The 66,057-nt window shown below is 31.3% G+C and overlaps 3 protein-coding genes across 5 annotated transcripts; 1 reads left to right on the top strand and 2 right to left on the bottom strand.

The window, feature by feature from the left end:
* The first annotated feature begins 14,594 nt into the window (after positions 1-14,594).
* On the top strand, positions 14,595-25,250 carry LOC129875999 (heterogeneous nuclear ribonucleoprotein Q). Of its 3 annotated transcripts, none has more exons than XM_055951274.1 (9): positions 14,595-14,751; positions 16,257-16,697; positions 16,814-16,930; positions 17,065-17,205; positions 17,300-17,479; positions 19,622-19,826; positions 24,294-24,472; positions 24,558-24,646; positions 24,821-25,250. In XM_055951274.1, exons 2-9 carry the CDS (start codon positions 16,317-16,319, stop codon positions 24,960-24,962), a joined length of 1,434 nt encoding a protein of 477 aa, XP_055807249.1. In that variant the 5' UTR covers positions 14,595-14,751; positions 16,257-16,316; the 3' UTR covers positions 24,963-25,250. The 3 variants fall into 3 exon arrangements, with proteins under 3 accessions (XP_055807249.1, XP_055807251.1, XP_055807250.1); XM_055951276.1 differs by having other exon boundaries at positions 14,596-14,751; positions 24,561-24,646; XM_055951275.1 differs by having other exon boundaries at positions 14,740-14,875.
* Positions 25,251-25,812: 562 nt separating this feature from the next.
* LOC129876633 (uncharacterized) lies at positions 25,813-26,650 on the bottom strand. Its single transcript, XM_055952117.1, has one exon. It carries the CDS (start codon positions 26,523-26,525, stop codon positions 25,989-25,991), a length of 537 nt encoding a protein of 178 aa, XP_055808092.1. The 5' UTR covers positions 26,526-26,650; the 3' UTR covers positions 25,813-25,988.
* A 4,841-nt stretch (positions 26,651-31,491) lies between these two features.
* Positions 31,492-33,863, bottom strand: LOC129876965 (3-ketoacyl-CoA synthase 1). The gene is made up of 2 exons (XM_055952440.1): positions 32,447-33,863; positions 31,492-32,070 (listed from the first exon to the last, which is right to left on the bottom strand). Exons 1-2 carry the CDS (start codon positions 33,622-33,624, stop codon positions 31,647-31,649), a joined length of 1,602 nt encoding a protein of 533 aa, XP_055808415.1. The 5' UTR covers positions 33,625-33,863; the 3' UTR covers positions 31,492-31,646.
* Between the last annotated feature and the right edge of the window lie 32,194 nt (positions 33,864-66,057).

Raw genomic sequence — 66,057 nt, 5'->3', positions numbered from 1 at the left:
TAGACGCTCTTCATTAACATGGTAAGGAAGGTGTAATACACATATATTGCGCTCGTGAGTGGTATATTTTTAGCTATTTTTGTATCTCTTTCTTCTTCTTTCTTTTTAGTCATAACTTTTTTCAACACACCATCATTTTCGTCGTTGCCGTCGTCATCGTCGCCCACCACCATCCACCCTCCTCTTCTCTCTCTTTTTTTAGCCACCTTCTACTCTTCCTTACCACTGTCGTTTTCATCTGGAAAACTGCATTACAGTCGTAATCAATGATTTTTAATATAATTTTTTGAAATTTTTTCACCTTCTTCTCCTTTCTTAATCCTATCACCACCCATCATCAAGTTGTCCGCCACTGCTATTACAAGAGCTGCAAAATCTATCAGTTATATTCTTAAATTAAACACAATTCCTTTGTTATCTCTTCATATAAAAGAAAAATCAAATTTGAGTACTATAATTTTTACCGGTGAAGTTTTATTTATTTCGACAAGTTCAATCCCAACATAAAGTTATATCAATATAATCTAACAATAAAATATCACATCAATTAATTAAAGTTGATAGTTAAAAAGAAACAAAGAATTCTTCAACCAAAAATAAGAAAATCAACTATGAAACTCAATTTGTTTTTTGTCATAACTCCATTTCTTCCGGCAATGTTGGTTGGTAGGAGTTTATAATTTTCCAGCGAAACATTATTCATCTTTCTCGTACCAAAATTGGACGGAGAAGAAGATTACAGTTGAAAAATAGATTGAGGGAGGGGTTGTCTTGTTTGGGATGTTACAGTTGGGATCGAATGTAGAGGGAGAGGAAGGGTTTTTCAAAAAATACTTTTTTTATTTTCTTTAATTAGTTAAATAGGCTAAAATAGTTATTTTTTTAGACTTTTTCATTTTTTGGATTCAAAATGCAACATTTCATTATTTGATTCATCACTTTATCATATCATCGCGAGTGTATTACGCACTTTTCATATTTTTGGTTAATTGTCAAAAAAATGTCAAATTGGGGTATCAATTTTAAGCGGCTGAGGTGTTCAATAGGTACAAATCCTAGTTAAGATGTATAAGCAAAATATGTAGACAACTTTAAGAAGTCGTCTATGTAATGACCCTGAAGGTCATTTTTGATAATTTTTGTAAAATGACCATTTTACCCCTCTCGATAGTTGACTCGAGTCATTTCTGACCAGTGTTGGGTTTGATTTTGAGAAATTCTTTTAAAAAGTTGAGTTTTGGAAGTTTTGAGATTTCTAAAGGCTTAGAGTGTTTAAAAGTGGTATTTAGAATCAATCGGAGCTATGAGTCTCAAAACGGGATTTCGTCGATTTCAGAAGCTTCGAAATGTGGAATTTGGTCTAGGAGAGCTTTCGGAATCAGATTTGGAGTTGTAAAGAAAATTTGAGGTTTTAAGTTGGAAATTTGAAGAATTTTAGGTCAAGGTTTGACTTTGGTTAACTTTCGGAGTGCCATTGGATTCGAGGGATGGTTTTAGGTCTAGGAGTGCCATTGGTTGAATTTTTAGAGTTCCCGAGCTCGTTTTGATATTTTTGAGGCTTAAGTTAGTTTAGTTGCGACTTTTCGAGTTTTGGGTCAAGGAGACCTCGAATTCGAATTCCGATGATTTCATTAAGTCCGGAACGTGAAAATTAGTATGGTAGCATATAAGGTTTGTGTGCTCGGAATTCCGAACGAATCTCGATGGTCGATTTCGGGACTTGGACTTAGTGAGTTTGTTATGTTTTGCTAATATCTGGTGCACCACCTTTTGGTCATCGCGATCGCGAAGCTTTATGTCTGAGAGAGTAGTAGAGTCGTGATCGCGTAGACCCTATCGCGATTGTGTAGTAGTGGCTCACTAGGCATCACGATGGTGTGACTTCCGTCGCGATTACGAGTATCAATTAATGATTGACCCCGCTGACTCATCGCGATCGCGAGGTGTTGGTCATCGCGATCGCGAGGTGTTGGTCATCGCGATCGCGAGGTGTTGGTCATCGCGATCGCGAGGTGTTGGTCATCGCGATCGCGAGGTGTAAAGTGTGCCTGAACAGTATTTTTTCCAAAAGAAGAAAAATAGGTCATTTTCATCATTTTTGTTCTTTGGGAGCTTGGGGAAGGTGATTCCAAGGGATTTTTGCATGTTGGGTAAGCAATTTCAACCCATTTACTTCATTACCGAGTGATTTTGGCCTTTAGTTTGTGAATTTGGTTCCAAAATATTTAGGGTTTTTAAGAAACCAAGTTGTTATTATTCTGAGTTGGTTTTAATTCCATTTTTGAAATGATTTTAGCTAATAGTTTCCAAATGTTTCAAGGAATGTTTTCATCCAAAAAAATTTAGATTTACACTTCATTTTCGGAATCAGGTTTTTGGGCCGATTTTGGCCTGAATTTTCAAAAATTATGATTTGGGTGTCGTTGATCTCGTTTTCTTATGGAGATTGCATATTTGAATAGATTCTATTAATTCGGAGGGTCGGCGTAAGGGAAAAGCTCATATCTCGGAGTAGTTCGAGTTAAATTCGAGGCGAGTGAAATTCTAAACCTTCATTTAATCTTGTATTCTTGTTTTGCATGTTGGGGAGTAATAGGAAGTAGTTCGAAATTATTTGATTATTTTGATTGAACTTGATAACGAAGAATCAAGGTAATAAAATGACAAATTTGATGAGTTATAATGATGTGTCGATATGATTAAGTCGTTGACTAATTATGGAAATGTGAATAGATTGTTGTGACATGAGTTATGACTTCTTGTTGATATCATTCCATTATTGTGATTTACATGTACATTGCCTATTGCATTGGTTCTGATATATATATTGAGATGGAAATGTGAATAGATTGTTGTGACATGAGTTATGACTTGTTGTTTATATTATTCTATTATTGTGATTTACATGAATATTACCTATTTGCATTGATTCCGATATATTGAGATGGAAATTGATTTGAGGATTTTATCGAAGAAAAATGGTTCCGACGAGTGATGAATATGCCAAAGAAAAATGGTTCCGACGAGTGATGAATATGCCAAAGAAAAATGGTTCCGGCGGATACATGATCCATGTGTGGCCCCCATGGGTTCCGACCTGCTAATCAACGGATGTGTATCATTAGGACAAACATGCATCATTATACGTGACATTCCATTGCATCATACATCTTTTGCCATTTGTAGACTGTGTTTACCTCTGATATCCTCGTGATTTATACTATGGATTGATGTGATTTTAACTGAGACTTGAGTTGTACTGTTGACGATATATATACATTTGTGTTGTTAGAACTGTTAAATTGTGTTGATTTCTATGCAGGTTGTAGTCTGAGGGGTTCGGCTGATATGACAGGAGTATTTGCATTCTATTAGCTTTGCTTAGTCTTAGTTGTTTACTTGATGGGTACCGTGTTGTTTGTACTCACTCCTTGCTAACTACACTTGTGTAGGTTCTGAGCTCGGACGGTGACCAGTTTTCTTTCGTTCATCTGAGGCTTATTAGATGAGACTTGAGAGGTAGCTGTTGATGCCGACGATCTTTCTTGTTCCTTTTTAATTTTACTTTGTTTTATTCGAGACACAAAGATTTTGAAACTTGTATTTATTTCATTATCTTGTATTTAGACGCTTGTACATGTGACATTCCGTGGGGGATTTTGTAGTTGACTAAGTCTTCCGCTATTTCTTTTAAAGTACCTATTTTAAAATGTTTTTGCTTTTATTTCTGTAGTTTTGGGGTTTAGGCTAACTTGTCTGATGAAAATGGATAAGTGTCATCACACTCGGATTTCGGATTGTGACAGTCTATGACTTAAGCCAAGCAAATATGGCCTTTTTTCCTTTAAACCAGTGCCGCTAGCTAGTTTAGTTATTATTTTACATGTTACCAATTTATACTTGTAGAAATTTACATAGTAGAGTTACTTCATAGATTACCTGATTTTATAAATAGATCAAAATTCAAGATTTTAAGTTTATGAATTTGGAATCATAAACTATTTTGTTTATCGAATTTTATATAGATTCTTATACATATAAAGTGGAATTTTTAATATAAATATTGAGTTTGAGTCAAAGCTATTAAATTTTCTTAATCATAGTTGTAACATCAATTGGTCCCCGAATATAAATATTCTTAACTTGCAGTATATAAAATACAATATGTTAGATTAGATTACAAAGTAAAAACCATGAATTGTATACCTTAACGTAATGAAAAAATCGTTCAACTTGCTTGCCATTAAAAAATCGCTCCACGACAAACTTTGAATCTCTTGAAAATAGAAGAAAATTACGACGAAAAAAATGCCTTTTATGTGTTAACATGGAAGAAGAGAAAAAAAAATTGTTTCTCTATTTCTCCTCATTATTATTTGATGAAGAGGAGAAAATAGTTTTTTGTTCTCACTACGCCACTATACTTAAAAAAAGGTGTTAGTAACTTATGGTAAGACCGTCTCCAAATTTTACCCCAAATTCAATTTTAGTGTAAAATATGTTGTTTTAGAATTTTAACCCAATACTAAATTTTGTACTATTTTAATGTGTGAATAGTGTCACATTAAATCACTTTTGAATATTTTAATATTATTTTCATTATAATTTTTTTTAATTTAACATGTTATAAATTATATAATTTTAATTAAGTTCCTAATATACTTAATTATTTTTTATGTAATATTTTATAATATTAATTTTAGATTTTAAAGTTGATGTATATAAATTAAATTTTCATACACATGATTTTTAATACAATTTCAGTTAATTTTACTGTAAATTATAATTGAATAAAAATATGATTATAACCTTCACAAAAATAAAAATACTATTATAACCTTCACAAAAATAAAATATAATAAATTATTAGACCAATAATACAATGTACTTTAGATAATCAAATATGAATTATATAGGGTGAATATGTGAAAATAGAAGAAAGAATTTATTTTATGAAATAAGAAAATAATAATATAATATTAAAGAGAGAGGAGAATATCCTTTTTTAATGTAAAATTTAGTGTAGTGGGTTAGAGTTGATTTACACTAAAATAGAATTAACACTATTTTAGTGTAAAATTTGATGTTATGAATCGGAGATGCCCTAAGTGCATTAGTGGAATACAAGTAGAAATAATCATTTGTTTATTTTTTTTTTGAATTTTTTTGGTTTTCCATCCAGTGTCCGATCCAAAATTTGTATTGAAGCCTCGACTAATTAAATACCGATCGCGCACTGCAGGGCCTATTCGAGGGTGACGCTCCCAACAGGATGTCACGATCCAACTCACTGGGACGTGCGGGCACCTACTCTAATACCTAGATAGGAGAACCTTCAACCCCCCAATTGGTTATAACATGCGGAAAGGAAACGAATCGTACACCCTAAATGGTTATGAAATTACCATAGCATAATTTAAACTTCCAAGTTAATTTAAAATTTAAGCTTCCAAGTTAATTTACAAAAAAACATACTAACACCCTCAAGGAACTAGTCTAAACAGGTACAAGAGCTTTTAAGAATACAGTTTATACAGGAAATAAGACACGGCTCCCACCATAAGGAAGGAAGAATAGAAGTTGTCGGAGATGATCATCATCTTCACCTATGAAACATCACTGACCCTGCAATTAGACTATACCAAGTGGCAGAACAAAAGTAATATCAATACAAACAACACGTACTGATAGGCATTATCGGTCGATCTGAAGCCGAGCACATAATATAAAGTAAATATTCAGAAGAATGCATGCAATAAGAAAATGCACCACCCAAATCTTTATCCATATACTCTTACCATCCCAATTACTTGAACTGTAGCTAGTACATTTGATTTCAGTCTCTTACCCTATGTCGCTGCCAACTCTACCATTGATCAAAGCCTAATCCTTCTATCACATAGAGGAGTTTTCAAACACACACCACCATTACGTCTGTTTATCAAGTCTACCGCTCTTACTTAAGCTCTCACGCCAACACTCTGGCCCTTGACTATTTAGTAACCCACTTGCAAGACTACTTAACTAGAACGATTTGGCTTTTCTATACTGAATTCGCTGATGTTCCGCTATGGCAAGACCTAACCTGCTATAGCGGCCCTGCCATAGTGGAATTTACTCCGCCATTGTGGCTTGCACGGAGTCAGAAGCTCTGACATTATCTCTCAAACCCTTATTATCACTTATAATAACAGGACCACAACATAATCAGATTTTAATTCACCAAATCTCAACTTAACAACACAACAATTAGTCTCCACTTGATCACACACAACATCATACCTGATTATATGAAATAAAATAGACAACCACAATATAGTCAAATAGCTGATACACAATTATATCATGAATATAGCATCACTCGGACTTCTAGTCCTTAATTAGAATCAGCTTACATAATGGACATGATTAATCACAGTTACAACAATCAATTGGTTCTCTTAAGGAACCATAACACATACTTGGTCCTCTCATGGAATCCATACCCTAACTGTTAGTATGCCGGCGTGACACGCGTTTTAATAGTTAGTATATCAGCATGACACTCATTCCAATAGTTATTGTATTAGTGTGACACCTATTCTAATATGTACCAGTGTGGTATCCGATATAACATGTACTGGCGTGGTATTCGATACACAAGAAATCACATATCACAATCACAAACCACAATACAACCACCACACTTGAATCCACAAGTAAATAAACAGGTTCATTGTATGAGATTATCAACATGAAGTTATTTCACATTCACCTTTTGTATTTCATGAATATGCATTACACAAGTATTTTACATGGAATAATCAACATGAACACACACATATATATACAGACATATATATCAATAGTCTAATATTGGATCCCTTATGAGTACCCATTCATTCTCAGGAATTACCTCACTAATCCCTTGAATTAAATATTCTTTCTTGTTCATTCTGTTTCCCCTCAATTGCCACAAGTCTCAGGATCTCACTATAACCCAACAATTTACTTACACATAAACCTCACAAAAAACATCAATCGTATCCACAAGAAGTATTAAGGTTAACAATCAAGAACTAGACTATTATCGCTAGTCACAAAATAATCATAACCCACATAGTACATTTTTGCCCTAAATAACAATAACAATACATTAGTCATCCAAGCTCCATGTACGAAGACCTAGACATAAATTCTTTCGTCATTCTAAAATATATTATGCAATGAAGACAAGTCTATAACTACTTGATTAAGAAAACCTAGTCTACATAGGCGCCAAGTATTGTGCCTCTGATGATCTTCCTTTACTTCACGTTTACGAAGGTTAAATTATCTAATAATAATAATTATAAGGTTAATTAATAAATTATTCTTCAAACAAATACTTTGGATTTCAAACCCATTAGTTTTACCCTCCAATCTACTCAAATCTCTCTATTTTGAAATGGTTAGCCCCAAAGACATAATCTATCAATACTAATTCAATTTCAAGAGATTTTCAACTTATTGATTTCCTTTTACACCAAAAAAGTACATCTAGGTTAACTTTCTACCCTCACCATAATCAATCTAATGTTATTCTAAGGATTAAAGAATTAAACGAGGGTTAGATTGATCTTACCTTGAAGGAGGAAATCGATGAAAAACTGAAGAACTCACCCCTCACTTGCCCTAGCCTGACCTTGGATGAGTTTTGGGAGTAAAATAATGTTTTAGGTATGAAAATACTATTTAACTGCGAATATCCCGCTATAACGCTCTCGCTATAGTGGCCTAAATCCCGCCATGGCAGCATCAGCTCGCATAGTGTTTATTAAAATGGTTTACTCCGAACTTCAAATGAGGCAAACTTGGTGGTGTTAGAAAGAAGACTTATAGACCTTTAATTTGATAGGTCATAGGTCACTTAATTATTTATATACTGAGAGATATGTTTGTTTTAAGTTGATCCTAATTTAAACTTAAGCACGAAACTAAATTGGGAAGACACTTTCAACTTAACTTTGTGATATGACATTGTACGAGCTTAATTCATAACTAATGCACTCACATACCAAAGAATTGATCCCAACCTTATGATGAATGAGATTCGTATACCTTTGCCGTAAATATATTTTAGTAACGATGAAATAGATCGTTACACAAGATTTTATTCATATCCAAGGCTCGAACCTGGATAATCACTTGTTTGTTGATTAAATTCATGTAATTTTATTTTCTCTTTGGATTAGAGATATTATGCCCAATTTTTGTCTAAGAATTGTAAAAAATATAATAAAACAAGCACTCCATATGACATGAATTTATATTTTGAGTGATTATTTGATTTGTGGATGAAGTGGAATATCTCAGAATTAAGTTTGAAATTAATTTTTATATTTTATTTGATTAAAAGTACCAAACACATGATAAATTTGTATATTTAACTAAACAAAATATTAATTTAATCTCAAACTTATAACTTCTTTAGTTGAACTTCAAAAAACTTCTACTAAGGTGATATACCGTGTTTCTATTTACTTCCGCATTATCCGCTTTTAAATCAAATGGTAAGGGTTCTCCTATCTAGGTGTTAGAGTAGGTGCCTGCACGGCCCAATAATTGAATCGTGACAAATAGAGTCTTTGGAATACAATGCCAATAGAAAATAAGGGCAAGCATATAATATGTGCGTGTGTAACATATGAATTTTTTCTGAATGTGAGTGTTTCTCTTCTCCTTAGTCTCGTGGTCCTTTGATCTTGTACATATGTGCTGTTAATTTTGAGACACTTCTTTGATTTATTGTGAGTGTACTTGGATGAAAATGGCTGAATAAAGTCAAATTCCTTAAATTGTGACTCTTGTATGCATTGAAATAACTACTAAGTAAAATGTCACAAATTGAGGTTGCATTGTTAGTTGTGTCAATTTGAGGTGAAGCAATTGATTTTCAGATGTCGTGAATACCAAAAAGGGCCAATGCTTGTTTAGAAAATGAATGCCAGTAGCAACTTTTTGAAATTATTGTAGGAAGCTTACTTCATTTTACTTGAGCATAGTTATAATAGAATCGAGTTTAGTGATACTTGCTCGAGGACAAACAAAGACTTTAAGTTGGAGGCGTTGATATGCCTAAATATTATCATATATTATCTGTCATTTTTTTTTTTTTTTTTTGGAAGGGGAGCCTTGTAGTAACTGGTAAAGTTGATGCCATGTGACCAGGAGGTCACGGGTTCAAGCCTGGAAACAGCCTCTGGCAGAAATGCAAGGTAAGGCTGCGTACAATAGACCCTTGTGGTCGGGCCCTTCCCCGGACCCTGCGCATAGCGGGAGCTTTAGTGCACCGGGCTGCCCTTTTTTTTTATCTGTCATTTTTTTAGTGTTTTAATTATTTTTAGACTTGTTTTATTATGTTTTATTTTGTATTTTTATGTTCATTTATTATTTTGCAGAAATTTGACGTCTAAATGGTCAAAAGACAAAAAATAAAACAAATTATCAAATTTTGAATGATTTACGATCATATTCTTGATCATAGATCAATTAACGGAGCGCAGACTATAGTGTGAAAAATTCAAAGGACTTGTATCCAGGATGTTATACTCTAAAAATTACCAAAATATTCCTAGGAGATAGCGTGCTCACATAATATATCACCCTTAATTTTTTTGGCCAATCCGAGGACGGAATATTGATTAGGGGGGAAAATCACGTGAAAAAATGGTCTAGGTTGAATTTTAGGCCAACAGGATAAAAAAATATTTTTTAAGGCAAAATTGCAATTCTAGAGAAGTGCCTGACCAGTCCGCGTCGCGGACTTGCTCCCCCATAGTGCACTTTTTTCCGAAATCTAGCCGGAAACCTTTTTCATGCAAATAAGCCATAAAACGCATACATCGAATGTGATTTATTCTTTGTACATAAAACACATTCGACGAATGCGATTTATGTGTTAAGGAAGTATACTGATTCAATTTTTAGTAAGAGGCATTACGATCTTTTCCCCACCCATCCTATACTTAACCCACGACGTATTGAGGTCATTTTCGACCCCATAATTAGTCCTAAGCATATTTCTTCCATTATTTACGCTTTTAGACTTTGAGAACTAGGGCTAAGGAGAAAGAGAAGGCCAGGGGTCAGAGAATCAAGCCAATCTTCAACGTTGATTGTCCAAATCTTCATCCTAAGTATGTAAGGCTAAACTAAAGCATGGATCTTGTTCTTCCATGTGCCCTATGATTGTGATAGGTTGATTTGTGAATGAATTGAGTCCCCATGATTGTATTTCTTGAGATTTTACTTAAATTTAACATATTTTACATAATATTGCGTGATTGATATTTTCTACGAACTTGTTTCTTGAACAAGTGATTTAAACTACTTATTTCATAAACTCTAATAGTATTTGGACTAATATTGGATGTATATACTTAAGGATTGAGTCTAGAGCCTTGAACTTGTGAATGTATGATTGTAATTGGGTTGTAAGCATGATGATAGTCTTGATGAAACTTGATAGTCCTTTATATCTTCATAATTGAATCCAAGTGAATGATCTCAATTGAATATTGTCATAAATGATTGTCCAAACTACTCTTAAATAAATGATTGGATAATCCATCACTTGAAAGGATTTATTGGATAGAACCGATGAACTGATAAGAGTTCATATGAGACGTATTGATTGGGATTGATTGTCTTATGAGCATTGGATATTGGAAAGAGTATCGAGCACCCAATTGGATAAGAGTAAGTAATAACTCGAACCCAATAACTACGTAGCTAAATGTAGGAGAGGATTGAACCGTTAAGTCAGATTTTTCCCTATTTTATTGTCCTAATATGATAGGACTAGATTAATTGTTGGATCCATGATTGGTTGACTCGTTCTTTACTCTGGCAAAGTATTATATAGATGTGGCAACAACGTCGGCTTGTTGTACTATCATTGACTCATAAGTGATGGTTTTTGGATAAGAGAAACTCTCATATAGGTCTTGATAGTACTCTGATTGAATTGGATTGGATTGTATATTATTGGTCTCTGTCTAAACTTTACTCTTGCTTTAGACTTATGATATCTTGATTGAGTTCCTTACTCTTGATTGAGTTACTTGAGTTGATGTTATTCTATCGTACGCATGTTTCTCTCTGCCATATCATATACTCGTACATTTCACGTACTGACGCCCATTTGAGCCTGCGTTCTTTAATGATGCAGAGACATGTATTAATGATCATCAACATGCGCACCGTTGAAAATCTTTTCCACATTGCTGATTGGTAAGTTCTCCCTACTTTCGGAGGATACCACTATTTTAGCTTTAGATTTTAGACTCTTATTTTGATTAAGGTAGCCATGAACCTGTCATTGGCACCACTTAGACAGTTGATAGAGGCTTCATAGACTAGATTGTTGATGTGTTGATTGGATATTATCTTTTGGCTAGTTTCATTCATACTAGTCTTGTTGATTGAATTAGATAGATTGTTGGTCTTTGGCCTTATTATATAAGTTATCTATTTAAATATCATGATGAGTTATTTTCTTGATGAGTTAAATCTTTCGTTGATAAAGTGTTGATTGAATGAATGTGTGAACAGACCAAGTGGTTTGCTTGGGGACTAGCAATCGTCTCTGAGTGCTGGCCACGCCTAGGGTACTCTTCTGGGGTGTGACATAGAATCCCGCAAAGGAAGGTCAAAATACGAAGTTGAATACGATCGCAAACTTCTTTGACGATCAAGACTTGAAGAAGGAGACCAACACTTTAAAACAAATTGCAAATTGAAGAAATCGAGCCGTGAAATAAGTTTATGCCCGCGGAATTATTCTACGAAGTAGCTCTAGTAAAATCTAAAAGGCAACCGATAGTGGTGTAAGGTGAATCCACGGATAATAAATTTTTTGACTACCGTGAAGTTCATCGCAAAGCTTGTTGGTGAACTTACCTTGTTATTTAAGGATTCTAACTTTTTGTACCATTATAAATAGACATCTTACGCTTATATTGTAAGGAGTCAACAATTTTACTTAGATTTATCATAGTTGTAATTCTTATCATCTAAGTTACAATTTTCTTTATTCACATTTTCTTAATCCTTAAACAAGTCTTCAACATTTTTCAAACTTTTAACATTCATAGTTAGTTCATACATTCTTTAAATTTATAGACTTGTTATTTCATTATCAGTATAAATAGCTAAATTCTCTATTAAGGTTATGAAATTGTAAAATTTATTAGGTTTTTGGGTGATTGCATATTACTAGGGTTGTAAAATATCAAACTTCTCTTCGTTTTTAATTAATAGGCTTAATGATTTCAAACATTAGCGTACGCCATAATATTTTAATATACATACTCAAAAGAGTGGGTTAGAATTTGATAAAAAAAAGACTTGCATGAATTTGATGTGTTAATTCTTTTTTGATATATTTAAATTAAACATAATTGAATCTATTTGACATATTCGATTGATCTTATTGTCAATAACTCGTATTGTTGTAGAAGTATCATAATTCATATGTAGATAAACCATTAATGAACTCGAAAGAGACTGAATGGTCATACAGAAAATTGAGTGTATATCAATAACTCAAAGTATATTTAGTTGCATGATTAATGAAGAACAAATCAATTCATTGGGGGATACAATCTTAGTGTTTTAATCTTATAAGTTTTACAATCATATTTACTTTCGATTTTATTATTATAGTTACACTCTTTCATTACAACTATTATAGATTAGAAATCAATTATGAGTTGAGTAGCCATATCAATACACATACTTAAGAAGTTCTCTCATATTCTCTATGAGATTCGAACCCAACCTAGTTGGGTTACTATTTTTGTATACGACCACGTACATTAAAATTGAAAATGTATTTTGAGATTATAAATATACAGTTATGATATAGAGAGTTAAATTAAGACAATACATTACTCAATTATGATTAATGAAAAACCAACACAACCTTTGAGGCTAGATAAAAATTGAGACAATGGGACTTCTATCTCCTTTTACATTTGTATTTTGTAACAAAATATCTTAGAAGGGTGTTAAAATTTCTAAAAGAGATGCAAAGTTCAAAAGTCTATTCTAATTATGCATAATTTAATTTAACTCAATTAGGATTTACAAATGATTTGTTACTATTTTGGTGATGGTGGATGTGCAATTTGTGGTCATGTTACATGAATTTTTTTAGCAATTCTCCTCAGCTTTTGGTTTGATAGCAAATATTAATAAGAGTTATGTTTATACTAGGGGGAGGATATAAAAGAATGTGTTCAACAACATATTCTTAATATATCGAGCTATATTACATGTGAGTTGCCATTCAGATATTTAGAGTGTCCTTGAGCTCTAAGAGGCTATCGATTATACAATGTAAATCTCTCATAGACAAAATTCTTAAAAACATTACATCATATTCTAGATTCTTATCTTACGCTGATATGACTTAATTGCAAAAACTGTATTATTTGTCATCCAAATTTTCTGTACCTATATTGTCTAAAAAAATCATTCAATTTATTCAGACTATTTCTAGAAGATTTTTCTGGAGGGCGGAATTGTCAAGAGAATCTCTTTTATCGCGAGACAAAATATGCTTATCTATGTCAGCTGAGGGACTTAATATGATAAATATAGAATTGCGGAACAAGACTATTATTTGCAAATTATTATGAAATAAATTTATAAGACAAAAATTATGAATATTATGTATACACACATGCTATATAAAGAATAAGTCTTTTTGGGAGGTTAATCATAATACTCCTTTTGATGATTCGAAATTTTTTTAAGAGTCAAGTAGCACTTTGAGGAAACATGTTATACTATAGCACGTTCATTACATGGAGAAGTTCTTAATTAAAAAGGTGTGTCAAAAAATAAAAAGTAATTATTAGAAAGTTATGTGGTGTAATATGATTTGTGATAACCATAAATGGAGAATCAAAGTGAAAATTCATACTTAATCTAAGTAGCTCACGAAAAATTATCATTTAAGGCCAGATTGATCAAATGAAATATTCAAATCTCTTCAGTAGTCTGTTCATTGTGCAATACTGATATCGAAATAACTTAACATTTTATTCTTTGATTGTGTGCCAATTGATTCCATACGGAGAAAACTACTCAAATAATAATAAATTCTCAAAAATAATATGACACAACAAGATAAAATAAAATGAACAATAAAATTCTGCATGAAAAAAACTTAAAGAGGAGAGCATCATTAAGATTACATTAACAACAATAGTATACTACGTAACAAGAAAGAAGTTTTAAATTTTTCCAGCAAAAAGCAGATACAATACTCTATTCTCAGAGGAATCATTGATTTGGATGCAAAATTAGCTAATTATATAGCTTTTGATATTTTTCGTAGCATTTGATGGATAGGGCCATGTTATATATTTAGATTTTTTTTAACAGTACATAAGCAATTTTGACCTTTTTTCCTGTTAAAGAAAACGGACCTTAAAAATACCAAATTGACAATAGTACCCCTATAGCTCCATCTCTGAATTGACAAAATCAACCTCTTTTCCCGGGTCAGCGGGGCAGAGAGAGAGAGAGAGAGAGGTGGGAGAGAGAGAGAGAGAGAGTACCCATTACCCAAATTAGGGCCAAATTGGGTACACTGAACTATAAAAAGAGCTTAGAAGAGCTTTTTGTGTGTGTAAATTTCACAGTATTGAGATTTAGCTTCTTCGTCTTCAAAGAAGCAGAAATACAACACAGATAAGCAAAAAATTTCTCTAATTTTGGGTATGCAAATTCCCCCAATACTCATATATTCTTCTTCTTCTTCTACTACTACATATACATATAATGTCTTCTTCTCACATACTCTATTTCTGCCATTTATCATTTCCGCCCATACTCATACAAGGTTTTTATCCTTTTGCCCCCTTTTTTTTCTATCAATTTTTACCATGTATATGTTTTTTTTTTCAGATTTATTTCTCTGTAGATGAAATTAACGGTCCAGAATGTTGAATTTTACATATAAATGTGTACGGAGTTATCTATGTTTATGTTAGGGTTTTGTTACTGATTAGTTTTTATGGGTGCATTTGTTTTTATTTGTTATTTTGAGCTCGGGGTATTCAAGTTTCTCTTGTTTTTCGGATCTTTGATTTCGAAGATTTTGATTTGGGTCGTTCTGAGTGGTGGAACCCGAATTTTCACAAAGGGATTCATAATATGAAGAAAGAAATAAAGGGGATTTAATATCTGCTGTATATACCTGCAAATTGATGAACTCCCTTGTGGTACCCTGGCTCCGCCCCTGGACTAAAAAAAAGATTTTGTCTTGGGCTGTTGTGTTCATATTTTTAGCTTTGGTTTTAGCTCCTCAGATATCTGAATTGTTAAATGTGTTCATAGTTATATGTTGGTACTAAAATTGGTTTGAGTGCAGTAAATAGCTTTTGTCTTTCTATAGGCATATTGAGCATTTGATTATTTTTTATTTTTGAACTCTGGGTTTTGAAAATTATCTTTTTTCGGATGCTTGATTTCTAAGATTTTGTGTTGGGTCGTTGTATTACCATTCTCGAAGGAAAAAGAAAAATTTCATGTTTTTAACTTTGATTTTAACTCCTCAGATACCTGAATTGTCATATGTGATCATAGTTATATGTTGATACTAAATTGGTGGAGTCCACTGAAGAGCTTTTGTTCTTCTATAGGCATTTCGAGCACATAATTATTTTAACACTGGACAAACAAGGGGTGAAAGTTATCTTAACCTTTTGAGGAAGTGTCTTTGCTATTTTGCTACGCGTTTTATATTTTTGTCTGTTGATAGTAATGTATTTTCTTTCTAATGACCCAAAAAGTTTCATTTCTCCATTGTTTACTACTCCATTTTATATATGCCACCATGGGCTAATGAACGTTGGGCTTCAAAAGATGGAAAAGGAAGAAATAAGAAAGTGGTAGAAGTAGTGTTGCTATAAGTTTGAAATTGGTTGCACATTTATTTATTTTGTATTTTAATCTCCCTGAATATATTGAAAAATTATCTTCCCTACATGTCTTTCCTTGGTGCACGACAGGAGAAAGTACTGAACTTCCTTCATTGCTTGCATGTCCATAGGGTGTACTTGCTCTTTTAAAGAAAAAAAATATGATTTTACCAATCTTTGACATATCTATATAGCTAAACCTAAGTAATTTGGGTGTGCAATATGTGATTGACTAATTGGTTGATTGATTGATGTCTATCCGTCAACAAGAAAAAAAGCTAACATAAATGTGGTCTGCAGGCATTATTAGTGACCTGCTGTTTATTTGTTGTATGAGAAGATCTGCGTCACGAAACAGTCATGGCAGAGAATACTGAAATTGATGACCGTGTGGATCTTGATGATGAAAATTACTCTGAGGAAGATGAAGATGCAGAACTTATGGAAGATGAAGGAGCTGGAGAAGTTGGTGATGAAAATGGCGAAGAACAATCGTATGATTCTGGAGGTGGAGATAGTGGGAGAGAGCAGTCTCCAGAAGCAGATATGGATGACGTTCCGGAGCCTGCTGCAGATGAAGAAAAGCCCAGTGCTTCTCTTTCTGAAGAGGAACAAAAAGAGCATGCTGAACTTCTAGCTCTCCCTCCACATGGGTCTGAGGTTTTCATTGGTGGTATTCCTCGAGATGTTTCTGAAGAAGACTTGAGGGATCTCTGTGAACCACTCGGTGAAATACATGAGGTAGTTCAAATAACTACCCTGGAAGTAATGTGAAAGTTTTGCAACAGGCATATGTTTGTGACATACTACAATTGTTTACTTTTCCCTAATTGTGGCATTGTCTCATATCTTGGCAGGTCAGAGTCATGAGAAATAGGGATACTGGTGAAAGCAAGGGTTTTGCCTTTGTAGCATTCAAAACAAAAGATGAGGCACAAAAGGCTATTGAAGAATTGCATAACAAAGAGTTCAAGGTGGTTTCTACATCCACACTTGGCTTCATTGATCATATTTCTCTGTTGAAGATTTTTCTATAACTCTATCTTCTCTTTTAGTTTAAGTGCATAATTTTGTAATTTATTTGTTTTTGTGTTTATTATCATTCCAGGGAAAAACCTTAAGGTGTTCACTATCAGAAACTAAATACAGATTGTTCATTGGTAATGTACCAAAGAGCTGGTCTGATGACGACTTCAGAAAAGTCATTGATGGTACTGGTCCTGGTGCAGAATTAATAGAACTCATAAAGGTGTGTTTTGACGTCCTAAACACTTATATAAATTGTTGCAACTCCATCATGGGCATCTCATGGACAATTATAAACTTCTAATATTTGACTGAAGGATCCTCAAAACCCACCACGTAATAGGGGTTTTGCTTTTGTTGAATATTACAATAATGCCTGTGCGGATTACTCTCGGAAAAAAATGGTAAGTGCAAACTTTAAGCTGGAGGGAAATTCACCAACTGTCACATGGGCTGACCCAAAGATTACGCCTGATCATTCTTCTGCTGCTGCTCAGGTAAAATCCATATATCTCACAGTTACTTGAGTAGCTTTTATGATATCTTAAGCAAATGCTCTTGATATGTTGTTTCTCCAAGTGTCAAATGCCACATGCTTGGTGGTCGATTGTTACTATGAACCCTTACCAACAGCAGAATGATCAGTCCCTTAATTCTTTTTCCTATTGTGTGTTTTGGGGTTTTCTTTCCAGTTGTGGACCTGTTGGCTTGACTGCAGTCCCCCCCCCCCCCCCAATTTCCATAAAATTGCTTTCTTCTTCTTTTTATTGGGTTTGAGTCAATTTCTTTTCTTTTTTTTACTTCTTGTGGGTGCAGCTAGAAATGGGAAGGGGGGGGGGGATAAGGCTGGTAGCTGTAATTTGCATAAAACTTCTGAACTTTTTGTCGTTATATGTTTTGAGTTGCATTAGATACTATTGAGTCAGAAAACTGTGATGATAACTCAAACTTTTTGGTTCTCTGGGCGTGCTGTAACCATAGGTGGGGCAGAGTTGTGGTGGGTAGCTTTACGGCCGAAATCATAGTGTATATGATTTGTTGAGAACTAAAACTCGTAAACCTAGTGCCCCTGCTAAAGATACTCTTACATGATTATGGAATAGTCGAGTAATAGTGGAATTAATGGAAGAACAAGTAAAGATTCAAAAAATAAAATAGATGAAGGTGCAGAAGTAGAAGTTCGATACAAAATTGAATTCAATAGGCAATAATTGGCAAATAAGCCGAATACCGTCTATTGGGAAATTTCAATTAAGCTCCAAAAGTATTTTTGGAACCTCCAAGAGGCAATCAAGTCAAGAAAGAACAAATAGAGTCCGGAAGTGGAATGAGGATACAACCTATATTCATCAAAGGCTAGATAAGAATGAACTATGAAGAAAAACCCTTGGGAAACTATTTATACTATGGGTTATATTGGTTGTAAATAAGTACCCAAATTAACCTTGAAAGTAGGACTAAGAATAGCTCACCGTAGGATCCAATTATGCTGGTTCGGAATGCAAAGTGCAGGGGGCGCTTTTGGTCCGAGTGTTCACTGGCCCAAAACATTGCCAATTTTGTGGGGGTGTGCTTTTGGGGGTGGAATGCATTGCCTCCATTCCGTTGCCAAAAACATCGGTGCAAAATTGAGGACGCTTTTGGTTTGAGTGTTCACTTGCCTAAAACACTGCCAATTTTTTGCGGGCGTGCTTTTGGGGGGTGGAATGCATTGCCTCCATTCTGTTGCCAAAAACATCGGTGCAAAATTGAGGGCACTTTTGACACCATTCTTGACTCTTGGCCTTCTGTACACCTGTTCTCTTGAGTTGAGCCTTTGACCCCCCTTGAGCACTAATTGGGTCATATTATATGCTTCAATAGGCTCCTCCTGTGGCTCATCTAAGCATCCATCCTTTTCAAAGAGAGTTAAAAGTCTTCAAACTCTTGTTGAGTATCTTTGCCGGACTTGGTGTTGGGCTAGGTACTTTTTGTGTTATCATCAAGGTAGTGTGTGCAAACTGGCATGGTCACTACTATTACAACCCTAAAAGTAAAAGATCAGTCATAGTGAGCTAAATCACATATTTGATATGGTGTTAGGTTAATTGTTGTACTGTCCCATTCGATACGAATCAATTGTCTGATTGAAGATTCACCTGTACAAAACAATGAAACCTTTTCTATCACTTAGTTTTATTAAGAGACAAAGCTATGCAAAGTGAGGGGTCACCACTTCATGGGTGAAGCCATGCACTTAAGATAAATGTGTGCGTAAAAGAATGACGCGCAAAGTGATTCTGATGAGGAGTCCGTTTTTGAATCTCATCTTCGAGGAGTTGGATTACTCTTGACGTTATTGTAAAATAAGCATTGAAATTAGTATTTTTTTATTGAAATTGGATTATTATATTACTTAAGTCCGCCCTTCCCCGGACCTCGCATGGCGCGAACTTAGGGCACCAGGTTGTCCTTTTTATTGTTTTATTTTCTGTAAATAGTGCTCTTCACATAAAGAACCATGCTCATCACTTCTCGCTTTTCGCTTCAAATCCCATGGGACCTTATTTTGCTTCTTTGTGCTTTTCGCTTTTAAAATGACTCTTCTTTCAACCCTTTTCTGCTAGTTTGCACATTGTATCTTTTGTTGTTTTTTGCAGGTTAAAGCACTTTATGTGAAGAACATTCCAGAAAACACTCCTACTGAACAATTGAAGGAATTATTCCAACGCCATGGTGAAGTTACCAGAGTTGTTATGCCGCCAGCCAAGGTTGGTGGTAAAAGAGACTTTGGATTTGTCCATTATGCAGAAAGGTCAAGCGCTCTGAAAGCTGTTAAAGACTCTGAAACATATGAAGTAAATGGTAATGTTTCTATACATGTAAATACCAAGTGGAACACATACATTGCATAAAGGAAAACTCAGGATCTACATCTGAGTGTTCCATTGGCCCCTCCTGTAAATCACTTCTCCCCTTCTCAACAAGAAAAAATAATAAATCATGAGATAGAGAGAGGAGGAGTGAGGGCGTGTTTTTGTCCATATCTAATTCTTTCGACACCCCCACCAAAAAAAAAAGGAAGAAGAAGGGGTGGTAATTTGGGCAGAGGAAGAAAATAGAAACAGATTGAAGTGGTTCATCATTATGAGGACATACCTAAAGGGATCAATGAGTAGAAATGAATGCTTGTGATATGTTTCTTTTTGGTTTAAAAGTCCTTGATCATCTGAATTTCCATTTGTATTATATCAGACTCCAAGGATCTATTTAGGAACTTTTAGTACCAGCTGAGGCTTTGTGTTGAACAATTCCTAGTTTTGTATAATTGATATTTATTTAGGATTTACTAAATCCAGTTGGAAAATTTCGTAATGAAAGTTGGAACTCTTATTCCTATATACATAAAATGTACCGATGACATATTCTGTTATATCGTAGATAGATTATGTCTTGAAGTTAGGAGGATATCATGAAGAGAGTACAAAGAAGAAATGCCGATAAGTGTTGTCAGGAGTGTGAGGCCTATTTTGTATTTGTGCTGAACTTGGGGTGAAAGCAGTCCAAATATTATAGCCTGTATTTGGATCAACTCTCATACTGTGTAATTATTTTTTGGACTTTGAAGAAATAAGTCTAGAATTTGAACTGCACTACACGAAGGTCAGCTTACTTCAGTTGTCAGGAATCTGGTGCCTTTGTTTCTAAATCAAAGCAAACTGACCATCTGAATATGGCCAATTTACACATCACCTCCTCCTCATCCTCTATAATTTCTTTTTTCAAGATTTTAAAATAAGTATTACAGTTTGGGCTGAACAAAAAGTAAGATTGGCTTAGTCCCGTTGTCATTGACGTGCTTTTTTTTTCCCAATCTGACCTTGGGGTGTATCCGATCTATATTCAGCTCATTTTTGATGCAAATGTTTTCTTCCAAGAGTTTGAAACATTAAGTTTCAAATTTGGGCCTATCAAACTATGATCGACCCAAAATCCCATTGTAATAGATGATGCCTTTTTTTTTTTACCTCAAGCAAACTGACTTTGGGGTGAAAGCTGTAGATATATCCCAGTTTTGGATCAACTCTCATCTGCGTATATTCTTTTTCCCTTTCAAGATTTTGAGGCAAGTTTCAATGCTTAGAGGCGAGCTGTACTGAAACTAAAATCAACTCAGTTCAGTTGTCAGGAGTGTAATGTGTATTTCTTAATCCTGTGACAATTATAGGCTTTTCCTGGATCAAGTCATCCTGTGTAAATCTGTTTAAAGACTATGAAGCAAGTTACAAAGTCTGAACTGTACCAAACTGTAAGATAAACTTAGTTCAACTAAAAAATTCCCTTACTCTTCCATGTCAAAAAAAGAAATTTCAGTTACTTGGGTTTGGCAGAACTTGGAAGATCAATTAAATTTTTAGTTAGGCCTGCCTAAAACTGATTCGACCTATCAAATTGAATTAGTAGATATATAGTGAAAAGTATCTGAATGAATTGAATGGGTACATATGATTTATAGTTGTCATGGTTAAGTGATGGTTGCCTGTGATGTATCCTCTCTTTCAAGTAGAAAGTCTTACTACAAGTCAAACTTCCAACAAAAGAAGTTTTTCATTTTTTGGATAAGTGATGAGGATCTTATTGATGATAACCTGCAAAAAGAGAATGCTGCTTGGGTAACAAAAGAATCTCTTCTTTTTGGGGGTGTCTTTTTGAGTTTGAAGCTTCTAAGAAATCTTCTTTTGCTTTGCCGAGCTAGACCTGATATGAACGCCGTTCTTATGGTCTTTTCTCTTGGGGTCGTTTGCTTCATCAAATTCTGCTTCTCTCGTTGCAATCAAGTAGCTTTTGGTGCCCCAGTTAGGTTATTCTAATTTGTCTCTTCCAACTTAAGAAAAAGACGGCCTACCCAATTTGTTTTTTGGGAAGCTATTCTCAAAGATGATTCAACCTACATTTTTTTTTAACAAGAATCACTTTTAACCTTGTGAAAAATTATAGAACCTCTCATTACATTTGTGCTTTACTAGATGTCCTCAGTTGTTTTTCTTTCTTTTTCATGCAAGACTCACCTTTTCTCTTCTGAGTATAAATGATTTTATTCAGTTCAACGAATTAGAGACAAATGAGATCAATCATTAGTTCATTGGGCATCTCCCATTTACTGTCAACTTATTGCCTTTGCCCTTCAGTATTTACTTTAATCATATCGATTGTGGGATGTGAATTGATCTCTTTATATGCTATTGGACAGTTCTCAAATCATGAGCTGATTTTTGAGGTTTGAGTTAGGCTGATGGTTCATTTCTTATCATGGTATCATAGGTTGACACACCTATTATTATGTGTCCCAATGTTGAGCTGCATATTATGTTGTTCATGCTCTAGTTGACACACCCGAGTAGGAGGAAGGGGGTTAAGCGGCCCCACATTGCTTGTAGGACATGGAGTTGATCTCCTTGTATGGTTTTGGGTAATCCTCATTTCGTGAGCTAGTTTTGAGGTTGAGTTTGGCTATGGTTCATTTCTTATGAGATGCTTTGTTGCATTTAAACCACTAAAGGTAGGCAAAGGGCAACTGCTATAATCAATTTTTTTGGGGGGAATATATTAAGTTTGTTCTGAGTTTTTGTTAGAATTGAAGAATTACAAATATTAGACCTAAGAAAGAGAATAAAATTGGAAGACATGGCATCCTGCATCTAAGGGTTGACCTAGTGGTCAATAAGGTAGTAGGAGAATCATGAGGTGTTAGGTTCAGATGGGTAAAGACGCAAGGTGTTCTCTTACCATTCCCCTAACCTTGGAGAGTTATCCTATACATGTATTGGTCGGAGATGGTAGGTATCCATTTGAATAGTCGAGGTGCATATATGTTGGTCCGAACACTAAAATGATTAAAAAGAAGGCATTCTATCACTTTTACCTCAACTTAATTCTTCCCTTAGTTTGAATGGTTAAAGCAAAAACACACCAAAATCATTGAAATACTATAGCAATAATATCATTCCACAATTGGGTTTAAATCCCTTGAGCTACTTGTCAACTTTTTTTGAAGACATGTTATATGGTTAAAGATTGTGGTTTAGTATTTCAAATTATTACGGGTCCGTTTATGCATGAATATACTTCGATATTGCAAATTCTGGATTTAGAGTTTGCAAATACTAATTTGGGCATGAGTATTTGCAAACAAAGAACTTTTGTGAAATATTGGTTTGAAGGTGCATTTCAAGTGAAATATAGGGTGCCCATTCACATTTTTTTTAAAACTTTTCGAAAGTTTTTTTACCAATGAAGTTTATGGACAAACAGGTTTCTACTTCCACAAACTTTTCTCAACTCCGATTGAATTGCTCTTTATTTTTAACTTTGACTCGAATATTGTCCAATGCCTAATAAAAGAGTCAAGTTGTTGGGTGATGGTATATTTCCTGCTGATAGGGTGCTGGCTTTGAAGAGTGTTACCTGTTGTATTGATATGTGCTTCCATAAATACTTTTAGTTTCTCTCTCTGAATTATATTCTAGAATTTCCCTGTGCATTTAGTTGTGTGCTCTCATTTATTTGGTCTAAAATGATGTAAAATTGTGGAAATGTACGACCAGAACATACCTTGATGGTTTTGTATTGCTATATAGCATGGATAGCTACTCAACTTTTAAAGAATGGAAATACCATTTGCATGAGGTTCCTTTTCCCAATATGAGGGGGTATTTTGTGCACATTAACATTAGGATTATGTTATTACTAGAATAAGTTAAAAATGCCATGCATCTTTGTTAGAACATACCTTGATGGTTTTGTATTGCTATATAGCATGGATAGCTACTCAACTTTTAAAGAATGGAAATACCATTTGCATGAGGTTCCTTTTCCCAATATGAGGGGGTATTTTGTGCACATTAACATTAGGATTATGTTATTACTAGAATAAGTTAAAAATGCCATGCATCTTTGTTTAGTCCTGTTTTGTCACAATTCTGAAATTTACGTTCATGCTTCACTGTATGATGCTTATTTATTCAGAGGTTAACATTACTTAGCATGTTAGTTTATGATAGTGATATAAACTTGTATAGTTCTCTCAAATGAAGAATTGCTCCACGATTCCCTGCCACTAAAATGACTTTTTGATGTGTGAGCTGAAAAAAGTAGTTAGATACTTTCCTTGAATATGTATGAGTTCTGTGTTTGCTGCTGTATTTCAATCAATCTGTCCATGATGCCTCAGCTGAAACTTTTTGGGGTTAGCTATATGAATTCTCTATACCAAACTAGACTTTTACTAATGTATTTCACTAGGCAAATAAATTAAGTGGATGTGGATTGCAGGTCAGATGTTAGAAGTAGTTCTTGCAAAGCCTCAGACTGAAAAGAAGTTTGATGCAGCCAGTCCTCACAATGCGATATCACATCATAATTATATTCCCCATCCAGGATATGGTGCATTCCCGATAAATCCATATGCACCTCTAACTGCTGGTTATGGTACTGCTGCTGCGTTCCAACAGGTATTTTCTGTGTACTTCATGTCTTCATCATTGATTCTTCACTCTGTTATTGATTGTATTCATCTCATAGACTATTATTCTTTAGCAGCCTATGATATATGGTAGAGGTCCGATGCCATCAGGTATGCAAATGGTGCCAATGGTTCTACCAGATGGTCAGATCGGCTATGTTCTGTAAGTTCTTATGCATATTAACATCTTAAGTTTTTTCATCAATACTGTAATTTTAAGTTTTTCGTATACTGGAGACTGGATGATCACATAACATAGATGTTCAGATATATGGTGAAATATTGACTCTGCATAGAACAAAGCAAACTTTTTAACCTTGTGATATTTCCCATGCAGCCAGCAGCCAGGAGTTCAGGCACCACCTGTCCGGCCTCGTAGGAATGACAGGAGCAATGGTGCTGGTGGACCACAAGGACGAGGAGGATCCAGTGGTGGCGGAGATGATTCCAACCGTGGTAGACGTTATCGACCATACTAGAGCGGTGAAATGTTGTACTTGCTACTTACATTGAACACCAGACCCGTAATCCAGGACGACTATTTCCTGTTTCCTCTTTATTTATAAAAAGAAAACTTGGTTAAACAAAAAAATTAGACCAATCTCAGCAACTTAATGGGCTTTGTAACTAAACGTAGATGTTGGAGATGCTTTGGGCGTTCCATAATCTTGTCTGCTCGACTTTTAGTTCATGAATTGTTGAGATGAAATGCTTGAGTCTCTTGTAGCTTCAGTGTTTCGTCATAGTAGTACCCGATTTGGATTTTAGATGGAGCTAGCGCTCTCGGCCCTCTGGATCGAAATTGCAATGACATGACAAGGTGTTGATTAGAACTTGTTGCTCATGTCAATCATGTCCTCGAGTGAGTGAAATTGTTTTGGGGACGTTGGGTTTGTTGGCAGTATTTGCTTCATTTAACATCTTTACGTTTGAATGTTATATAAACTTGCTTCTCAATTTAAAACTGGTTTTTTACTGGTGGTAATTCGTTCAAAATACTAAATTAAGTAGGAATAATATATAAATGTATTCTTTATCTTGGTTTTACGACTTCAGTTGACATTTATGCGATTCTGCATAAGTAAATATTTAAATTTGTTTAGAGTTGAATAAATAGATATATGTATTTTATGTGATATAATATACATACGATGTCAGGTAGAACACAAATTGATATGTATGCTGCATGTGTTTACTTGTTATATTTGTGTAACTCTTAGTTTAAGCATCTATTTGTGCTTTCATAAAGTTCGAAGTCATAAATACCAATTGAGCAAGTTGGCATGTTTGTGTATCATGTCAAGTAAGTAACCTGAGTGGTCGATGGTGTAGATAATAATTAGTCGTATTCATTAGGGATGAGCATAAATCATTGAATCAAATACCGAACACTCAAGATCAAAAAACCTATATTATAATTAGGCATCAAGTTACAGGGATTTGCAGGTGAAGAATGCAGTAAAATCAGAATAATAAACTGTTTCATGTGTATGTATGTATGTATGTTAGTATTCAGCAATTGTGCATATTGAAGCAGCAGGTGTTGTATCCACAAGTCTTTTTTCCAGTTCATCCAAACGACTTCCCCAATCTTCTTTTATGCCCAATGGTCGAACAATTTTGTAATCCGCCACAGCTTCATCTTCTGGTGTTCCATTTCTTCTCTGTTCAGTCACTTTTCTACTACTTAACAATGAACTATCTCTTCCATTTCTCTTTTTCTTCATTTTCTGAGCTCTCGCTTTTTCCAGCGCCTGCAATACATCAATACCGCTCAGTTTCTTCTTCGAATTTCCTTGCTTTTCTTCTACTTGTTCTTCTGCTCTTTGCTTTGTTTGTGATTTCTTCCGTGTTTGCTGCTTTTTCTCCGCTGTATAACCTAAATCGAGGTTTCTAAGCTGCGAGTAGAGCTGAAACTTCTTCGGAATGCCGGTCGAAAGGCGATTCACAGGAACGGCGACTGGAAGGCACATCGCGGCCGGATTAATGGTGGTGAATTGCGTGTGTGGAATACATGGACTCCATTGTCGAGCGACCCACATGATTTCCTGGTTACGGTTTTGAGACTGAGATTCGAGATGATACAAATAGGTGAAGTGGAAATGGTCTGGATAGGTGTATGGATCAGAGTTATTTGGGCCTGAGCCACCTTGAAGCTTTTAGAAACAAGAATTGGGCAGACTGAAGTTTTTGTATGGATTGTCCCTATTTACGGGTGCTCTTTAATTTTCACTCTGATCTTTAATTTGAAAAAAATATTTAATTACATAAGTATTAATTCACTCTATAGTTTGAAATAATTATATATTATTTCACTAATTAATAATTTTGTATCAGATTTTAAAATAAATACATCACTTTTTTAGATTTCAAGATAGATACACTACTGTAAATACACGTATCTATTGATAACAGATACATGTGTTTTTTTATGCCAGATACATTTTGAAATAAATATACATAGGAAGAAAGAAAGAGCGACGAGTGAGAGAGGCGAGAGTCGAGAGGAGAGAGTCAGTGTATCTCATCAAATACATGAAAATCATGCTTGGATACAATGTATTTGAAGCAAATTATACCTAATTTAACCCGTAAGTATCCGAGATACATGCATTTGAGTGCACCAGATACATGAATCTAACAAATTAAATGTAGTACAGAAGGTAATTTCGAAAACTAAAGTAAATACGCATATTAGGCGCTAAACTAGTGGGATTTGATTTTTTTCACTTTAATTTTTTGGCTCTGCTACTCAATTAATAAATTTTGTAGAGCAAAATATCCTTATGACCTAATTCGCTTGGCTTAAGTTTTGTAGAGATTAAATTATGTTATGTAGTACGACATAACGTATAATGCCTTATATGACATAATTTATGGTAAATTTTGATATAAAAATACAATTTATACTGAGCAAAAAATTATTTGTTTTCAATGCCATACTAGGCCTAGTACGACAGTTTGGAGCCAAAATGACAATAAAATCTTTCAAAAATTTCAAAACCACATGTTATTTGAAAATGATACCAAAAGGGTAAAGACACAGGCCTGCGCCTTACCTTCGCATGGTGTTGTGCGCCTCGTAAGTCGCATGGTGTTGTGTGCCTTATATAAGGTGCACATCCACATCACCAACCTTTTTTTTCTTTAAAAAATTCTCTCTTTTCTTTAAATAATTCCTTTGTTTTCTTTAAATAATTCATTTTTTTCTTTAAATAATTCCTTTTTTCTTATTTTTCCACATTTTACTAAAATAATTTAAATTATTTTCATAATTTTTTTTTTTTATACTAATTAAAATTATTGTTAATTTTTTTTATAGTATGCAAAAATTATATATTTATTTTTTCTTGTTATAATTAAAATATGTGTTATTATATTTTAAATTTTTAATTATTATGATTTATAGTTGTTTTATTAACTTTGTCGTATCTTCCTTTCTAAAAAAATAATTTAAAATTAGGGTTAAATACAAAATTCTACTTTTGTTCTATAGTCGATTAGAAATTTATTGAAGTCAAACAAAATTCACCTTTAATTAAATAACTATAAATCACAATAATTAACAATTGATGGAGGTTGCATATAATTTCAAGTGATATTATCCTTTGATGTTAGATTGATACAGACAATTGTATCAAAGTATCATAAAAATTGTATTAATATATCAAAAAAAACTAATACACCTATCGTCAAACTGTATCTTCTTTTATTGATGCAACCAATTATATCTATCTATCATAAAAAAATATTCTATAAATGTGTCTCAGAGCAAATTGATACAATTATTCTCAGATTGTATTTGTATATCAAAAAAAATTGGTGTAACTATTCTAATAAAAAACTATATATGTGTATCTATTTTAGAGTGAATATTGTATCAATATTTTTTCATTTATCATAAAAAGTTGATACGGACTGTATTTGTGTAGTTATTTTAGGTGATACAATGTATAAATATGTATCTATGTTTCAGTTTCATAATATATGTATTTGTGTGCGAGATTGAGAGAGAGAGAGAGAGGGGAGCGAGATTCGAAAGAGATAGGAGACTGTGTATATGCGTATATGTGATCTGTGTATCTCAGTTTCAATTGAAATACATATTGTATCTGCGATACATCCGGCTCGCCTCTCTCCTCTATTTCTCTCGATCTTGCTTGCCTCTCTTCTCTATTTCTTTCGATCTTGTTTGCCTCTCTTATCTCTAAATCTATTACTATGAATTGTAATTAGGCAAACTATAGTTACTATCCATAATTATGATCCAAACTATAATTATTTATGAAAGTTCCTCATTAAAAATAGAGCAATACTATTCATCCATAATTACAACTGTTCATGGTGATAGATAGAGTTAGTTGCTTGGTTATCTCAAGTTTCGAATTATAGAAGTATTATTTCAACAAATTAAAGAGAGAAGATCCAAATGAACTCATAAATATAGTGTAATATCACCTATTTTAAACAGTAATCAATACGGCAAGCTGCCCAACTAGACTTGCCTGAACAAAGAATGATTCTCTTTTACTAACCATAATACACCAATAGGGTCAGCAGCACACCTAAAGGCTGAAAGTTGAAACAATAAACTTGCAATTTTAACCACATATTGACCATATTGTATTACTCCCACTTTTCCAATTTATGTGGTATCGTACGATATTTTGATAATGAAATATTTATTAATTTTGACTATAAATTTGGATATTTTCTAAAATATTGACTGATCAAACGAACAACTTGACACCAAAGAGTGTTGAATCTCATTCATTCCAAAATGTTAAATACTCCCCCCCCCCCCCCCCCCCTTCACTTTTACTTATTATTTATTTTTAAAATAAATTTTCATTTTTACTTCTTATTTTTGATATATCAAGAAAAGTTAATTATTTGTTTTCATGTTTTAACCTTAGCATTAAATACTATTCTTCAAATTATTTTTCAAGACTTAATACTAAACATCAATTTATAGAAATAGTATGGTAAAATACCTATATCAATAAATATTTTTTTAATGAATGTGCCAAGTCAAACGATGACAAGTAAAAATAAACGGATGAAGTATTTGATTTCTTGCTTTCTATCTACATCTCTCATTTTTTTTGTTGTCCCAGCTGCCAACTCTATTAGTAGTAACATTTCATTAAATTTAAGAAGCAAATGCGTATGTAATTGTCTTTTATATAAGTGTGTGTTCCCGTAATCTTTGATACTACGTCCACTTGATAAGTAGAGTTTTCCTTTTTCATATGGTGTTCTGTACTCGTCTAATTTGAAATTTATTTAATTTGAATTCACATGTAAGATTCATTAAAAGAGAAAACACTCCTTATTAGAATTTTTTCAATTTTTAGAATTCGAAATAAACCTTTGATATAGAGGGAGATTATCATGAATACATGGCTATATAAGATGGGGACACCTGGCATTGGAATAAAATCAAGGGACGAGTTAAGATGAAATCTCTGGGAAAAGCTATCTTCGAGAAGTCACCAGGGTAATTGCATTACTGGATTCTTTCGTATCAAATGGGTGGGTTGTGTTGAAATTAAAAATATTAAAAGAAAAAAATTATCTAATTATATTTTTTTATTTATCATATTTTTCATTATTTTCATCCATTTTTAAAAATTTCAAAAATTCCTTCTTTTCATCCGGATACATTAATTCAGTAATCCGGATACATGAATTCTGATTCATAAATTATCTCTATGTTCAATATATCATGCTTTAAATATTACCTGCTGATACATAAAATCCTAATTAATGTATTCGAATTACTGAACTAATGTATTAGAATTACTGAATTAATGTATCCGGATTACCATGTTTTCAAGGGATTTCTGTAAATTGAAAAATGGTAGGAAAAAGTGGTAATTAACCCTTTACACTATGTGATTCCTAAAAAATCTACATATTAAAATGAGTTGAAATATAAATCGGGTTGGGTCATGACCCATCTAAATTTATGTTGGGCTCAAATGAGCTAATAATATGGTTGGGTCATGACCCGCCCAATTTGACCCGTTAAAATCAATAATTTTAACATATTGTTATTTACCTTTTATAATCACAATTTGAATTTCAACTTAAAAAAATAATAAAAAAAGCTATAAATGGATATATAAATCCTAGAAGATATAAAATAGATAATAATTCATACCTTTAATATATGAACAAACATTACACCAATGCAAATAATGAGTCTTAAAATGAGTTTAAATTGGAGATTATATTGGGCTCAATTGAAGATTCTTTTAAAATGGATTATGACTTGAATGAGTTGAGATTGACTCAATTATCATCTTGATGTAAACTCATAAAATTCTGAACGAATTAAGCGAATTATCTATATTTGAGCTCATTTATGGCACCCTTAGTTCTATCACAATACTTGCATGTTCTTGATCTGATGATAAATTCAACTGTATCGATTTTTAGGGAAACAATGATTGGTAAAGTAGTATGGTAGTCTCAAATAATAGAAGTGTCATTTCAACAGAATAAAAGAGAAAAGAGCAAAGTAAAAGAAGAAAAGGTCAAAATGAACTCATAAACATAGTTGGAGCATTATCGTAATCAATGAGGCAAGCTGCCCACCTAAAAGTTAAAAATAGACTTACGTGAACAAAGAATGATTCTCTTTTACTAACCATAAAAATTGAAATTAAAAACTTTTACTCCCTATTTCTCAGTTTATGTGGTATTTTTCAAATTTTTAGAGTCAAACATTTTAATTTTGATTATGAATTATGATGTTGAATCTTTAAAATAAATAAAATTTATATATTTGAAAACAATATAAAAAGCACCGTAATTCACAATAATTGATAACTTAAAATATTTAAATTGACTTACGTGAACAAAGAATGATTCTCTTTTACTAACCATAAAAATTGAAATTAAAAACTTTTACTCCCTATTTCTCAGTTTATGTGGTATTTTTCAAATTTTTAGAGTCAAACATTTTAATTTTGACTATGAATTATGATGTTGAATCTTTAAAATAAATAAAATTTATATATTTGAAAACAATATAAAAAGCACCGTAATTCACAATAATTGATAACTTAAAATATTTAAATTCAACATGAAAAAAGTAATTTGACTCTCGAAATTCAATCAGTGCCACATAAATTGATAGACGATCGTCCAGGCCTCTATGTCTTGGCAAGGGCAACTTTCACAGGGTAACGTTGAATGCAATCAGACCAAGGGTTACCATTTTCATTCACTTCATTACTATCAATAGCCCTTAGTGATTTCCAAACTGCACTGTTACATTTGAAACCTGAACCAAATGCTATTTGCCAGACTCTATCTCCTTTGTTCACCCTTCCTTTTGATTCTGTGTAAGATAACTCGTACCATAACGAGCTGCTCGACGTGTTACCAAACCTGTGTAGAGTCATTCTTGATGGCTCCATATGCCAATCGCTTAGGCTTAAGTTGTTTTGTATTTCATCTAACACTGCCCTTCCTCCGGCATGTATGCAGAAATGCTCGAATGCTAGCTTGAAATCCGGTATGTAGGGCTTCACTTTAGCTTTCAGGAGTTTCCTCTTGACCAATGTCAAGAAAAACCTGAATCAGATGTGAATCCAAAATTTAAAGTCAGTAGGTTCAGAATGAATTTCACTTCATTATTTAATATGCATACATAATTCTAGTCGAGAAAAATGAGTCTAGTTAAACCTAGTAATCCCACCTTAGATTCGTCTATGTTCAACATCCAATTAAGTAATAAATGAAAGTAAGTTTTTAGATTTTAACATGGTATCAGAGCAGAAAGAGGTCCGAGGTCCTGAGTCTTACTGCTACCAATTATCATGTGGTTGACCATTAGAAAGAAACAAGGCCCCACAAAATTAAATAGCATATTGAACATCCAATAATTAAGTAAATAAAAAATGTATTTTATGAACAATTTTAAGCTTTTAGATAATAGTGTGATTCTGACCTGAATTGCTCTGTAAGCGGTAACACCAATGGCCCTAGTGTGGTGATGTTCGTTTTGAGAGCATCACCAGCTACGGCCATAAGTTCACGAGCTAGTGACACCCCTACGATACCCTTGTCATCTTCTCTTTGGTACACACAATTATAGCTATTGTCATCTGCTCCTTTATGGGTTCGAACCGTGTGAACCAACTCATATTTGGACCGGGTTCGATCTTTCGACTTGTTAGACAAAAGCATGGCTGCACCTCCCATACGAAATATACAATTGCATAACAACATTGACCTATCATTTCCAAAATACCAATTTAATGTAATGTTCTCCATGCTAACAACCACAGCATATGATTTTGGATTTGCTTTTAATAGTTGTTTGGCTAAGTCAATTGAAATTAAGCCAGCACTACATCCCATTCCACCTAAATTGTAACTCTTGATGTCAGTTTTGAGCTTGTAGTGGTTAACAATCATTGAGGAAAGAGATGGTGTTGGATTAAACAAACTGCAATTCACTATAAGAATTCCAATTTCCTCTGGCTTGACTTTTGTTTTGCTAAATAATGAGTCCAATGCACCAAACATGACCGCCTCGGCCTCCGCACGTGCCTCTTTCATGTTGAGGTTTGGTGGGTTGGATGTGATCCCTTTGGGTAAATACGTCTCGTCACCTAATCCAGAACGGTGAGATATTTTTTTTTGAAATGTTATAGTCTCGTCTTGAAACGCACCATTTCCTTCTGTCATATTCAAGAACGAATCAACGGACATTTTTCGTTCATCTTGGGGTTTGTAACAAGCAAAATCGACCAAATAAATCGGTCTAGGTTTTTTGACATAGTAAACCCCTAAAAGGAAAAAGAGCACTATCGAACCGGTTAGACCGGTTGAAGTGTCAATTATGAGTAAAGTTGGATCACTTGTCCACGTATCGTAAAACCGGTCTAATTTTAGATCGGTCAGTTGAATAAGAGTTAGGACAACCATTGGCAAAATCGTAGCCAAAAGAAGTGTGACAGGGTTACATGAATAACCATAACCAAGTTTGACATATTTGAGCTTTACTGATTGTAAAAAATCCGGCAATTTTTGCCGGATTTTAATAACAACTGAGGATGAATCTTTGAAATTCATCTCAGCTGTTAGCCTCTCTTTTTCCATTTCTATACTTTCATTTGCCATTTTCTACTCTTTCTGAAAAAAATATATGAAGAGTGTTCAAGATTGAAGAGTAGAGAGGAAGATTAGAAGAAAAGAATAGTGTATAAGAAGTTGGACTAGTTGAACCTCCAAGAAGAAAAATTATTGTGTGGGAGATTGTCTTGATGTGGTTTGTTCTGGGAGGTGAGGAAGAAAGAATAGGAAACACTACCTACATATATAATGGATACAATAAAGCTATACTTATCTGTCCTAATTTATGTGATGCAGTGTAGTATAATTTTAAATAAAATTTAAAAAATATAAAAAAACTTTATAATGTTTCAAAAATATCCTTGAAAAGAGCACATTTTGTGAACTTTTTGCCAACATTAGCAAAAAAAAAATGTCATATAAATTAATATAAAAGAAGTGTAAAAATCATATAATAGGTTTTTTGCTAGGGAACATTGTGTTTTGTATGTTATCTAGTTTTCATAGGGAGGTGGGGTAGGGTTAGGAATGAGTTGTTCCATGTAACGATAGATAGCTCAACTACCACAAGGAAAAGAGTACTACTAATAGAAATTATTGCCAAAAAATGTGCCAAAGTAGCAATGGGAATGAAGAGTCCTATTATATTGAAGCACAAGTTGCTAGGTAGGCCAAACCAATAGAGTTTCATTAGCTTCTTATACACTAATAATATAGTAATTAAATGTCAATATTATAAGTTTACTTAAAAAGATTATTACTACAAGAAATCATTTACTAAAAAAAAAAGAAAGAAATTATTTGTGAGAAAAAGTTGGGGAGTAATTGACAAAAGAAGGCAAATCAACATGTGAGAAAAGGGGATTTCGTCCAAGCAATCATATTATGACCAAATCTTAAGAGTCCCCTCTACTTTATTTCGTGTTCCATAACGTATTCCCACATGCAAAATGAACACCAAATGTTTCCCATATTTTACGAGACTCATGTTGATTTGACACTTTTTAAAAAAAATATTACTTTTTTTTGTTTGTTTTTGTTTATTTGATTCATTTTTGATTTTGCATGTCTCTTAATAAAGAATAATTAATATAAGTAATTTAATGTAATATTCATATTAATTGATGTGTAGTCTTAATTAGGTGGCGATCCATTTTCAATTTTACACGTCTTTTAATAAAGAATGATTAATATGAATAATTTATCATAATACTCATATTAATTAATGTGTAGTCTTAGGTGGTGATTCATTTTTCGATTTTGTACGTATCTTAATAAAGAAGGATTAATATGAATAATTTATCATAATATTCATATTAATTGATGTGTAGTCTTAGGTGAAAAATAATTTAGAGAAATAAGTAATTAATATTGAGGAAAAAATAGAAAAAAATAATCATCTTTTTTTAATACGTTAAAAATGATAAGTAAAAAATATAAATCTATTTTTAGAAATTAGAATAGTGGACAAATTTATATTACATTGATAACGTAATAAAAAATTGAATTTGCATTTAATCAAAGGTAAGAGCTAACGTAAAAAGGCTGGTGGTTTATAGGTGACTTACCATCAAGAAACTATTAAATGCCTAGGGTAGGTAAGAATATAGATGCCAAACCTATCATAAAAACCACCCAAAATCCTAATTTTATTGAAAGAATTTCCTAGCAAATTAAAATGTGAGAATTGATGATATTCAAAAATTTATAATACAAATGAGAATCTGGTGAACAATATTCCTATTTTTAGACTTAAAACATGCATTATCCTATGAACACTTGGGCATGTACGGTAAGGTGTATTTTGAGACTTAAAACATGCATTATCCTATAAACACTTGGGTTGTACGGTAAAGTGTATATGAATAGTGCTGATAGTAGTTATGCTTTTATACTAAGGTTATTAATTTCTTATGATGTGTTTGATTTGATATACTAAAAATAACATGTATTAAAAAAATTTGCATTGCTCATATCATGATTTTTCATATATTAATTATGCCTAACATAATATCAAATAAAATGTATAACTAACTAATGCTTATATTAGTTATATGTACATAGATTGAAAAAATCAAACAAAATATTAACAGCATACAAATTTAATAGATGTATTTTTATAATGCATCCTATCAAACGACTCCTTATAATTAATCCATAATCACGTTTAAAGAAGTATTGCTCAATTCATTATTAATTTAAATTAAAAAATAAAATAAAATCAATCTTGAATTATGTGAAATAAATAATTTTACCCTTTGATAAAATTGATTTTGAATCTATCCCTGTTGTTACCAGAGTGGATCAAGATTGCCCTTTTGAAAACGGAGCTCGTTATATTTATAATGAACTAGATAATATATTATTATGAAATTATACACGAACATTTTAATAAAAATTACTTATAAAATAATTATCAGCTACTAAAATTAGCTAAATTACAATTAGTTATGAAGATTCATTAGTAAAAATAAATAAATGATAACGATAGTAACCAACTATTTCTTAATATAATTTTTTCACACTGTACAAACAATATCTTCATGGCAAGTACACATTTTTAGAACAAATGACTGAAAAGGCACAATTAAAAAAATTAACTATTTTCTCATTGAAATTTCTCAATGAAAAATGTTCAATGGTTATTCCCAGAAATTTTTTGATTGAATTGGTGAGAAAAGAAAAAATAGTACTGTTTTCACACGGAAAGAATATAAAGTTTTTCAATATTTCAGTGAGAATCTGTTCCACATGCGTTTTCTTAGTGAGCTAATTCGGTGAAAACTAAGTGCATGGAGAATCATGTTTTATAACACAAATTTCTCATTAATTCACGGTTGAATTATTTTTGGTTATTGTAGTGAGGGTAGATAAAAATTAGTTGAGTTTATAAATCATGGGCTTTTAAAATAAAACATAAGAGTTTGGGATAAGTTTTAAAATCTTTAAAAAAAGAAATCTGTAACACCCCCTAAAACGTTGTATGTGGTATTTCAATTTTAGACGAAAATGATATTGCTTCTGCATTTTGAGCATAACTTTTCATAGAATAGTCCAAATTAGGTGATTTGAATTTCTGAATAACCCCACTGGCATTACCCACAACTTTCATGAAGACCATATCTTAAGATTCAGAGGATACGTAGGTCAAATAAATTAATTTTTGCAAGACATGGTGCTGTGACGAAATAGAGTATTTGTAGAAGAAAAATCATATCTCATGGTAGGATGCTCCAAATAAGTTCATTCTTGAACTACATGCAATTATACTTCTAGATATACGATTCATATGAAGACACCAAATCCTAATTAGGAAGTTATCTTGTTCAAAAGCAACTCCAAAAAAGAGTATTCCGTTAAAAGAAGGTTCATCTCACCAACTATGAAAAGATCTAGATCCATTTGACATCACCCATGACATCAATAGTCCTCCATTTGACATCATCCATGAGATCACAATCCTCCATTGAATTTTCAAGATCATTCTTTGTAATTATTTTTATTTATTGTTAGGTTCCTCCTCCACACCTATAAATACCATCTTATTTCCTCATTTTATTCATCAAGCTTTCTCAAGCAACAATTCTCTCTATACACTTCTTTACTTATTCTCAAATATAGTTTTAGTTTTTAGTAGTGTAAAAATACTATTCTGGTGATTCTTATACTCCGGGTAGTACACAAAATGCTTCGATGAAGAGAAAAGGCTAGGGGTTCAAGAGTGGTCATTGAGTTCTTCAATTCAAAGTAAAACTTCGAATTTCAGATATGTAAAGCTATTCATAACATTTGATTGAGTTCGTCCATGTGCCTAATATTTAAATTCATCGTAATTGAGTTATAATTGAGTTTTATCCAAATCTTGAATTCTAAATGAATTAATTCTGCTTCAATCGAGCTAGATATATTTATGCATTGAGATTATTTTATTTTTATCTCTTATATTATTGGAATTATTGTTCATGGCTACTTTCCCATGAACCCTAATTGATTTGATGTTCATGAATATTTTTACATGTGTTTTGAGTAAAGATATTGGCTTTTAATATTCATTGACAAAAATAGTGATATGAATTAATACTATATATGTATTTTATTGAGTTTTGAAAGAGCAAAATAATTGAGTTTAAATGAATTTGATTAAATGATGTTTTGAGAAGATGTTTTGATGAGATGTAAATGATGTTTTGAAGTGTAATGATTGATGAAGAGGTAATGAGATGAGTTTGATGTTTTAAATAAAATTCCAATAAGACTAGATAATGATGTTAATATGAGCACATATTTTGGGAGTAGTATTGAGCACCGAGTTGGGTAAGAGTTTAATTGACTCAAACCCCAGAGCTACGTAGCCAGCGTAGGATGGAGGCTATACCTCTTAAGTTTCAAAAAGAGGACTTTGATGATTGGATTCAAGATGGTGATGTCCTTTACCCTGGCAAGGTATTGAACGGATATGGCAACTGTAAATAGTTATGGGTTGGTCAAAATTGGGTGTCAACAGCAACGACATCGCTTCGTTGTATCATCACTAGCTCATAAGTGATTTTTGTCGGTTAGAGAAACTCTCAACTGAGTAAGCATTGCTTATTATTATTATTATTATTATTAGTAGTAGTAGTAGTAGTATTTTTAAACTTGCATTACATATTGATGTGGAGATGATGTTGAATTCTGAGCCGAGTCTTCCTAAGAGGAGTTTCTTGATATCTGTCCTTACTTTTCTGTCATTTTTAAATACTCATACATTTCATGTACTGATGTCATTCGACCTGCATCATTTTATGATGCAGATATAGTTGTTAGAGATCCTCAATAGGCGCATCGTTGAAGATTATTACTTTCCAGCTATTTGACGAGTCTTCTTTAATTCGGAGGAACTCTTTATTCTTTTATTATTGTTGAATATTATGTTTCTTTTGAGGTAGTCATGGACATGTCATTGGCACCGTCTGATAGTGCTAGAGGCTTCATAGACAGAGTTTGATGGTGTAATTGGTTCTCCTTTGAAACTACTTCTTCTAAGGGTTATTTCTTGTATTTGATGTTGATGATGACGAGCCCACATAAGTATTCTTATTTTCTATTAAGTCTTCCGCTAATGAATGAATGAGTGATGAGACCAAGTGGTTCTCTCGAAAGCCAAAGATGGTTTTTAAGTGTCGGTCACGCCTATGGTACCTTTTCGAGGCGTGACAAAATCAATAGCAATATTTTGACCCAATTTTTTTAGCAATTTTTGAAATTTGATTTTCAAACTTCGAAAAAACTAGACAAGTTTTATTTTAAAAAATTCTCAAAAAATTCTTTTAAAATCTCACCAAACGTGTCCTTTACACAATCTTCTAAAATTGCTTTGCGGCGCAGGGAGTTCACGCTGTTTGAACTTTGAAGATATTTTGTTTGTTTTCATAATATATGGAATTCTTAAATCGACTACGTTGACTTGATAGTTGATAAAGGTAAAACAATTCTTTGGTTTCAAAATTTGTTATTTTAATAAAAAATAATTATACCAAAATTAATACTTTTTCTAGTTCATACTATGGTCTTATTTGTTTTCATTAAGATTAAAACATATAAATTTGATTATTAAGATATGCATTAAGATCTAAATATAGATCTGAATACTCATTCTAAATATTAAGATGTGATTTCTAGATTTGAACATTGAATAATTAAGATTATTTGTTTTCAATATCTGAATGTGCATATGAAATTAAACACTATATCAATAAAATATTATAGAATTTTATTTCAACAAAAATATTACTTTTTGATTAAAAAAACAATATTTTAAATATTACATTTGATTTTAAAAAATAAATTATATGATATGCAAATAAAATATATATCAATATAAAATTATTATAAGTTTTTTAAGAATTCAACATAAACATCTTTTCATAATTTTTTTTATCCAACTAATTAAATAATAAAAAAAGTTTCACATTATCAACGCCTAACATATATTCTAATTAATTAGAAAAATTAAAGAATTTCTATCTTTCCCAATGACTTTAATCCAATTCTCTAACTTGTGAACCTCTAACATCATCTATGTTTTTTTTGTAGTTGTCACTTTCACAAAATATACTAGTGTATACTATATAATAGTTTTTTCCATACAAGGTCATCTAGTTTTTTCCGTACATTCTTCAATGCTAGGTGCACTATTGTAACGACCTAGCTCGTTGTTACTAAATATATGCGGTAAGGCATACGAATCTCTTTCTTCATAAAATTAGGATCAACTCCATGATATAGGAGTGCATTAGTTGTGAATTAAGGTCATACTATGCTCCTATCTCAAAATTGAGTTGAAAGTGTCTTTCCGATTTAGTTTAGACTTGAGTTCAAACTAGGGTCAAATTCAAATGATCATGTCTCTCAGCCTATAATGAATTAGGTGGCCTATGACCAATTAAATTATGGTCTATAAGTCTTATTTTCAACACCACTGAATTTGCCTCATTCGGTGTTTGAAGTAAAGAGTTATGCTCATTTTACTGTGCACTGTCCGTGCTGGGCTGCCGAAGCGGGATTTGGCAACCAGAGAGGGATTCGACAGGACAGAAGTTAAAAATGATATTTTTTTATTATCTCATTCTTCTTCTAAGTACCAAAATAGATGAGGGTTACCCTAGAAACCCCCAAGAGGTTGTTCTCGGCTTGGAGAGAAGAAAAAAAGAGATTCCTAGCGCAAGGAAGGCTACAACCCATGGATTTCACATCCATCTCCATAGTTTCTCCCTACGAAAGTCAGGGATCATGCTATAATCCTTTTACAACTTCTTGGCATCTAGGCAGACTAGGTTTTCTCAATTGAGTAGTTGTAAATTTATTCCCATTACTTAATATAATGTAGATTGATGGGAGATTTCATGCCTAGGCCTTCGGGCATAGACTCTGGATGGTTAAATGATGTTCAATTGATGTTTAGAGTGGGAATGTATGTTGTGGATCATGATTATTATGTGACTAGTGATAAATTTCCAATCTTTGAATGTTAACCCTAATCTTTGAATGTTAACCCTAGTGAAAATTATTTAGAAGGCCAACGACCCTTGCGGGATTAAATATAGACTATTGTTGGGTTGTTAGGAGATCTTGAAACCTGTGGGTTATGAGTTATTGATGTATATAAAGGTATGTGATTATGCTGATAATTGTGTGTGTTTATGCTAATCATTCCTTGTGAATTACTTGAGTAACACGAATCATGAAATAAAATGGTGAATGTGAATGACTTAGTGTTGATAGATCTCATGCCATTAACCTATTTGATTACCTATAGTTGTAAGTTATGTTTTAGTCTATATCATAGAGATACTCTTAATAGTGACTAAGTAATGTTGTGATGTTTACCATGCATTTAATTGTTGTGGTTGGATGGTTGATATATTGTTATAATAGGTCTATAATTTCAAGATTGTGAAATCTATAATCTTGAACTTGCTGTACCCAAAAGTGATGTATTAAATAAAGAAGGCTTGATGAAATATTATTAATGAAGGAAAAAATAGAATGAAACTAATGAAATGACTATTTGTGAACAATTACATGCAATGAGCCTGATTACTTGATTGTGCAAGTTTATGAACTATTTATTGTGGATTGTAATTGTGCATTGTGCATTTTGATTGTGATATTGGATCGAGTGTCGTATTCCGACATATATATTGGATTAGGTGTCAGATTTTGATACATATATTAAATTGGATGTTGCGTTCCGACACTTATATTGAATTGGGTGTCATGTTCTGACACATACTAACTATTGAATTGGGTGTCATGCCGACACACTAGCAGTTTGAGTATGGATTCCATGAGAGAACCATTATATGGGTGTCATCTGTGAATTGATCTTGACTATATGTGTGATGATAGAGAAACTGACTCGATTATAATTGAGCATGCCCATCTTGTGTAATATTTTATATGGAAGGACTGAAGGTCCAAGTGTTACCATGTTGACTTTTGTATCTAAGATTTACATTGTGAAACTGTATATTGCTCTGAATTGGTAAACTGATAATGTGTTCATGTATATGCTTATTCGAATTATGTTATGATTGCTAGACTTGTCTGCATCGTAGGCATGATGTCCTAGGTAAATAAGTGGAGGCAATCAATGCATTGTTAAGTGAAATTAGTGACTTAAGTCAGATATTGTTGATGTCCTGTGGGCACATATGTTAAAAGAGGGATTTGAAGAGAATTTGAAGCTTCTGCCTCCGGATAGGCCGCTCTGGTGCGAGGAATTCTGTTGTGGCGATGCCGCCAAAGTGGGGTAGGTCACCACAACGGGCCAGTGCAGTTAGAATATGAGCTTTAGGCCAGCTAAATGTTTTCCTCTTTCGAGTGAGATGCTAATTATTCTAGGGCTAAGTGTTGGTTTGAAATCTAAAGGTAGTAGATTGGTTAGACCGAGTTAGTGGTGGTCCGTAGTTTAAAAATTCCTCTATGTGTTAGAAGGGCTAAGCTTTGATCTGCATTAGAGTTGGCAGTGGACTAGCTAGAATGATAAAAATTTAGGGAAAATTTTCAAAACAACAACATTTTAGTATTTAATAGGATTCCTTAACTACACTTTCACTATTTATTGAAAATAGCTATATTTTGATTTGCTATGTACTTTATATATGTATTTTTTTTGCTTGTATTGAGAAAAAAAATACAAATACAAATACAAACTAACTAATTAGAGTAGATCTCGAGTGATATCTTTTCCAATATGGTAAATTAGTTGCAATTACTCCCTCAAATCTTTCTTCCCTTCTGCATCTTTTTTTTTTTTTTTTCCAAAAGCAATTCAAATCGATCCATCAATCTTATTTTCTTGTTTAATTTCATCCCATTTTTTTCTTCAAAAATCAGTCCAAAATCGTGTAATCCTCTTGCAAAATCGAATATAATTTTTAATGTGAATCTTCAACAAACTCAGAATTTCATATAATCAGGTAACTTTTTTTAAGGTTTGTGTTTTTGAGTTAATCTCGTTATTATTTAGGTTTTGGATTTGTATTTTTGTGTTAATCCGTATTTATTTTATATTTGAGTTTTTTGATTTCTACAATTTTAGTTAGGGTTAAGCAAAAGAAATCCTCAAAACTCATTATCTAATGACCGATCAAAAGAGGTAAAAGATTGTTTGCTTGAGAAAATTAGAAATAAATGATAAGGTAAATATTGTTTGTTTGAAAAAATTTTGGTTTAATATTATTTGCAGTTGTCTATATTGGCATTTCATTGTATTTGTATTAACATATGTATTATGACTATTTCACTCATATGTATTCATACCTATTTTGTATTTGTATTTAGATTTAGACGAGCAAAATAGTTTCATAGGTGTTGTATTCAAAATCAAGTACCATTTCTATCTCAATTATATTAGTACATTGTATTTATTTATTTTCAAAATAAAGTACCATTTGTTTTTTGCATTCAACTCAATAGTAATTGCATTCAGTTAAGTAACAATCGTATTCAAATAAAGTTTCATTTTTATGTTGTATCCAATTAACCACATTGCATTCAATTATATTGGCAATCAAACACCATTTGTATTTTGTATACAATTGAGCACATTGTATTCAGTTATATTCAAAATCAAATATTATTTTGTACTTTTGTATTTTGTATAAAAATTAAGCACATTGTATTAAGTTATATTATATGTCTAGATCAAAGTTACATGTCAAGCTACCATATCTATTTAATAATATATATATTTTTTATATTTATTAATTTTCTATTCATACGGATTACAAATCTTTTTTTCCTGAAAATCAATGACAAAATACAACGAATACAATATAATTATTGATTGAATATGAAGACAAATAAATACATTTATGTTTAGCTGAAATACAATCTACAAAAAATACCTTTAATTCAAATATATATATACCAGTACAAATGATGATTTGAAAATAGCATGTAAAATATGGTTTGTGATTTGACTCTGAAAACAAATGAATATATTTTGTTTAACTGGTTACATTTTTACTTTGAATACTAAACTAGTTAGTTAATCACTTTGAATAAATATAAATACGTAATGCTTAAATGAATACAAATGTTATTTGTTTATGAAAATACAAATCAAATGAGGACCATAAATATTAATACATATTAGTTAGGTACGCATATGTAAATGAATTGCAATTACAAAAGTATAATAAATATGCATAAATTGAAAATGAATATTGCATCAAAATTTTCGAAAATAAAAATGAATAACGAGATTAAACTCAAAAAACACATAATGCAAAAATAAAATACAGAGGATTAAGAATATACAATATGAATAAATATGAAAAATACAAAATAAAATTGGATAATGCCCAAATTACCTCACTGAATACATTCACGAAAGAAAATTACCCGATTTAATGAGATTCTAATTTTGAAGAATCAAAATCCAATTGAAATATTGAAAAGAATTAAAATAAAAGGAGAGAGAGAAGTGAGAAATAAGAAAGAATCAACGAAGAAGAGAGAGAAAGTAAAAAAATTAGAAGAAAAGAAAAAACAGAAGCGGGAATAAGAGAGAAGCAAAAAGGAAGAAAGAGAGTGTGGGGTTGAGGTGGTTTGAAAATAGGATGTATTTTAGAAAAATAATTATAAATATATAATTTGTTATAAAACCAACATATAGTGGTTTTATATATTATTTTTAAACTATAGCTATTTTCTATAAATAAGTTGAAATTTTTGTCTAATTTCATAATTTTCCCAAAAATTTATGCATAAAGGTTTGGAGGTGTAATTCCTTAAAAGCATGCTTTCTTCTTGCTGATTTCTTTATATTATGTGGTGGGTATCAGATTGACTGGTGATGTCTATCAATACGTGTTGTTTGTACTGATACTACTCTTACTATGCCACTTGACATAGTCTGATTGCAGAGTCAGTGATATTTCATAGGTGAAGACGGGGATGATTCTCCAACAGCTTCTACTCTTCCTTCCTTAGAGTGGGAACCGTGTTATTATTCTATTTATATAATATACTCTTAGAAGCACTTGTACCTGTTTAGACTAGTATCCTTGGGGGTGTTAAAATGTTTCTTATAATAAACCTTAGAGTTTTTAAATTCAATAATGGTGTATTTTTGACTCTTTAAGCAGTTATTTTGGTATTGTTAAATTTTCGCATGATATTTCTATTAGGGTTCTCCTATCTAGGTGTTAGAATAGGTGCCCGCATGGTCCGATGGGTTGGATCGTGACAACTATTTTTTTAATCATAACTCTAAAGAAGTACCCATTTTCTCATCAATTTCCAATTGAGACGAAAATATTTTTCTTTTCATCCCAAAACTTTTCTTTTAGTCGAAACTGAAGATTGGGATGAAGAGTTATTAGGAGCTCCTTCATTTTTATCACTACTTAGATCTTCAACTCCATCAGGTGTATTTATATCTATAGTACGTAGTAGATACAAAAGAGACACCAAGATGGGGATAAGTATAACTTGAACTCCGACCGTGAACTCCTATTGCAGTAGAAATCTAGAAAGGGTACAGGTGAAGCATTCTTGACAAACATCAATACACCCCTATAAAAATGTTAATATAAAAAAAACACTTATAAAGATTATAAAAACTTACAAGTTCGAGAGGAAAAAATTGGTGTTTGATTGAGAAAAAGAGAGGAAGAAAATTTGTAGCGGTAGAGAGGAAAGCCGCGCAAAGAGAGAGAGAGAGAGAGAGAGAGAGAGAGAGAGAGAGAGAGAGAGAGAGAATCAACGAATGATTATTTTAAAGTGTATTGAATAAGTTAGAATGTTTTTAAGACTCTCCTACATATCTGATTCATTCAGATCTTTTCAGATTCATCAAGAGATTATTTTTAAAAAAAAATAAATAGACTTAATAGGTTGAGTTTGAATGATTAAGATTCAGAGCAAAAAAATAAGCACACTTAATGGGCTGAATCTGAATGACTAATATTTAAACCTTCATTAAGTGAAAACAAATGAGACCTAAGTAAATTTATGAGACAATCACACCCATTTAGAAAAAAATTAGGATATAAATTGAACATCACTTTCTTCTTTTGCCCTTTTAGTTATTATCAAACTATTCTTGAAAATAGAAATAATTCAAAGTAAAATCATAAATATGAACAATTAACTCTTGAACAAATCACCTAGAAATATAAATGAAGGACAAAAATGAAAAAAAGTTCAAACATTTATCTTAAACTTTGAACAATTCACTTATTTCAAACAATGAAAACAGTCTAAAATTTCAATTAATATGGACTAGACGGAGTATTATCCTAGAAATTCAAGATAACATGTATATTGTTCAATTCTCAAAAAATTACACTTTTATATTCCATCTTCTTAATAATGTTTAATTCTCAAAAAATATTTATTAAACATAGATAGTCTAGTAAATTATACATTGTATTTAATAACCTCTATTTCAGGATGTTTCACATAATCAAGAAGACATTAATGATATTTTTTCAATTTATAAATAAGGAGAATTTTACATAACAAAGAAACTCTTAAAAAATGGTAAACAATACAAATCTAATTAGTTTAGGAGCTAATTACCTCCCTTCCCATTAGATTGTAATATTATCAATCCTACCATAATTCACAATCCGCATACATGTATCTGGAGTCCAAATATATATATGTATTTTAGATACATGTTAATCAGATACATCCAATTAAATGTATCTTCATATGAAATGTAAGTGAAAGGCATAAATTGAAGAGAAAATCACGTATATAATGACTTTGAGAAATGAAAGTGAAAGGCATAAATGAAGAGAAAGTTACAAAGATAATGACTTTGAAGGATCTGTTGTTTCACAGCTCTTAAAAATATCAAAAAAAAATTAAATTCTTTCGATTATTTTCGATCATCAGTAATATTTACACTTCTTATTCTTCCCCAAATTTCTTCTTCAATTACTATTTCTAATTATTACAATTTCGAGTTTTTTGGAATTTACATTGACAAATATCACTATGTTAAGACACTCAAGATCTTGAATTTTCGAGAATATTTATGCTGGTTATACTTGTCAGATACATGAAAATTTACTCCAAATACATTAATCAAAAGCAAATACATGTAGTCTTAACTCAAATTCATTGCTACTACAAGAATGTTATACCATGAACATACTTTGTTGTTTCACAGCTCTTAAAAATATCAAAAAAATTTTGAAATTCTTTCAATTATTTTCGATCATCAGTAATATTTACACTTCTTATTCTTCCTCAAATTTCTTCTTCAATTACTATTTCTAATTATTACAATTTCGAGTTTTTTGGGATTTACATTGATAAATATCACTATATTGTTAAAACATTCAAGATCTTGAATTTTCGAGAATATTTATGCTGGTTATACTTGTCAGATACATGAAAATTTACTGCAAATACATTAATCACAAGCAAATATCTGTAGTCTTAACTCAAATTCATTGCTACTACAAGAATGTTTTACCATGAACATACTTTGTTGTTCAAAATATCCTAGATACATGTATCAAACATCATATAATCTTGATTAACATTGCTACTTATTAAATATGCATAATAATTTTTTGTCAAACAAATACTACATACATGAAATGAAAAAAATATTATCAAATCCATGCCATTGTTATGATACAAATTAAGATTCAAAATATTTGCGGTTGTAGATAAATAACATTACTTTTAGATACATATAGAGAATTTTCACGATCACATTTAATCCATCAAAAACTCAAAAGGAAAAAAGAAAAAGAAGAAGAAGAGAGAAATACAATTGATGAACGTCTATTGTGAATTATATATGCATTTTTATATGAATGTTTGAATCACTATCTTGCTCATCTTGTTTATCTGGATTTTGGATTGTATTCGTTCTAACACGTAGACCTTCACATAGTTATTGCATTTTTACTGAGTTGTTTGGATGCTTGAAGATGGAGTACACGCAACAAACGTACAAGAGGGCCCTACTATAAATTGTTCTAGTGAAATTCAAAACGAAAAGTCTATTTTTGATAGATTCATGGTGATGTGTTATATCTCTATTAAAAATATTACACTTGATTAAAGAATCTTTAGCCATCAAAGTAAATTAAGAAAAACTTAAATCAATAAATTTTGATTAAAGAAGAACGTGTGAGGGAGAAGGAAGAGAGAGAATAGGATTATAAACATGGGAGGGGAGAACTAGGAGAGAGAGCGCTGATTTGGATTTGGAGTGAAAGAATAAATTAGAGAGATAATTAAGTGTGTAGAGCTCTATTTTAAGCTATTTTTAAGGAATAATATATCTCAATGTATCTAACTGCATATCTGATACACGATTACTTATTAAATAGTTGAATAACAAGTACTCCCTATGTCAGTAATTATTTGAAAGTATAGATTGAAGTGATTAATATGATATGAATCTATATCTAATTATGTAGTTTTTTCATTAAAAAAATTATATATTTGTCGAAGTATTTATGAAGAATAAATTAATAAAAACAGGTCTTAAAAAATTACTTTTTTAAGAATGAGTAATTTTCTTTAAGTACCGTACACAAATTAAAATTTATTTATTAACGTATATTTTGATATGGATGACATAGTTATACTACAAATAAGTTGACTAAGACGTAACACCAATAATTTATAAAGTTCTTTATTCAAAGTTCTGAGGACATTATATTATGGGTCAGTTACTATAATCTTCACTTCTTAATACTTAATAGCTTTGGCTCCACATATATTTCTTTAATTTATCTTTTTTGGAAACCAAAAATCACCATACCTACAACACGTTAGGTGGCTCCCTCCCATTAAGTAGGAGTCCCCAGTCATAGAGCACGCCTTCATTTATATTTATTTCCTCAGTTTCATATTGCTTGATCTGATCTGATATAGTTTTTAATATTTTATTTGAATGAGTGTCATATTAATTACTTATTTCATAATATATTATATTGTATTATATGTATTGTAGTATGTTACTTTAATAAATACAACATTAAAATAGATTATATCATTTTTTATTGTTATATAATATTATATATTAATAATTTGAAGAATAAATCTAAACAAAAGGTACAAGGTATGCAGATCTACTATAAAGAGACCGACAAGGTAAGTGATAAAATAATATATTAAATAATAAACAAAGATAAATTGAGGGGAAAAACAGATAATGACCGATCACACCAAATTCATTATTATAAAAAATGAGTTTTTACGTCTATAGATTTAAAAATACGATACAATAAAATTTAAATAATAATTAAAATAAATATTATATTTAAACCAATAATATAATATAATATATAACAACCTGATTTAGTCAAAGGGAATAGGCAAACAATACACGTATTTTTTAGCTGTAAACAGATGTCATTAATAAAATACAACTGCCAACATTCATCAGTTATCATGCAACTGCTTCCTAAAAGTAATGAAGAATTAATGGAGGAGGGTTGGGTCCTTTTCATTAATGTATTATTGGAAAAAACAGTCAGGTTTAATATTCTCCAATTTTATTTTCATTTGTCTACTTTGAATTTCTCATGTCTATAAAAAAATATAAATAAATAGGTTTTTTTTTTGAAAACTCCAAGATAATTTACAATTGCTTCAATCTATATTATTCGGGTGAACACTCATTTTGTACGCACATGATAATAGCTTACAAATCACACTATGGATGTAAACCGTATTAGACAAGTCCTATACGACAAACTTGACTCAGAAGGCATTAAGAGGGATCAATCTCGGGTTTCATGTGGATGGCTATCCTCCAAACCAATTTAGTCATTCCGAAGGACAAGAAGGTTATTTTTATTAATTTACCATTTTAACTCTTTTTGATACACGTTATATTTATGTGTCTTATCCATTAATATCAAGATTACCAATAGAAGAACTTTTTTTGAAACTTTAAAATATTTCTTCTTTTAAAATGAATTCATTTAAGGTAAAATGAAAGAATTAAATTAATTCTATTTTAATTTATAAATTGATAAGAAATATAAGATAAATATTTTTAATAATATGAATAAGTAATATGAAACGGATCAAGTACATTAATTAGACGGTTTACTGATACATTTAATATGCATAGTTTAATTAATTTGTGTATATTAGGCAGTTTTCTTTTGACAACCTATCTAAAGTGTTTATAAAGTGTCTAGTGTGGTATTCTAACAGTCTACAAAGTTGTTTTAATTATGTTGTTTTAAGTGTGTGGAATGGACTAAATATGGGCAAGATAGATTGAAGGTCTAATAAATGATAGGAAGGGGGAGGGCGTTGTCATTTGACTCGTTCAAAATTATTTGAATTAAAATAAATTTAAATGTGGATCATAATTCAACTCGTTCAATTCTTATTAAATTTTAATTTTTGTTTGTTTCTTCTAATTTGTTTAATTATATAAAAAAATACCTTTAGTATGACTATATCTAACAAATAAAAAATAAAATTTAACAAGGTTTTCACAATCAATTTGAGCTGCATATATATCATCTCAACTTTTAGATGAATTAAATTGGACGAATCAAAATAGATTGATCCCACTATTTTGCTTACTGTTTCACTCCTGCTTTCTCTATACGCTATTTTTTCTTCTTTTATTTGGGACTAGTACACTTGAGCCGAGGGTCTTTCGAAAACAACATCTTTATTAGAGGTGTGCAAAAATTAAACTGACCAATAAATCGAACTGAATAAAATACTATTGGGTTTACGAGTTTTTAATGGTTTTATATAACAAAAAATATTGGGTTATTGATTCAATTTCGATTTTTAATATTAGATTATTGGGTAATCCGATAACTCATTAAGACTGTAATAATTTACTACTTTATTTCTTCATAAGCATTCAAATATTAATAATTTAACATCACTAGACATTATATCAATACTCTACAGTAACATGTAATTATACCCTTCGTATTGCATCTACTCTTATTGATGCAATTTTTCATCATCATTCTTGTTTAATATATCGAAGCATTTATAGTTGATTTGCTTGTTTTATTGTATTGTGTTGTTTCACTGTATTGTACCTAATTATTAGCAAAATCATATATTTATTTATGTGTATTTTCTTGTTGGCCGAACGACCAAAAAATGATAAAAATATCTTATTGATTTGTTATTGATTTAGCGTATTTAAAAATTAAAAATCGATAAATCGAAAATGATAATACATAAAATCGAACCAAATTGACCGATACACACCCCTACTTTCTACCTCCACGAGGTAGAAATAAGATATGCGTACACTCTAATCTCTCCAGACTCTAGCTACTTTGTGAGATTTCACTCGAACCTATGGGTGTGGTGTTTTGTCGGTAGTTGGATCGGCAAATCGATTGATGATTTGCCTTGTTTGGCTTACTTGCTTGATTGAAAGAGTTATTATTGTTGTAGAATCAAAATAGATTAGGCAATAAATAAAGAAATTACAAACATGAGCAAATTGAGCGGATCATATTTTCTATAGCCGGCAAAATAGATTTGAACCATGATGTCAACCCAACCCAATCAGTTGAATGGGTGAGGCTGGACTAAGAATGATCAGCCCATTTTAAACCTGATCTGGCTATAAAGCCCAACCCTAGTCAGGCATTGGCCTTATGACGCTGTGTTGATCTTTGAGGCCAAAAATAAATAAAGTAAATTCATTATTTTAACATAAAAATGTAAAAGTAAAAGTATATTTAGAAATATTTTTAAACCTATATTAGAAAGAAGGGGAAGTATGAAACCAACAATAATGTTCGATTTACAACTACTGATTGTCTATTCAAGATAAAGATTGCTCAGTCTTATTTTCAACTTTATGAAGCTCATGAAAATAAAAAAAAAATTGGAATCAAAGCTTCGGATGCTATTGCTGAGTATATATGCGGACGCCGTTTGTTGGCAAGCACCCCATGGGACAAAGTGGATTATGTTCTCTTTCCAGTAAACATTAAAGAGGGTTATCATTGAATTTTTGTTGTGTGTGATATTGTTGAAGGTCTTTGAAGGTGTATGATTCATTTCCATCTTGAGGGGGGGCAAATTTTCTGACTCAAAATGCTGCTGGCATGATTTCGTCGGTTTACCATACTACTTGAGTGTGGTCAAGTTCTATGATAAGCGTCCTGAATTGAAGGAATCACCTAAATACAATGGAAAAAATGAGTTTGAGCTCATTGAATCTAAGTTCATAACTGAAGGGATTCTTAGACAATAAGAAGATTTATTGTAAGTTTAATCGTTTATCAAATAAATACTATCTTTTGTATTGGTCTTATTAAACTCAATAGTATTTTTATAATGATTTTATATTTTAAATTTTGTAGGGACTATGGAGTTTTTATGGCTGCATTTGCAGAGTTAATAAGCAATGGCCAGGATATTATAAATCAACAACTAAGTGCAAACAGTCTCTGAAAGAGGTTTGGAGCTCTACTGTGAGAATATGCAATGAAGAAGGAAAAGAGTAACCTTCAAAGTGAAGATGAAAGACCACATAAATAAATAAATGTAGTTATATTAGTTAAAATATCTATGAAAACTATGTTGTCTAAAAACAGTTTATAGCTGATGTATTAGTTTTTGAAGATTGTTTTGTGCTATCTTTTTTAAGATGATTTTTATTCATGTAAAATACACTTTTAATATAGTTTTTTGTTCATGTAAAATATATCTTCTTCTTTTTTTATAATACAATACATAGCTACGTTAATATTAAAGTATTTCAGTAGTGTTATCAAACTGAAACCTGCATTATGAATTAATGTTGTATTGAAAACGCCTTTAGTGTTCTATAGACCACAAAAATGAAACTTGAAGTAAAAATGAATTAAACTTGAATGAAAAATAAATTAAACTTGAATGAAAAATGAATTCATACATATTAAAGTTGAATTAGAAGAGAATTCGACACGAATGAAAAGTCTAGCTAATGAAAAAGTCTTCGTGATCTATAGAAACAAAAAATTGAATTAAACTTGAACTAAAAATGAATTACATACACACTAAAATTGAATTAGAAGAGAATTAGACACGAATGAAAATTGTAGTTAATGAAAAAACCTTCAGTGATTTATAGACCACAATAATGAATTAGTCTTGAACATAAATTATTATATACATATTAAACTTGAATTAGAATAGAATTAGACACGGATGAAAAATGTAGCTATTGAAAAAGCTTTCAGTTATTCATAGAACACAAAAATGAATTACATACACACTAAAGTTGAATTAGAAGAGAATTAGACACGAATAAAAAATGTAGCTATTGAAAAAGCTTCCAATAATCCATAGAACACAAAAATGAATTATACTTGAACTAAAAATGAATTACATACACACTAAAGTTGAATTAGAAGAGAATTAGACAAGAATGAAAATTGTAGCTGTTGACACCCAATTTTGACTCTCCACAACGCAAATTAGCTCTCGAGTTTCTTTGAATTTCAAACATTTTTTGAAATAATTAGATTTTATAAAAACAAAGATATTTTCATGTTATTCTTAACTATTTTATTTTTATATATATATATAAATTTTAGTATAATATAAATATTTCTATAAACTATATATTTGATTATTATTTATGTAGTTATTCAAAAATCATCTCAAAAAGATTTCATTTTTAACTAAATACAATGTTAGTTAGGTTAGTTTAATTATAGTTTGCATTTGTGAAAATTTTAGTTTTTTCTAAAAAAAAAATCAATCTCCCACATCGAAAATTGCAAGAAATTTTAAAGTTTTTGGAGCCTATATAAAGGCTCATATTCTTATTAAGAAGAGGAGAGAAGTGGAAGGTTTTTTAGCCACCCAAAGTTAGAATTTTTTTTAACTTGGCTAGAATTTTTGGACTCTTGTTTGCAGCCTAAAAGTTGTGAAAATTTCTAGCTTTCAATATATATTTTTCTTCAAGGAAAATAAGAGATTGAAGTCAAAATTTAGGCTAAGAATAATGTTCTTATAACGTCGAACCCACGAAGGTTCGAATCTAAATTTTTAATATTTTATTTTATTTTTTTGTAGATTGGAGGTCCATCATGCTCTTGGGTGGTGGTGAAGTTGTCTTCCGCTCATCATCTTAAGTCTTGTTGCCCGAAAAGAGGTAAAATCTTTCTCAGCTTTATTTTATTTAATTATTTTGATGTTTTATATTTAGTTGATTCGTAGTCTTATTTTTTTTTAGTTAGCATGTATTAAGAATAATTAGATTAATGATAGAAATTTTTTATATTTAACATGTATTAGAATTAATTAGCTATCATGTGTTAGGATTATTTCTTGAAAGATCTTAGTTTTGTTCATTATTTTTTCAAATAGTTTCCTTTGACAATATAAATTTTTATGTTTTTAATTTCTTCTTTTAACATGATTTAGATAACAAAAAATATGCTTAAAGTTATTATTCAATTAGAATTTTCATGACCTAATTGATTTAATTCTTTCTTTAAAATTTGAGCTAGTATAACGTATATATTAAATCCGTGTTCTTTAGTTAATTGAATATATTTCTTCTTCCCTTTCCTTTGTCCACATATATGCATGTTGTTAGTCACTTCTAGGATGCTCATCAATTTGATAACTTAAAATATCGTGATATGTTCTTTGGTTTAGCTTAAAATAAGTAAATGCTCTGTAATTTTATTTTGGTGCATGTGATATAAATTTGAGTCCATCTTTGGACTCCATCGTTGTATATTGTTGAGTTTTGAGTCTCCCATCATCTGTTTTGAATTGCTGGAAAGTTGATAAATAGAAAAAAAGCTAATATTCATGATTTATATATTGATATTGGGCTGTATACACGGAATACAGGTGAAAAACAGTATTCTATACACTGATATACAGTATGATATACAATAATATACAGTAGATACAAGGAACAAACAGGTGGTATAGTATTGTATATAATTTGATATACATAAATAAAATTGTATACACTGTATACAGTACATATATTATGATATACAATGTGTATACAGCTGCGATATATACAGTGGAATTGTGCTTAAGGCCCAAAACGCAAATGATCCAATAACTTAGTCCAGGCGTATAGAAACTAAGTATCGGACAATATTTTCATGTGTTATTCATTGTTTATTTATATTAATTCGGGTTGTAATAATTTATTTACTTATATTATTTATGCTTGTTTAGCCAGACCCACGTTGTGGAATTTCACTAGGTTGTTATTGTTGTATTATTTATGCTTGTTTAGATATTAATTTTAATTTGTTTTAACTTAATTAGATTCCCCTAAAGATAAACCAATTAATGTTAATTTACTCTTTAGATGATTTTCTACCTTTACTTAGGCATTTGGTAAACTTTACTTTTTTTTAAATACATGCATATTATATTCAATTTTTAAGTTGAATCATTTTTTCGAAAAACAAATAATTTTAAAATCTTCGTTTCCTTTTAAATTAATATTTTTAAACGTTAGTCAAATAATTTTTCAAATCGTCGGATAACCGCGCGTTAGCGGCCACTTTGAATGCTTAACATTTTCTCAAAGTGGAAATAAGAACCTCGTACCTTTTTCTCTGAATTTTTAAGATTTAAATCTGTTTGAGTCGTTTAAATTAAGTTTTTTTAATTTCTTAAAAAAATTAAGTGGCGACTCCTCTTTTCTAAAATTGATTTTTTCTTTACAAAGTTGAAATTAATTTTAAACCGTTTTTTACCGACATAACAGTAGCTAATGAAAAAGCCTTCAGTGATCTATTGACCACAAAAAATGAATTAAACTTGAACTAAAAAATGAATTCTTGTAGCAAACTAATGACCTAAAACAAACAGAGTTTATGTTTTATTTCAAATGTCATTCTTTATTCTTAATCCAAAGGCCTAACATTCTTGCAAGTCTTCCTGTTGTGACCTTGTTGTCCACAATTGCTGCATGTTATTTTTGATTTTTTGAATCCATCTTCTCTCAATTGCGTGTGTCTTTTATATTTTGTCCTTCCAGGAGGTCTCTTTCCAAGTGGTGGAAGTACAACCTCTTCAAGAACGTGTGTTGGTATATTCCAGGTGCTTTCATCCAGAAGGAAATTCAAGTAAAACTGGTATGTCAATAATAAATTTACTCTTGTGTAGTAATGAGAGCAATATTTTTCATAACCAGTATATTTTGTTGTTAAAACAGCCAAAGCATGTAGACATGACAGCTCATCCAATTGAAATATCCCACATATGCATGTACGTTGTTGAAGATATACCGTGAATCGTGTAATGCCATCAAGTACTGTATACACATATTCATTTGTCTTCCTAACTTATGAAAAATAAGAAGAAATATAAGCAAGAGAGATGTTACATGTGAATCAGAAGAAAAAATATTAGCAAAAAGAAATTTACAGATACCATACTCTTAATTTCTCCGATGCAGTTTTGTTACGTTGTAGAATTTTTTCATACTTTTTCCCAAGGTAAAATTCTAAAAATGTTTCCTTTGACTTGTTATTGTTATTCCATTTTTGAACAAGTTGTCTCATGAATTCTAGGAGGTGCAAGACTGTAAGAACTTTGGCATGTCTTGTTCTTGAATTGACTGATTATGCAATGTTTGATGTCAACATCCAAATCCTATTTACCTGAGCCTGAACACGTGACCATTTGTTGTATCTAATATTCAACAAGTAGTCTTTAATCCTCTGTTTTATCTTCTCAACAATTGTCATATGTTGATTAAACTACCGTGGTGTATGTTTTTGCCATAGAGTAGAATAATTCTGTTACCTTTTGCTGACTTTTTCTGAAGTTTTTCATTATGTTTTGCAACAAGTGCCATATACACCCAAAATGAAGTATTTCATCATAGACAGTTGAAGTTGCCTTAATAATGCTTGCATGCCTATCCGTAATGATACACATCTCTGATCTTTGACCAAATGCTTCTCTAAATTGTTCAAAAACTCACCTCCAAGATGCATCATTCTCTGAATCAACAATGGCATAAGCAAGCGACAATATACTCCCTGAATCAGGTATAATGTTTAATACATTTTTAATACATTTTTGTTTCATGTGTAATACACTTTTAATACATTGTGCAAATTTTTAATACAAATTAAAATTTCATTTAGAGAAGCATTAGTATTGTCTTCGAAAAGTCTCATCTGCTGCATCTAAGGTATTAGCTGTTAGCATTGTCCCTTTGTATGCTCCTTTTAGAAAAGTTCCATCAACAACTACAATTGGTCTACAACACTTCAATCCTTTTATCGATGTAAAAAGAGCTATAAATGCACATAGGAAATGGTCATCCTCTGATTTGTGCAATCTTATATAAGAACCAGAGTAAGTTGTCTCTAGTATGTGAAAGTAACTTGGCAACTTTGTATATGATTGAGCTGGATCACCTCGGACTAATTCAAGAGCTTTTTCTTTATCTCTCCAAGCTTGCATATATGTGAGCCACACACCATATTCCTGTAACATTTCATTTTGTATATCTCTTGGTGTGTAGTTGGCATCTAGATCAATACATTTGGCAACAATAATACTCCCAACAAATGTCTTTGCTGCTTGTCTTTCCGATAATGAATTATGTAGCAACAAACACGTGTGTTCGCTTTCAAAGTCTCTAACAATGAACATTTGAGATTTATTCATTCTTGAAGCGCGTAAATTCCAACTACAATTTTCTCCGCGGCATTGTATTAAATAGCTGTTGAAATTTTTTTATTAATAGACAATCATTAGTATAAACTAACTTGAATTTAAGTCTTACCATGTTGAGTTTGATTTCAATGTCTTGAATTCGAAGTGTTTAAGAATGAAATGTCTTTTTAGTGCACTGATAAGGACATATTTATTTTTGTAAACTTGATCTTTCTCAAAAAAAAATTGATTGGGGTTAATAATGATGCATGGTTGTATTTCTTCTTGCTCATCAACTTCCTCACATGATCCAAAGCCAATTAACTTTAGCGCACCACCAATACCACTTAATACACTAAAAAAGTATGAATTGTGTGTAATCCTCATGTTTTCTGAAGTGTCTGAACATAATAATGGAATTAAGGTGGAATCACTCTCCAAGTTGATCGATTCAGTTGTTGTAAAACATAAAGGGTATTTTGACATATCTCTATGTTCCTTTTTGGTTTCACTATACACTTTTACTCCCATATCGTTATGAATTTGAATTGGAGGAGACCTTTCATTAATCTTATATATGATTTCAACTTTACTTGTTGATGTGTCTATTGACAATTGAGAAGCAATCACAGAAATGAGGCTAGCAAATGTTGAATTGGTATTTATCAACACACCATATGCCAAGTAATTAATATACTTGTTGCTAGAATCCTATCGGCCATTGAAGTAAAGCAGCACAGCCAGATTAGCCATATTTTTCTCCCGCATATTTTTTTTGTTGAATTAGAAGAGAATTTGACACGAATAGAATATGTAGCTAAGAAAACCAGCCTTCAGTAATATGTAGGCCATAAAAATAATTAGACTTGACAATAAATATATTACACATACATTAAACTTGAATTAGAAGAAAATTATATACGAATAAAACATGTACTAATGAAACCAGCCTTTAGTGATCTGTAGGCTACATAAATGAATTAAACTTGAACAACAAAGGTATTATACACATTAAACTTGAATTAGACGAGAATTAGACACAAATGAAATATGTATCTAATAAAACTAGTCTTTAGTGATCCGTAGGCCACAAAAATGAATTAAAGTTGAACAACAAAGGAATTACACACATATTAAACCTGAATTATAAGAGAATTAGAGACGAATGTAACCTGTAGCTAATGAAACTAGCCTTGTAACCTGTAGCTAATGAAACTAGCCTTCTCTGTAGGCCACAAAAATGAATTCAACTTGAACAACAAAGATATTACACACACATTAAACTTGAATTAGAAGAGTATTAGACACAAATAAAACATGTAGCTAACAAAACCAACCTTTAGTGATCTGTAGACCACAAAAATGAATTAAACTTGAACAACAAACGTATTACATACATATTAAACTTGAATTAGAAGAGAATTAGACATGAATGAAATTTGTATCTAATGAAACCAACCTTTAGTGATCTTTAGGCCACAAAAAATGAATTAAACTTGAACAAAAACTGTATTACACATACATTAAATAAGTAAATAAGTAATTGTGATAAATCTAGAAACAAAAATAAACTTCATATTGAATCACAACTGATCGTGTATCACTAATGAATTAGGTATGCAATCTAATTCAAACCTTCAAACAATTAAACATTCAGCCATTTAAACCTTTAAGTAATCAAAGATCTCTACTCAGAAATCACAATATTCTTCAACTGATTCAAATCTGCATTCACCTAAATTTTGTCATTCTTCTGCAATAACTATCGAATACACATCACTTAATTCTAAAATTTGAGTATTAATGTTGTAGAAAGTCGTGGTTGAGAAGCTATGAAGGTAAGTATTGCCCTAATTTTGGAGAAAATTATGGGTGAGAAGATTGGAGAGAATATTGGTGTAGCAAATTTGGAGAGAAACAGGGGAAGAGAAAATAGCGGGTGAAAGTTTTAGAAGAGTAAGGACCGTACTTAATTTAATTCAAATAATTTGCTATATATGATTAAAATAATTATGTTACTCTATGTGGTAGATATTTTTTGAATACCGTACATTTAGGTAATTTTCCCGTGCAAGAAACTACAACATTATTTAGGCTATTGGGCCTGGCCCATAAATCTTTTCAGTTCAGTGTAGTTGGTCCATGGATAGTAACCCCAAACTTTGTTGAGAAATTTACATAAATAGCTATAATTATATGATTATTGAATTTGAATCACTATAAGTATGTTGTTTAATAAAACTGACAATTTTTTTTATAATCCGATGTATGTGTGTATAATGTTTTATATATTTATTTATACATTAATACAATTATAATTATAATGCATTAAATAAGATAAATTTTTTTGTATAACTGACAACCCTATATTTACGTCTCTAAAACTCTCTACTTCCCATTACCATTGAAACAATATCCTTTTTAATAAGAAAATTTAGCATAATATCTCATTCTTCCATAATCAATGGAACTCTGAAATCTCACAATATTTTTTTCCACAATAAACGAAGAAATTGCACCATGAAATCTTTTCTTCTTCATTGATGTTGTTGCATTACTAACTATAACTTGTACGATATTGATACATAATTTTTTTGTTGTTAGACTTTTTTTAATTTGAATACATTGGTACGACATTGATATAAATGTATTTTATTGATGAACACACCATAGAAATAGTCAAAAACATTGATACAAATATATATTAGTGAATAAAAATACACACAAATACATGATACAAATGTAAAACAAGGAACCAATAGACTTGAATACATTGATACAAATGTATAAAAAGTTGCAATATACACAATATATTGATACAAAATGAATAATAAGGAATATATACATTTTGATATATTGATACAAATGTGTAATCAATACCAGGTACAAACAAATATATTTGATATAATAACAGTGAAATAAATACACTCACATACATGAATATATTGCAGACACAAGTATATTGATACATGAATATAATGCATATATGTGCAGTTGATTCCTCGTAATATATTCAATTTTTCAAAACATCACTCATTAATTTTAATAAAAATTTCATAAATCCATAATTTAAACTTAATCTTCAAAGTTTTTTCTTATGGCTGACAATAAAGTTTCGTAAATCATCTCGAGCTAATGATGATAATGCTTTATTGGAGAAAGAGAGTGGAAGCACAACGTCATTAAGTTTGAATTTAGAAAAAAAATATTTGAAAGAATCGTCCATTAAAAGAAGAAGAAAAATAATCATCCATGAAAGATGGTAGAATATGCTTATTTGGGGTTATATACTACTTTGGAGAGAGAGAAAAAAAAAGATAGATAATTGAAGTAAATACAATGCCTACAATTGAGCCTAGAAATATACTAATTGAAATAAGGATAATGAAAGAGAAAGCCTTGAAGATGGTAATTGATTAGGATTAGGAGTGTATTAATTTTCTTGAATTAAATAATTATTTAATTATGTATATAAAAAAGTTATTATTTGAGTATAATTAACTTTGTTATTTAATAGTTAATTGTATCCATATAATATTAAAAAAGATAAATTGTAGATATTTATATTAAATATATATTGATATTTTCTATATTCTTTAGTTTTTCCAACTTTGTTTGCCTTGTTGAATTAAAGAGCAACTTTTCTAAAACACATTAGTATAATTGCTAATTATTCAACACAACGACAATTTCAATAGTATATGTATTATCTGAGTTTTCATTTTGATACAATGTATCTAGCGAGCCATGCGATCTCTTGCTCGCCTCTTTCCTTTTCTCTTCTTCTTCTCTTTCTCCGTATCTATATTTAATAATGTATCTATATTTCATAATTATTGTATCTGCGTATTCAATATCAAATTCTACAAGTGTATTCAATAGAATATGAAAACATGTATCCGACTATATCTGCATAAGCTTGTATTAATTTCTACAAGTGCATTTGTGTATCCAGTATCAATTTTGAAAACATATGTGACTATATATATGCATAAGCTTGTATCAATTTCTACTAATTTATTTGTATATTCAATATCCAATATCAATTTCAGTCAACGTATCCAGTATCAATTTCATCCAATGTATCCAATATCGATTTCATCTAGTGTATCCAATATCGATTTCATCTAGTGTATCCATTATCGATTTCATCCAATGTATCTGATATCAAATTTATCAGATGTATTTAATATCAATTTCATCTTGTGTATTTGATTTATAATATCTAGTATATTTAGTATCAAATTCTCTACATATGTATTTGTGTATTAGTACTTATAGTATATCCAGCGTATTTGTGCATAAATGCATACTTATAAGAAAAAAAGAAAGAGGAGGAGATAGAAATACACATATACACATATGTATCTCCACAATTATCCAATAAATTTTTGTATAAATACATACTTATCAACCTATTATACATAAAATAAATCAACAAAGTCTACCTAATATAAAAGCAAAAGGGATTGCTATTTTAGCAACTCCATAATGGGAAATTGATCTAGGAGAGTTTACAAAATTAGAATTGGAGTTGTAACGAAGATTTGAGGTCTTGAGTTGGAAATTTGAGAAATTTTAGGCCTAGATTTGACTTTGGTCAACTTTTAGAGTTTTGATACTCGGAATGGAATTCTGATGCCTCCGTTAGATTCAGGGAATGGTTTAGGTGTATGAGTGGCATCGGTTTAATATTTAAAGGTCCCAAATTCGTTTTGGTATTTTAGAAGCCGTAGTTAGTTTAGTTGCGACTTTTCGAGTTTCGGGTCAAGGAAATCTCAAATTCGAATTCTGATGGTTTCATTGAGTCCAAAATGTCAAAATTTATATGGTAGCATATAAAGTTTGTGAGCTCGAAATTCCAAACGAATCCCAAGGACCTATTCCGAGACTTGAGACTTAGTGGGATTTCTGTGTTTTGCTGATATCTGGTGCAGGTATAATTGTTCTTCGCGATCGCGTAGGCCTAGTCGCGATTGCGAAGCGTTAGTTGGGCTAGTCAACGCGATCGTAAGGGTCAATTAATGAGTTGATTCCTCTAACTCATTGCGATCGTGAGGTGTTGGTCATCGCGATCGCGAAGAGTAAATTTGCCTGAATAGTGTTCTTCCTAAATGACATGAATTAGATCCTTTCCCCCATTTTTAGACTTTGAGAGCTTGGGGGAAGGCGATTCAAAGGGGGGTTTAAGTGAAAACGTTTGAATAGGTGATTTCAACCCATTTACTTCATTTTCCGTTGATTACATAACAATTTTTATGTTTAATTTGTGAAATTGATTCCAAAAGTTTGGGGGTTTTCAAGAAAGCAACATAATGTTTTGAAGATTATGAGCTCATCTAAAGTTTGAATTCATTTCCTTTTTCACTAATAGATTTCAAATATTTCAAGGATCGTTTTTATGTAAAAAATTTTGAATTTTCTGTTCATTTTTGAAATCGGGTATTTCTAGTTGTTTAGGTCAGGTTTGGCCCGATTATCAAAAATGTTGATTTGGATATCGTTAGACTTGTGTTCTCATTGGAATTGCATATTTAAATAGATTATCTTGATTCGAAATATCGGTGTAAGGGTAAAGCTCAGATTTCAGAGTAATTCGAGATTGAAATCGAGGCAAGTGAATTCCTAAACCTTTGCTGAAACTTGTAGGATCATGTATTGTGTCTTACGTGTTTGGAAGTAATGGAAAGTGACTTTGGGGATTATTTGATGTTCAATTGGACTTGATAATGAATAATGGAGTAATAGATGGCAAATGATATGATTTAGCATTTGTGTTTGATATGAATTAGTACTTGGCTTATTGTAAACACTTGAATATGTTGTTGTGATATAAGTTGTGACTTGTTCATTATATCATTCTATCATTCTATTTTACATGGACATTGCCTATTTTCATTGATTCTGATACTTTGAGATAAAATTTGATTTGAGAATTATGCCGAAGGAAAATGGTTCCGAAGAGAGATGATTTATGTCGAAGGAAAATAGTTCTGGTAATGCCGAAGGAAAATGGTTCCGGAGAATGATATTTATGCTGAAGGAAAATAATTCTGGCAGATACATAATCCATGTGTGTCCCCCATGGGTTCCGGTTGCTAGTCAGCGGATGTGTATCATTTAGGACAGACATGCATCATTATATGCGATATTGCATCACATTACGTTGTATCATACTTCTTTTGCCATTTGGACTATTTTACCCGTGATATCCCCTTGATTTGTATTATTGACTGATGAGATCGTATTGATACTTGAGTTGCACTGTTATGGAGACTTATATGTATATTCGTACTTTGTTGTTAGAACTGTTAGACTAGGCTGATTTCTATGTAGGTTATAGTTTAGGGGTTGGATGGTATGATAGGAGTACGTGTACCATATTAGCTTGACTCAGTCTTAGTCGTTCGCTTGCTAGGTACCATGTCGGTGGTACTCAACTTTACTATCTACTCTAGTGTAGGTTCTGAGCTAGGACAATGACCCAGTTCTCTTATCTTCCATCCGAGGCTTTCTGAGGTGATTCGAGAGGTAGCTGTTGATGCCGGCCATTTTTTCTATTCCGCTTTATTTTTTACTTTGTTCTATTCGAGATACACAGATTGAGACTTGTACTTATTTCAATATCTTGTATTAGAAGGCTTGTACATGTGACAACCAGCCCATGGGAGATTTTGTAATGATTAAGATTTTTCCGCTTTTGTCATTTAAACTGCTTATTTTTAAATTGTTTCCGCTTTTACTTCCGCAGTTAATGAGTTAGGCTGACTCGTCCGATGAAAAAAGATAAGTGCTATCACATCCGAATTTCGATTCATGACAAATGACAATTGCCCAATTGTGACGTATGCATAATCAAATTTTTTTAACAAAAATAAATAAGAACAATATAATCCAGATAGCAATGGGCGGTAATATCCTATTATATTTTTAATTTTCAAAAAAAATAAGTTAATAAATGAATTTTCCTTATTCTATTTCAAAAACAAAAAGCTAATAACAACGGTACTATCCAACACCATAAACAAAGGTATTCTACATTATTAACATGTGAAAAGCCTTGTTATAAACTATTGACGCTGCCTCAAAAAAAATCATAATTCACTATGAAAAACCTAATAAAATGTTTTTTAATTTTTCTTTTTAAAAATAAGAAACTTCATGCTACAAGTTAAATCAAATATATACGAATATCTGCCTCATGAGGAGCCTATTTATTTTGATAAGATTAAATTAATATTTAAATATAATTAAACTTAGAGATAAGTGTCAAAAACACATTAAACTATCACTTTTTTTGAGTTTCATACCTAAGCTATTGGGAGTGTGAATTTCATATATAAACTATCATTTATTAGTTTGAGAAATGCACATCTCTCTTTTATTTCACTCTTATCATGATGTGTGTACGACACTCTCTTTTTTATTTTAAAAAATATTGCCACATCACACCACATGACAAAATATTCCACTTTGACAAAATTAAATAAATTATTAGTATTAGTTAAAGTTAAATATTAAAGTATTACTATCCCAAGAAAAATATATTATAAAATAAAATATAAAATATTTTTCTTACACCACTCCACCACTTTCTCTCACTGTATCCCCCACCCCCAAATTTTAGATTATTTTTTTTGTAGGAGCGAAGGGTTAGATAAGGTAGTAGAATTTTATTTTTTATTTTTAAAAATAAAAATAATATCATTTTTTTAGGAAGGAGTAGAGGAGGAGGTGAAGCCATAATTTTTTAAAAATATTTTATAAAAGAAATTTAAAAATATATAAGGGTGGAGAATTGTCGGAGGTGGGGTGGGGGACAAGGTGGATGGGTAGGGGGGTGGTAAAGTTGGCTGAGAAAAATATTTTAATTTTTTTAAAAAAAGATAATTTCTTTTTTTTGGATAGTAATACTTTGATTTTAAACTAATTTTAACTAATATTAAAAATTCATTTTATTTTGTGAAATATTTTATTCATGTGCAATGTCATGTGACAAGATTTTTTCAAACAAAAAAGAGAGTGTATTACACACACTACTGAGATGTGTTTTTCAAACTAATAAGTAATAATTTAGATATGAAACTCACACTTCCAATAATTTAAATATGAAACTCAAAAATAAATAATAATTTAAATATTTTTTTGACACTTATCTCTTTAAACTTATGTAAATACTTCTAGTATAAATGGTACTATGTTGACTACGTTAATAAAGTCATTTATAGTGGTAAAAGTCAGACATACTAATTATGAGTACAAGAATTTCAATAAAAGATTACACATAAAAATTCTTGGTAATAACCATCCCTATTATTATTATTTTTTCATTTTCAGGCTTATTATATACTTTGGTGATTAGAAAAGAAAATTGACAATAGGAGCAACTTTTATTGATCTCCAGAAAAAAATTATATTTTAAATATACTCTCTTTATTAATAAAAAGATATAAGCCTTTTGGAAACTTATAAATTTTAGTATAAAAATTAGCTTAGAGAAAGTTCTAAAATAAAATTCATAGAAGAATTGCAACGTACGTATTACAATATTATTTTTAAAGAGCAGACAAAAATTTGATACAATCTAATAAGAAAATATTTGATCCGTTTGAAAGAAAAGAAATATGAGTTAGCATTGTAAAGTTGTTAATTAATTGTTTGTCATTATTTCCTTAACTTATAGACATATGTAGCACAATCTTGAGTTTCTATTTATGAATTGATTTGGTTGAAGGTAAAATTTGGCGTAATTCATCACTTTTTAAGAAAAGAAAAGTATGGTAAAAAGTCTTGTTAATTTATTTTTTCAATTAAGAAAACAAAGGGGGTTGAATTTTATAGCTAATCGAAAAAGTA

This window comes from Solanum dulcamara, chromosome 12 (assembly GCF_947179165.1).
Source record: "Solanum dulcamara chromosome 12, daSolDulc1.2, whole genome shotgun sequence".
In the NCBI taxonomy this organism is placed as follows: domain Eukaryota; kingdom Viridiplantae; phylum Streptophyta; class Magnoliopsida; order Solanales; family Solanaceae; genus Solanum; species Solanum dulcamara.
The sequence above is the reverse complement of the archived record's forward strand: the minus strand, read 5'-3'. Positions and strand labels throughout refer to the sequence as shown.

Excerpts from the sequence above, each read along its gene's own strand:
- LOC129875999 (XM_055951274.1), top strand. The coding sequence starts at position 16,317 with ATGGCAGAGAATACTGAAATTGATGACCGTGTGGATCTTGATGATGAA. Across the intron at positions 17,206-17,299 it reads AATTAATAGAACTCATAAAG|GATCCTCAAAACCCACCACG; the intron begins GTGTGTTTTGAC and ends ATTTGACTGAAG. Across the intron at positions 19,827-24,293 it reads TGAAACATATGAAGTAAATG|GTCAGATGTTAGAAGTAGTT; the intron begins GTAATGTTTCTA and ends TGTGGATTGCAG.
- LOC129876633 (XM_055952117.1), bottom strand. The coding sequence starts at position 26,525 with ATGTGGGTCGCTCGACAATGGAGTCCATGTATTCCACACACGCAATTC.
- LOC129876965 (XM_055952440.1), bottom strand. The coding sequence starts at position 33,624 with ATGGCAAATGAAAGTATAGAAATGGAAAAAGAGAGGCTAACAGCTGAG. Across the intron at positions 32,071-32,446 it reads CCGCTTACAGAGCAATTCAG|GTTTTTCTTGACATTGGTCA; the intron begins GTCAGAATCACA and ends CATCTGATTCAG.